Source organism: Crinia signifera, chromosome 11, assembly GCF_055691185.1.
Source record: "Crinia signifera chromosome 11, ASM5569118v1, whole genome shotgun sequence".
In the NCBI taxonomy this organism is placed as follows: domain Eukaryota; kingdom Metazoa; phylum Chordata; class Amphibia; order Anura; family Myobatrachidae; genus Crinia; species Crinia signifera.
The window spans coordinates 7,691,761-7,763,849 of NC_139227.1; the positions used below are offsets into that span (position 1 = coordinate 7,691,761).

The following is a 72,089-nucleotide window of genomic DNA, read 5'->3' on the forward strand; positions in this document are numbered from 1 at the left end:
TCTGTGTGTCCATACACTCCAGTGGCTGAGCTGACCTGACCTATCTGTGTCTCCATACACTCCAGTGGCTGAGCTGACCTGTCCTATCTGTGTGTCCATACTCTCCAGTGGCTGAGCTGACCTGTCCTATCTGTGTGTCCATACACTCCAGTGGCTGAGCTGACCTGACCTATCTGGGTGTCCATACACTCCAGTGACTGAGTTGACCTGACCTATCTGTGTGTCCATACACTCCAGTGGCTGAGCTGACCTGACCTATCTGGGTGTCCATACACTCCAGTGGCTGAGCTGACCTGACCTGTCTGTGTGTCCATACTCTCCAGTGGCTGAGCTGACCTGACCTGTCTGTGTGTCCATACACTCCAGTGGCTGAGCTGACCTGACCTATCTGGGTGTCCATACACTCCAGTGACTGAGTTGACCTGACCTATCTGTGTGTCCATACACTCCAGTGGCTGAGCTGACCTGTCCTATCTGTGTGTCCATACTCTCCAGTGGCTGAGCTGACCTGACCTGTCTGTGTGTCCATACACTCCAGTGGCTGAGCTGACCTGACCTATCTGGGTGTCCATACACTCCAGTGACTGAGTTGACCTGACCTATCTGTGTGTCCATACACTCCAGTGGCTGAGCTGACCTGACCTATCTGTGTGTCCATACACTCCAGTGGCTGAGCTGACCTATCTGTGTGTCCATACACTCCAGTGGCTGAGCTGACCTGACCTATCTGTGTCTCCATACACTCCAGTGGCTGAGCTGACCTGTCCTATCTGTGTGTCCATACTCTCCAGTGGCTGAGCTGACCTATCTGTGTGTCCGGACACTCCAGTGGCAGAGCTGACCTGTCCTGTCTGTGTGTCCATACACTCCAGTGGCTGAGCTGACCTGACCTATCTGTGTGTCCATACTCTCCAGTGGCTGAGCTGACCTATCTGTGTGTCCGGACACTCCAGTGGCAGAGCTGACCTGTCCTGTCTGTGTGTCCATACACTCCAGTGGCTGAGCTGACCTGACCTGTCTGTGTGTCCATACTCTCCAGTGGCTGAGCTAACCTGACCTATCTGTGTCTCCATACACTCCAGTGGCTGAGCTGACCTGACCTATCTGGGTGTCCATACTCTCCAGTGGCTGACCTGACCTATCTGTGTGTCCGGACACTCCAGTGGCTGAGCTGACCTGACCTATCTGGGTGTCCATACTCTCCAGTGGCTGAGCTGACCTGTCCTATCTGTGTGTCCATACTCTCCAGTGGCTGAGCTGACCTGACCTATCTGTGTGTCCATACACTCCAGTGGCTGAGCTGACCTGACCTATCTGTGTGTCCGGACACTCCAGTGGCTGAGCTGACCTGTCCTATCTGTGTGTCCATACACTCCAGTGGCTGAGCTGACCTGACCTATCTGGGTGTCCATACACTCCAGTGACTGAGTTGACCTGACCTATCTGTGTGTCCATACACTCCAGAGGCTGAGCTGACCTGTCCTATCTATGTGTCCATACACTCCAGTGGCTGAGCTGACCTATCTGTGTGTCCATACACTCCAGTGGCTGAGCTGACCTGTCCTATCTGTGTGTCCATACTCTCCAGTGGCTGAGCTGACCTGACCTATCTGTGTGTCCATACACTCCAGTGGCTGAGCTGACCTGACCTATCTGTGTGTCCATACTCTCCAGTGGCTGAGCTGACCTGACCTATCTGTGTGTCCATACTCTCCAGTGGCTGAGCTGACCTGTCCTATCTATGTGTCCATACACTCCAGTGGCTGAGCTGACCTGTCCTATCTGTGTGTCCATACTCTCCAGTGGCTGAGCTGACCTGACCTATCTGTGTGTCCATACACTCCAGTGGCTGAGCTGACCTGTCCTATCTGTGTGTCCATACTCTCCAGTGGCTGAGCTGACCTGACCTATCTGTGTGTCCGGACACTCCAGTGGCTGAGCTGACCTGACCTATCTGGGTGTCCATACTCTCCAGTGGCTGAGCTGACCTATCTGGGTGTCCATACACTCCAGTGGCTGAGCTGACCTGACCTATCTGTGTGTCCATACACTCCAGTGGCTTATGTATATAAGAGGCACTGCTACCACGTGCATTTATTGTGATCTAAAGAAGTAAAATGTTATGTTGTCATCCACTCCAAAACCTGACAGCAGCAGCATGTCACAGCATGTTGACTCACAGAATCATAATAAAACTCCTGGTATAATATGGGCACTGTGGGTAGTAATCTTGTAGGTAATCCTGGCATTTGCTTTAATATTCTGTTACCCACCTGTGGCCAGTCTGTGTAACTGCACTCTAGCAGCCTGACTGTGCAGTCTCAGCTGCTACATAATTAGTTCATTACCTTGGGTCTGGCTGCCCAGCTGTGGTGTATCTGTGCATCAGTAGGCTTGTCCTTTTCTGGCCACCCTGATTTGCTATTTCTCCCTATATTACCCAGTCTGCCCTTGACTGATTGCTGGTTAAACTCTGAACAATTCTGACAAACCCTGAGAACTTCTGAACTTATGTTACCCTGAACCTGTGCATTGCTGGTGTACTCCTGCATTTTTCTGCATACCACTGCTGCTGAGTACTAGCTGTGGCACCTTATACAAACAGTAGCGCACGCAGGGGGGGTTTCTGAGTACCCAGAAACCCCCCCAGTAGTCTAAGGGCTGTAGGTTGAAAGCTGACGTTCCCCTCTTTCCATGGGTACAAGAATTTTAAAAATCGGCCCATGGGAACCAGAGATATCTGACTTCAAAGCAGTGGTCCCCATCCAAGCATGTTAATTGCTCTTTCAAGTCAGATATTTCAGGTTCTGTCTGACTTAGAGTTTTTCTGAGGGACTCTGCTTCTTTGATGGACACTAGTCGCTTGTCTCTACTGTTCCCAAAACCAGAGATATCAGCCTTACAGCAGCTGGTTACTGCTCCAGGTCCACACACCTGGTATGTAGTTTTATATACTCGTTGGCAGATTGCTTTGCCTCCTGAACTCTGATCCCCTAGTCCCCAATACCATTAGGTAGGTGGGATTCTCTAGTTTTTAATTCCATTAACATCTAAGAAATCTATTTCCGGGAACTGGAGATATCTGCAGTCAAGCAAGCTGTCCTCCCACCAGAAAATTATGAATAATAAGCCCACTCCACTATACACCCCTCCTCTGCGTATTAAACATCCTCTGCCAGTGCCACCCTGGAAGTTATGTATCAGGGCCCTTCATTCAGCCCAATGCCCTCTTCTCCCACCCCATCTCCCACCATCTGTGCAGTAAAGGGGCAATTAGTGGAAATTACTGATCCAGGCCCTACATGCTGAGTGGTTGATATAATACCCCCTACCAGTCGCGGGACATCAAAGCTTCCCCCACCCCTACCGCTGGAGGATCAGTAGGAGCCCCAATACATTGCTATGCCCAGGGGTCTACACTGCTGTTGATGCCCCTGTATGTATATATATATATATATATATATATATATATATATATATAAAATTTGTTTTTATTATTATTATAATTTATATACATTTGGTCTATCTATAATACTTTAACTGACCCGGCATATACTGGGTCACCATAGTGTCCATCTCCATGCTTTGCTCCGCCCCTCTGGAAACCCCCTTCTGAAAATCCTGCGTTTGCCCCTGACAAAATATAAGTCTTGCAAGAATATGACAGCGGGATGATGATGTTCGGCCTCAACACGGATTCAAGTCTGGCAAGAGCACCTGAGCTGTGACTCAGGGGGACTCTGGATCCTGAGCATTCAGAGCTGCCTGGAGTCCTAGTAATCTGGGCTGCTCAGCTCTACTTCTGACATAATCTGTGAATGTTGTTATCACTATGTATGAAATCATTTTTTAGGGGAACATTGAATGAGACTAACATGATTGCACTGATAATGTTCTTAATAATCCATGGGTAGTACCTGTATATGTCATCAAAGTAGGGGGCTAAATAGCACTACCCTGACTAGGGCCCAATTTGGTCTTATTCCAGCCACAGCGAAGGAGGACATTTAGTAAGGAGTCTTGCTGTAGGGGTGATAAAAGTTGGGAATGGCGTCCTATAGGCATGGGGAGCAGCTGCATCGCCCCCTTGGGAAGACTGGGTGGAGTCATCATTGGGAATCCGGACAGCTTTCAGAGCCTCCTATTAGTACTTAGTCCATTGCTCCTTGCCAGGAGCCAAGCATGATATGGTCTGGCCATTCTGGGACAGTGCAAAAGTATTACATGTGGTATGGATGCACTTTCTACACACCGGTACAATTACGAAGAACCTGATATACTGTACAATACAACTCTACACAACAAAAGGAAGTTCCTCCCTATTCTAGAGACCATGTGATAGGTCTAAAAATATCAGGTGACTCAGTGCATCATATACAGTACAACTGGACAACTGGACGTTTTGGATATACCAGATGACGCTTTAGTCTAAGGGGGACATAGGAACTCCATTTTTGCATGATATTGAGATTGGTGGGTGAGTTTAGTCAGATCACAACAATGCTGATTGAACACCAAGTAGTGCCACTGCATATTTTTCTTATAGAGATCAATTAACTCTATGAACTGTTTGTGACCTGCTAGGGTAGGGGGCACTGTTACCCTTCAGCCAGGGGCAGATCCATCCAAAGAAGGGGTGGGGAGGGGGGTGATCAGCTTGATCGCTTCCCTCCTGCAAGCAGAGGACACTGCTGGGCACAATGAGAGCAGTCTCCCTGGTTTCACCACAGGCCAGCCTGAAAGAGAGGCTACTGCCAGCCCACAGTTATAAAAGGGCTGTCAGTGGCAAGGGGAAGGTGAGGCATGGACCTGGCACCCTTGAACATGCCGGGACCAGATAATTAGCACCACCACCCTTTAGTGCCAATCTCAAAATATATTGATATATATATATATCAATGTATTTTTACTTAATATTGTCTATTTTTGCCTGTAAAATGTACATCTACATGCTCCAATTACAGTAAATCACAGGAGAGATACATTGACAACTGCTAGGCTTGTTTCAAGCAGGCTGATCATGAAGGAGAGATTAGAGTGCAATTTGGAGGACGGGATGTACTAAATAAAAAATGCATGAAAACCCCCGTTCTTGAACCTTTTACAGTGTTTTGAAATACACTAAAGCCCATTCCGGCGGACCTCTGGTGTGGGGGTTATGCCAACGCTAGCTGGCGTAACCCCATAGAAGCCTATGGGCTTCTCTGTGCAGCACTGCATGCCCCATGGCTGCCAGCGTCTCTGTGCATGCCATCTGGACTTTCCCATTAGAAACGAGGAAGTCCAGGCTCCCGCGGGGATTGCAAAGGGAAGCTGTTATAGGTAGAGCTGCCCTTTGCCTTACACACCACATATGTTAGTAGGGATGTACCGCCAAAAGTTGAATATGATTTTAATTATCTCTCTTTTGCCTCAGCATCTTTTACAACCACATTGATGGCTTCAACTTGGTTGCAACCGGACTTGAGACTCTTTACCCTTTACTCTGCCGGCTGCACCCAGCAATAATGCCAGGTAGGCAGGACCAGATTATTTAAGGGTCTGGCCTCACCACATTATTGTCCCCCAACCCGAGAGTGAGAGTGTGAGATGCCTTCTCCATTCTTCCCCCTTGGGTGGCAGCATTTAAGCTCTTTCCCCCATTGCATCAGGTAATATTAGCCAGCGCAAGTCCAGAGAGGCAGTCTCACAAAGGCCGCTAGAATAAAAAGGATGTCTGGAAGTCCCAGATGGGCGGTGGCCATGCAGAAGAGCTTAAAGGCTGCTGCTGACCGGGTGAAGAACAAAGAAGGTGCCATGAGGGCAGCAGCCAGAGTAGTAGCTGCTGTGCTGCCCCCAGTAGGTGCCATCCATAGGAAATCCGGCACTGCGGTTGGGTGATGTCATTGGTTCAGTGTCCTGGGCTGGCGCTGAAAGATGAGATTGATTTTTTATTGTTGTGAACATGTCCCGGGTCGCATCGAACCCAGGTTACCCATTTACACTGCACTGTGAGCTGTGCTAAATCCATGGTTGATATGCCAGGTCACTTGAAACGTGTAATTTCAACTGGGTGTATTTCAGGCTTGCCTACCCTCCCGGAATGGCCAGGAGCCTCCCAGAAGTCGGGTCCTGTTTGAGCGGCTTTCAGCTCAAAGCCGCCCAGTGTGTATGCCCCAGCGATGAGCGCTGCTGCGCGCTCCCGCATCATCGCCGGGAAAGCCGCTCATCTGCTGGTTATACCTGGTTATACCAGCAGACGAGCGGCTTTCAGGACAGCTTTGCATAGCTCTGCGCTCAGTGCCGGCCGTCCTCCCCTCTCCACCGGCACCGGGCAGGGAGAAAGCCGCTCAGTGTGTATGCACTGAGCGGCTTTCCCCGCAGCGATGATTGACATCATTGCTGTCCATACACGCTGGGCATAGTCGCCCAGTGTGTATGAACCTTTAGTTTAGTTGATGGGATGAGTGCAAACACCTTGTGCTTGGCTACTGGATAGAACAAGTTTGCTTTGACAAAAAAATTAAAAGTATTCTCCTGGTCTGTAATAAACAAAGTTCACATTCTTATGCCACCCATACAAAATTAATTTGGGGTCTCATACACTCCAAAAAATATGTGCTGCATTACATTTTGAACTAGATTGCATCATTACTAGTTCAAAACACACACTGCTTTAGCACATCCGATGCGATTTCAACTAGATATGAACTAGATATGATGATATATTCGGCATTACTCACAATGGAAGGAAAAAAACAAAACTAAAGCTCTCTGCTGTATCATTTGTAGCCAGCAGATGGCACCAAAGTACACTCTGTTCTCAGTTGCTAGTCTACAGTAAACTGCAATTTGATTCAAATTATTTGAATCATATTTTTAACTGAGACATACATAAACAATGTGACCTAATGTGTTCTGCAACTACTGTATGTATCGTTTATGTCTTTACTAGGTGGAGGATTCCATGTTCCTGTAGTGCACTCTCAGCAATCCCATACACAGCATTTTATTAGTATACCCAGTGGCGTTACTTGAAATTTTGGTACTCTTTACCTAGAAGGGCGCCCGTCGCGGGCATCGCGGGTACATTTATGTGTGGCCGCGACGCGACCGACACGATGCCCGCGATTTCCCATTGAAACCCATGTTAAACATGGAAATCGTGTCGGTCGCGTCGCGGCCGGCCATAAATGTACCCGCGATGCCCGCGACGCGATGCTCACGATTTCCCATAGGAATCAATGTTAAAAGGCGCGATGGACCCGATTTTACTGTTAAATAGCTCAATTGACCCGATTTGGCCATAGAAATCAATGTTAAATGGGCCACAGAGCCCATTAACCCTTAAATGTCCCCCCCAATTTTTAACGCCACCCCACGATCCACGCGAACCCGAAGCGTGGCGAGCGTAGCGAGCCCGCGAGGGGCGGCGGTACACGTCCTCCGACCTTTTCATGCCCTACTATCCACTAGGGCGTGGAGTGAGAATATAATAGTGTGGCGAGCGCAGCGAGCCACCGAGCCCGAAGCGTGGCGAGCGCAGCGAGCCCCGCGAGGGGACGCGGATACCTTCACAGTTATACGCGTCCCCTCGCGGGCTTCACAGGTGTCCGTGGCGACGCCGACACCTGTGAAGCCCGCGAGGGGACGCGTCTACCTGTGAAGGTATCCGCGTCCCCTCGCGGGGCTCGCTGCGCTCGCCACGCTTCGGGCTCGGTGGCTCGCTGCGCTCGCCACACTATTATATTCTCACTCCACGCCCTAGTGGATAGTAGGGCATGAAAAGGTCGGAGGACGCGTACCGCCGCCCCTCGCGGGCTCGCTGCGCTCGCCACGCTTCGGGTTTGCGTGGATCGTGGGGTGGCGTTAAAAATTGGGGGGGACATTTAAGGGTTAATTGTGGTTATTTGGGCTCTGTGGCCCATTTAACATTGATTCCTAGGGCCAAATCGGGTCCATTGAGGCATTTAACAGTGAAATCGCGGTCAATCAGCCTTTTTAACATTGTTCCCTATGGGAAAATCGCGGTCATCGCGGGCATCGCGGGCATCGCGGCCATCCCGATTTACCCGCGATGCCCGCGATGACCGCGATTTTTACCCCCGACGACCGCGATTTCAATCGCTGGCGCCCTTCTAGGTAAAGAGTACCGAAATTTTTCTCCCCAAGCCAAAAAAGTCTCTTGCGGGGCGGGCCTCCCTTTGCCCCAAACATTAATTATATTTTGTTTCCTACATGCTCATTGCCAGGGGTTTCTTGCTCATTGCCAAGGGTTACATGCTTGTTGCAATACCGCATGGTAGCGCTCCCATTGATTAAGGCTATACACAATGCCTATTGGCTGCTGTGTAAAGCTTTAACCAAAAGGAGCACTACCTTGCGGCATGACGCGCACTGCTGGACCAGTGGCCAGTCTCCCAGAGGCGTACTTGTCCCTTTCTATGTTCCCCTGTACCTCCTGCACCACTGTATCATACTCCAATAAATAGATGAATAAATAATCAGTGGGGGATTTGTCTTTGTCTGTCATGGTCGCCCCCGTGCTGCTGCTGACTCACTTCCGGTGCTCTGCCAGCGGGCAGCGGCAGGCGGCAGCATGTCAGTGCGCTGGGTGGGTGTCGGCATCTGGCGCCCACACAGACCCCGTTGCTGCTCGCTCCCTCAAGCTCTGCCAGTAGTTAAGACACTGAGTATATCTACTTTTGTGGTCCCGCTCCCCGCTATTCAATGCCAGATTACGGCACTGTAGGTGCTGTTTCACATGCTCCGGCTGATGCCAGGTGGCAAAACCCCAGGTGTACAAAGTAGACAATTTAGATGGTAATGTCCCGGCAATGGGACATGAAGGGATGTGAATGTTTAAGCATTAAGTGATATATTGGGGGAAATTTACTAAGAATACGAATACAAAAAATTGTATTCGTATTCTTGCTACGAATGAATACGACTGCATACGGCTGTTTCAGCCGTATGCAACGTTGTGTTCCGAAGGGGAATTTACAAAGCAGTCAAATACAACTGCTTTGTAACCCTCCGATGGTGTAATGATTCGTATTAGCTGGCAGTATATACGGCCGCTAATACGAATTCTTACAGGCAGCCTGCACGGATCAGTCAGATCCATCATATCAGTCAGATCCATCATATCAGTCAGATCCGTGCAGGCTGCAGAGTGTAAAAAAAATAGAGAAATAAATAAATAAAAAAAACGGCGTGGGGTCCCTCCCACAGCCGTAACCAGCACAAGGCTGAAACAGCCGGACCGGTAATAAAAAATCAGGAAACCCGGCAAATAGGGGTTCCCCAATTTTTTTAAACCAGCCCCAGGCTCCAGGTCCAGGGCTGGTTCACAAAATACGGGGGACAAAATGACTAGGGGTCCCCTGTATTTTAAGAACCAGCCCCAGGCCAAACCAGCCAGCAGGGTAATGCCACAGCCGGGGGACACTTATTATATAAGGTCCCGCGGCCAAAGCATTAACCCTACCGACCAGTCAGCCTGGCCAGGCCCCCCCCCCCCAATAAAGGGGTCCCCCCCTCTAGGACTTACCTGACCAGGCTGAAGCCTGGTGCTGTCTTCGATGCCCCTAAACGGTGGGCGCCGGGCTGATTTCAGTGTAAAAAAAAAAGAATAAACTATTGTTTAATACTGTGGAACTATGAGTCCAAGCAAGCCTCCCCCGCAAGCTGGGACTTGGAGAACCACAAGTCCCAGCAAGCGGGGCATTACCCAAATGCTGTAATTGAGAATGAAATAAGTAACTCATATACAGTAGGTAGTTTTATGATGGTATTAGTGCATGACACTACTTACATTGTATTGTTTGCTGTATCACTATTGGACAGTAAGCAGTAACTAAGAGCTCACGGTCTCAGCATCTGCTACAGGGACACGGTGTTAATGTTTTCTGAAGACATGAGGGCGTTAATGCCAATGTCAGATTCTTTCATATGTGGGTGAATGTCAACGAGCATTCCAGAATCTTCACACTTCTGTAACAATGTAGATATGTTGCTTTCTGTCAATCGTAGATATCTAGGAGTAAAAAAAAATGGTGGTTTTATTACAGCCACATAAAACATTACATAAGGTAGCGGCACAGAAATAGCTGCAGCAGACTCTGCTGTGGCTTCGTGGCACGGGTGGCTTCGCGGCACGGGGTGGCTTGTTAGCAGCACTGGGATCTACAGAGGCTATTGCTATGTCACTGCCTGGGCCTGTAGGTGCTGTCATGCTTGCCCCTATTGAAAATGTCCCTCCCAAAATGGACACCACCTCAGAGGAGACAGTTATTCAGGATGATAGAGGAGGCGGCTGTGTGGCCTGCGTACTGTGACCTCTGATCTGCACAGCGCGCACTGCCGGGGACAGGAAAAGCCAGGCCGCGTCTGAGCATTCGCAAGCGTAGTTTAATCCCGAAATCCCAGAATTTGAAGCGCGTTTTGAGGGCCAAATCCCGGGATCCTGCTGCTCCCGATACCGGGATTGGCTTCCCTATTGGTAAATTAAAGTTACATGACAAATTAATTTGATATAATGTATGCTGAAACAATATACAACTTATCTTTTTAAAACTGTTCATTAATTCCTATATACCACACAACGAATGGAATGAGGATGCAATGGGATAATTTTCAGAAATAATAAAATTTCATCTGGCATACAAGAAAATGGTTATTAGTATAATGGGATCGCCAGGAAGTGTACTTAGCTCTCTAAAAAACGTTTGTAAGTCCTTTCCCAAATGGAAGAATAGGGCAACAGGTTATCTGTCCAGCAGCTTAGTAGCAGAGAGGTTGGAGGAGGGTACCAACGCGTTTCGTCCAGATATGGACTTCTTCAAGGGGAGCAGAGTACTCTTGAGTATGTTTTTTAGAGAGCTAAGTACACTTCCTGGCGATCCCATTATACTATAACCATTTTCTTGTATGCCAGATGAAATTTTATTATTTCTGTAAATTATCCCCTTGCATCCTCGTCCCATTTGTTTTTACGTAATTGTCTTTTAATATATTACTATGTCTTAGATAATAAACTACTGTTATGTTTTACATATCATTAATATCTAGTGTATTATATTCTGTTGAGCGCCTGTTTTCTCTTCCCACCCTCCACATGAAAAACCTAAACTGATTGACCAAGTCGGTTCTTAGAGAATAAGGCTGCCATCCCATAGAAACCCTTGACACATACCATAAGGTGCCATCAAAGTCCGATGGGCCACAAAAACTAAAGGCTATCTGAAATTGTTTAGTATCACTCTGCATATGTATAGGTGGACGCATGCACCCAAGCCCTAGAGTTGTGTTCTGAACTCTCTCTCTCTCTCTCTCTCACTCTCTCTATCTCTCTCTTTCTATATATATATATATATATATATGGTGACGCTGCTGCTCCTGGCTGTTCCCTCCGGCGTCTGTCCCTGCTTGTCTTTCCTGTTTCCAGCGGGTGATCGTGGACGTACATCAGCGCTCCGGACGGCGGTTGGTGCCTATGCCTTGGTATTTCTATTATTGAATCATGTGGTAACCAGCCCACTGCTGCTATTTGTCTGGTACGAGTCTCATCTGGTACTATTGCCCTGTGCTTTTTATGTACCCAAAATAAACTGTTTTACACTATGGAGCGCTCCTCTATTCTATTTTAAACAGATTTCCACTTCATCCCCTTGAGTTCTGGGATTTCTGGAGGTAGCTGCAGTCCGGATTTCTGGGACTGGTGTTTTTGTACCACTTCAAAGAACTGTATCTTTGGACTTTCAGCTGGTGTATTACAAGTACCTATTAGCGCTTATTCACTACCAAATTGCTTCCAATATATATATATATATATATATATATATATATATATATATATATATATATATAAACAATATCTCTAATATTGCGCTATAACAAGGGTCGCTTCCAACACTAAGTTCCCTACTAGTATGAACTTGCAAAGAATAACAAAAATCCAAGTGTTTTCTTAGTGCCGAATGTTTCTAAATAAAAATCTATATACTTATTTATGTACAATATTTATAAAAAAAACAATAAAATACAACACTTTCTTCATTCGACTCCTTGTGTGTGGAGTTATTCACTTGTTTAACAGTTGTTTGCAATCCCAGTTTTTCGATGTTACCCAACGCGTTTCGTTTCGTCAAGAAACGTCATCAGGGGAAATACATGATCTACAACTTTCAACCAATTTATAATAGGATGACAATTATGATTCTATTTAAACCCAAGTTTACTTAGGCTTTGTATTGGTGTACTCCTCCCAGTGGAGATGTCTATCTTAAGACTTTACACGATGGGATGTTTAGAGTTCTTTGTATGGTAATTTTCAAATTTCAACAAGCCTTTTTAAAGGAGGAGTAGGGGGACTTTTAAGGCCTCAAAGAAATAATAAAAATGGAAAATTAGGAGAATAACTTCCTCTCAAGAAGAATCGTTCTGTCAGAATGACTTCTCTTACTTGAGGAATGGATTAATTTCCAACTCCTTAATCTGCAGTAGAGTGTGTGTCCAGCTCACAGATGTGATAGCTCATTATCTCTGTATTATAGCTATTTAGGTATCTTAAATATAGATGTAGCCACGCTCATTATTGCTGTGCTAATCGCTTCATGCAACATATGTAGCGATCGATTGGCACAATCCTGCCACCATGCGCATGCATCTAATTCGCACTCGCTGATCACAGAAAAGCACAGAGGGCCTTATTCTAGTTCACTCTTTCTGACAAAATCCTTCTTAGATGGACAAAACCATGTGCACTGCAGGGGGGGGGGGGGGGGCAGATGTAAAATGTGCAGAGAGAATTAGATACCGACCTTTCATACCCCCACCATCCACGTCAGCATTTGTGTTGATATTATATAGTGTGGCAAGCGCAGCGAGCCACCAAGCCCAAAGCGTGGTGAGCGCACGCGGAATACATGTAAAGTTATCTGCGGCCCCTAGCGGGGCTCGCTGCGCTCGCCACTCTTCGGGCTCGCCACACTATATAAAATCAACTCCACGCTGACGTGGATGGTGTGGGTATGAAAAGGTCGGTAAGACGCATAACGGCGCTCCTCGCGGGGCTCGCTGCGCTCGCCATGCTTCGGGATGGCGTGGATGGTGGGGGTGTTACAGAAACACATTCAAACTTGCCACATCATACATCTGAGCAATAGTTACTCAGAGGTCAGAGGCAGGAGGGTATAATTGCATTGCTGCTGGAGCGTCTCAGACGCTCCTATGTATCACATAGATGGAGAGTATCATTGCATTGCTGCTGGAGTGTCTGAGGCGCTCCTACGTAACACAAAGATGGAGCGCCTCTCCGCCGGCGCCCTCATGATCCCCTCTCCACAAAGAGAGGATATCATGCGGGCACAAGCGCTGTGTGAGAGGCGCTCACTTCACAGGAGCTTAGGGGTAGCAGCGCTGGGCTGCCTTGGAGAAGTCAGCGCAGCACTCTGATAACGTACATGACAGAAGTAAGGCGGCAGTGCTGCCGCCCTGAAACTAAACAACGAAGCAGCTGTCAAGCTGCCAGAATTCAATCAGTCGCTATGCTGATGGCGTGGCTTAAGGCAGTTTGGCAAGCTGCCAATATTCATAGCTTCAGCGTCCTCGCACTGCCCCCGTGAAACTAAACAACGAAGCAGCTGTCAAGCTGCCAGAATTCAATCAGTCGCTACGCTGATAGCGTGGCTTAAGGCAGTTTGGCAAGCTGCCAATATTCATAGCTTCAGCATCCTCGCACTGCCCCCGTGAAACTAAACAAGTACCAATTAGATTAGGTGGGGTTTTACTTCAAAGTGAGATCTATATTGCAGTGTAAAAATAAAGCAGCCAGTATTTTCTCTGCACAGGAATAAAATAACATAATGGATGGTTTAATGGTTAAACAAAAATAGGGGGAATGGGGAAATGGGAATGTCAGTTGCACTGGTGAGTGTGGGGAAAAGAAAAGATCCCTTTCCTTATTTCAGACATAGAACCTCATTGTCATTTCCAATAGTTACACAATTTTAGACTGAGGCGTGCTACCACTGGACAAGAAAAATGTACAGAATTGGTTTTTAAAGAGAGCAGGTCTCGGTGTGGTGCACTTTCAAGAAGATAATGTTTAAAAATTAACCTTTAATTCATTAGTTTAAGATGCGAAAATATTTAAAACCATACATACAACATGTAACAATTAGAGACAATTTAAAAAGGATATAATTATCCTGACGTGGCAGAGAGGAATGTTTTATATTCTGTTTCCAGTCACTGAATATAATAGCTCAGATAGGGACCGTGCCACTCAGCTTTAATTAAAGTGTAAATTCAGTGGTTTGTAGTTTTTATTCACAATTGAAATGGCTGGAGTGTTTTCAAGGAGCAGACACAGGTCGGCGTCCCGGCCGTTCTGGTCCTGCACTGATCGTTTAAATGGATAGATGTGTTTAAAGTTTTTTGTATATTTATCGAGGTGCGGATACTTTCACTTATAACATAATCATACTATCACATATGAAAAATAAAGACAGCGCCGGCCGTAGCCTGTATGAGCGCTTCTCATCAGAGGGTGCACAAGCAATCTGACAGCGCTGCAGACACGGACAGAGATAAATGATCTCTTCCGTGCAGTCAGCGCTTAGTCTGGCAGAAGTCTGCCCTGTGGTGCCGGCTTATTACCGTCCACTCTATGCGAACTCACTGATGTGAGTCCCTGGCAGCGTCTGCTACAAGCAGATAGACGCGCCTCAGGTCAGACCGTGTAGCACCCTAAGATACAGCCTATCTAAGCATTCAAAAATAGATACATTTTCAATTAGTAAGAAGTAACATTCGCCTCTGCCCACGTGAAACGCCGACGTACGTTTCGCATAGAGCTTTTTCAAGGCCTTGAAAAAGCTCTATGCGAAACGTACGTCGGCGTTTCACGTGGGCAGAGGCGAATGTTACTTCTTACTAATTGAAAATGTATCTATTTTTGAATGCTTAGATAGGCTGTATCTTAGGGTGCTACACGGTCTGACCTGAGGCGCGTCTATCTGCTTGTAGCAGACGCTGCCAGGGACTCACATCAGTGAGTTCGCATAGAGTGGACGGTAATAAGCCGGCACCACAGGGCAGACTTCTGCCAGACTAAGCGCTGACTGCACGGAAGAGATCATTTATCTCTGTCCGTGTCTGCAGCGCTGTCAGATTGCTTGTGCACCCTCTGATGAGAAGCGCTCATACAGGCTACGGCCGGCGCTGTCTTTATTTTTCATATGTGATAGTATGATTATGTTATAAGTGAAAGTATCCGCACCTCGATAAATATACAAAAAACTTTAAACACATCTATCCATTTAAACGATCAGTGCAGGACCAGAACGGCCGGGACGCCGACCTGTGTCTGCTCCTTGAAAACACTCCAGCCATTTCAATTGTGAATAAAAACTACAAACCACTGAATTTACACTTTAATTAAAGCTGAGTGGCACGGTCCCTATCTGAGCTATTATATTCAGTGACTGGAAACAGAATATAAAACATTCCTCTCTGCCACGTCAGGATAATTATATCCTTTTTAAATTGTCTCTAATTGTTACATGTTGTATGTATGGTTTTAAATATTTTCGCATCTTAAACTAATGAATTAAAGGTTAATTTTTAAACATTATCTTCTTGAAAGTGCACCACACCGAGACCTGCTCTCTTTAAAAACCAATTCTGGTTTAATGGTTAGCATTACTACCTCACAGCGCTGAGGTCATGGGTTCTATCCCCACCATGTGTTATATATACGGGGCAGTACGGATGGTGTAATGGTTACATTACTGCCTCACAGAGCAGAGGTCATGGGTTCTACCTCCACCATGTGTTATATATACGGGGCAGTACGGACGGTGTAATGGTTACATTACTGCCTCACAGCACTGAGGTCATGGGTTCTATCCCCACAATGTGTTATATATATACGGGGCAGTACGGATGGTGTAATGGTTAGCATCAATGCCTCACAGCACTGAGGTCATGGGTTCTATTCCCACCATGTGTTATATATACAGGGCAGTATGGATGGTGTAATGGTTACATTACTGCCTCACAGCACTGAGGTCATGGGTTCTATCCCCACCATGTGTTATATATACGGGGCAGTACGGATGGTGTAATGGTTAGCATTACTGCCTCACAGAGCTGAGGTCATGGGTTCTATTCCCACCATGTGTTATATATACGGGGCAGTACGGATGGTGTAATGGTTAGCATTATTTCCTCACAGCGCTGAGGTCATGGGTTCAATTCCCACCATGGCTCTAACTGAGCGGAGTTTGGATTTTCTCCCTGTACTTGCGTGGGTTTCCTCCGGGTGCTCCGGTTTCCTCCCACAATCCAAAAATATACTGGTAGGCTAATTGGCTCCCAACAAAATTAACCCTAGAATATCTGTGTGTGCGTGTACATGTGGTAGGGAATATAGATTGCAAGCTCCACTGGGGGGCAGGGACTGATGTGAATGTTCAGCGCTGCGGAATATGTGTGCGCTATATAAGAAGCTGTTAATAAATAAATAAATAATAACTCACCCAAATCTAATTCTCTCTGCACATGTTACATCTGCCCTCCCATCCCGCACTGCACATGGTTTTGTCCATTTGAGAAGGAATTTGCCTTTGTGAGTGAACCAGAAAAGGGGCCACAGTGTAGAATACAGTATTAATATATAACAATACAGATGGTCTATAGTATAGGCTGTTTCAAACATTTAAATAAGATAAGTGCTAAGAAAAAGGTTAAACATATCATAATAAATAAATAAATACACAAACATAATAGAACTAATACTGCACTTTCTAAGCTCACATTCTCCCAACTCATGTTAAGGCTCCTGTCTCTTCCTCCTGGCAGCTACTCTCTGGTCTATTGCGATGTTTAAGGGCTCAGATATACACACACACACACATTGATCATATTACCAGTGCTTATGTTGTCATAATTTAAGGCACTTGCTACGAGGAGAGGGGTTTATGTGCAATCAGGTTTTCCAGAAAAAAGCCGGTTACCAATCCCAAGCGCCTGCTTCCTGTCAATCAACTCTTGAACGACTTGCGATTAAAAAAAGACACTTGATTTTCTTGCAGACTAGCCTCGCACATGCGCGGTACAATCAATATGCTTGCGCAATCAATCAATAATCAGACGGCCTGCAAATTCACAGCCCAGCATTCAGGTGATGAATAACCCCCTGCAGTATATTAGCGAAATATAGCGAAATATATTTGGAAGTTATAAATGCAAATTCTTCATGTACCTGCATCTTAATGCTTCATCTGGCTGCATTTGTGGGAGATCTGAGGTTCTCTTACATTTTCCTTCTTGGCAGTCTTTTAACGCCTGTTCCTGCAGTCTCCTCTCAGAGGCTGGATTACCAGATCCACCGGCACGTGGATACTTTCCTCCAGATGGCATTGGTTGGGAAGAATAAATTGCAGTTGACTTTGACTCGTAGTTGGATCTTGATTGTTGACATGAGCGTTGGGAGGTATTAGCTCTGTGTAAGGTTGTACTCTTCAGCAAGCTTGCATGTCTTAAGTCATTCTGAGATCTTGTACTGTTTCTGCCCATAGAAGAAGGACCACCGCTGAAAGGTACATAACCTTTACTCTTTTTTACTGGAAAATAGCAAATTGGTTTGAGGTTGCATAAGTTATAAGATGTAAAGGGATAAAGGACAAGGGTAGGATACTGATGCATTATGGGGCTGATTCGGGGTTGGGCACCAAATGAAACAAATACTTTAGCAATGTTCGTGGACAACGTTCCTGGACAAACCATGATTCAATGCAAGGGCTACAAATACATGTTTGTTTCTTTTGCCTGTAGGGTAATTACTGCCATATAAATCAACAATAACTACTTGCCACCAACACCATCATAACAGTTCTTATAATGTGTGCATTGTACACAGGCCACTGATCCCAGGGGGCCGAACACCACACCCATTTTTTAATACTTTCCTCTCCGGAGTCCCACACCGGGCACTCCATTTGTGGCAAAAATCGCTGCCAAAATGGCTGCTGCTCATTTGCTATACTGATTTTAGTCTCCGGAACATGGTGGTCATCATGTTTCCGGAGACTTGGACAAACCATGATTCAATGCAAGGGCTACAAATACATTTTTGTTTCTTTTGCCTGTAGGGTAATTACTGCCATATAAATCAACAATAACTACTTGCCACCAACACCATCATAACAGTTCTTATAATGTGTGCATTGTACACAGGCCACTGATCCCAGGGGGCCGAACACCACACCCATTTTTTAATACTTTCCTCTCCGGAGTCCCACACCGGGCACTCCATTTGTGGCAAAAATCGCTGCCAAAATGGCTGCTGCTCATTTGCTATACTGATTTTAGTCTCCGGAACATGGTGGTCACCATGTTTCCGGAGACTTGCGCTTGCACTCTGGCAGAATGCAAGAGTCTACGGTTCTGCCTCTCGTAAAGCGCCGCTATGTCTATCAATAGATGGAGAAGATAAAATACTCCAGATAACTGTCTACTGCAATTGCAAAATATATTCATCAAACAAGGTATGAAATGCTAAATCCACCCTAGATCTAATTTGAAGATAGGCCCAGATTTTATGTTCGGTACTCTGTGATGTTTGAGAGATACTCCCAGAACTTTTGAACCTCTGAATTTTATTTCTACTAAAAATTCAGGGCTTGTTGTGTATTGAGCACAAATGACTAAAGCTGATCCAAGTCAGACGTCTCCTGCTGATCAGAATTATCCACTACAGTGATCTGGCTGTTGGGTGAATACCTGACATCTAATTGGAGGATGCAGACCAAATTTGCAATTAATCTGGGTGTCTGTCATCTTTAATGATATAGACTTGAAGGGAGGGAGGGCAGTGCAAATGCATTACTTCCTACCTTAACAGAACAGAAAAGTTATATAATACCCATTAAAACATTGAGAACACGTAACAAAACTATTTATTAAAGTAAGTTGTATCAGTAGGCGGTAGCCTTGGTGGTTAATAACCTTTTGTATAACGAATCCTGGCAGGTTTTACCTTTATAAATTGTTTATTATATAATACAAACTACGTAGCTGCATAGATTTAATCTATGTCATGTTCTATAGTGCAGACAGTAGCTACGATTTATGCAATTGTTTGTGATTTTGTTGGGTTATATTGTTTATCATGCCAATGTCAACAGATGATTTCACCCATTCTACATGAACTGTGACACAAACCAGCACTTAGGGAGAAATCTAAGAATACAAATACGATTGTTCGTATTTGTATACTTAATACAAATGAATATGTCTTCATACGGCTGTGTTAGCCGTATGCAAATTCGTATTCCGGAGGGGAATTTACAAAGCAAAGTCAAATACGATTGCTTTGTACTCCCCGATGTCGTATTCATTCGTATTGATTTGTATTTCGAATTCCTATAGGCAGTCTGCACGGATCAGTCAGATCTGTGCAGGCTGCAGTGTGTAAAAAAATTAATAAAAATAAACAGCGTGGGGTCCCCCCCTCACGGCCCTAACCAGTACCAGGCTGAAAGAGCCGGGGCTGGTATTAAAAAAATCATGAACCAGATAGGGCTTTGCTGATTTTTTAAAACCAGACCCAGGCTCCAGGGCAGAGGCTGGTTCCCAAAATACGGGCGACAAAATTACTATGGGTCCCCCATATTTTAAGAACCAGCCCCAGGCCCAACCAGCCAGCAGGGCAATGCCACAGCCGGGGGGGGGGGGGGGAGAGACTTTTATACAAGTCCCCCAGGCCAAAGCATTCATCTCTACCGACCAGTCAGCCTGGCCAGGGGTCCTGGGGAAGTGGGGACCCCGCCAGTAAAGAGGTCCCCCCCCTCCAGGACTTACCTGGCCAGTCTGAAGCCTGGTGCTGTTCTCAATGCCCCTGGGCGGTGGGCATCGAGCTGATTGAAGTGTAAAAAATAGAATAAAAAACTATTGTCTTATACTGTGGAACTATGAGTCCCAGCAAGCCTCCCCCGCATGATGGGACTTGAAGAACCACAAGTCCCAGCATGCGGGGCATTAAAGGGCCCGCTGGCACTTGTAGTTCCAAAGTAAACACAGTAACACAGTTACACACACATACTGATACTTACCTTTCTTGAGCCCATAGGTAAGTCCCTGGATTCGGGGTTTGTGGTCCTGGGTCCGGGGCTCCAGGGCTTCAGGATCTGAAGAAATCCATAGAGGTACCTGTGGAAGAAAATCCTACTCACCAAGGTCATCCGGCGAAGATCACTTCCTCTTCTTTCCGACGTAGTCCAGGTCTTCTTAAAAACAAAAAAACACTTTTGTGAGGAGCGTAGAGGTCGGGTTGGAAGATAGTTTGAGATAAGAGAAGAGATGTATGTTGGTGTAGTTTGGTTTATGGCTTTATGTGTAAGTAAAAGGATTTTGTATCGAATACGGTAGAATACAGGTAACCAATGAAGTGACTGACAGAGTAGCTTTGCAGACGATGAACGTCTGGCTAGGAAGATTAGCCTTGCAGCTGCATTCATGATGGACTGTAGTGGGGAGAGTCTGTATTGGGGAAGGCCTATAAGGAGACTATTGCAATAATCAATGCCTGAGATGATGAGAGCATGGGTTAGAGTTTTTGCAGTGTCTTCTGTAAGGTGAAGATGGTGTTATTGTTCTACCTCAATTACCCCTATAATAATGGAAGCTGTGTCAGTGATCACACTCAAAGCATCGGCTTTGTTGCATTTGCTACAGCACAAAACAATTTTTTTTTGGTTAATTAACTAAATAAACACCCTAGGGAAAAATTTTTGGGGGGGAAAAAAGGAAAAAAATTAAGGCAGGTCTAGAACGCATACACAGTGAGATTGCTTTGCCTGTGAGTCAATGGGGCAGATGTATTAAGCTTTGCGAAGAGATAAACTTGAGATAAAGTGGAGATAAAGTGGAGATAAAGTGGAAGGAGATAACGCACCAGCTAATCAGCTGTGTTTGAAATATGACAGTTGGAAGTTGATTACCTGGTGCCTTATCTCCTTCCACTTTATCTCCACTTTATCTCAAGTTTATCTCTTCGCAAAGCTTAATACATCTGCCCCAGTTTCTCCACCTGGTGAGCCAGACAGCCCCAGATAGAGCGATATATGTTAGGTGTCTGGTAATATAAGATGAAGTGAAATCATACACTAGCTCTGTGAAGAATCTCATTTACGATCCTATGTTTCTCTATAAATTATCTGAGACTCCAAATGTTGCCATGATTAAACACATATTTGTATATTTTATTAGAATTTTTTGGTATAAAGTGCCATCTGTATCACCGTGTTTAATATGACTAAAAGAGCCACACCTGATATTTAAGACACCTTGAGTAGTCAAATCAGTTGATTGGACGGAAGTCCTTTAAATATTGTCACTGTTGAATATGATACTAACCTTCTGATGAAACCGCAAACATACAGGTGCGGAGAAACGCGTTAATGTCATACCTGGCCCGGACCACGCTATCCGACTGACCTTCCACCCACCTCTGATACCCACTGGAGGCTCAGGTACACGGCCGATATACTACCTATTGCGGACCTGCGCAGCTTCGGTGTAGTTCCGGCGAAGCTTTGGCGCCTAACAGCTACCAACAGATAGGAGCACCGGACCCCAGGTGACTTTTCCAACACGGCTGCAGCATCTGGCTGCGAGCGGCACAGCCGAGGTCACCCGGGCAACCCTCCCCTAAAGGGATACGAGCGTGAGTAACACTGTGATCGAAAAACTTGTGTTTGCTGACTGTTGTGCTCTACATTGGTGGGCACGGGTCCGGATTTGATTGCCTGTCTATAATTAGCAGCTCTGACTAAGCCGCATTGAAGTACTTTAACTTCCGTTACGATACCTGGACAAGGTTGTGCTAAAAACCTCCCTAAGCACACATTGGCAGATTCAGGGGGGGAGGCCACCTGGGCACGTGCCATTATTTTTGTAGCTAAGGACCAGGGCTTTCCAACGAGCCCAGCCTCGTGTCTCTAGCCCCCTGGGAACCGGAGATATCGCCTGGCAAAACTGTAACGTTTTTCCCCATAGGATAATATGGGACCTGTTAATTCCGACCCCCACCGGTTCCGACGGCTGCCAGTTCCTCCCCCTGGCATCCCAGAAGCTTGTAGTTGATTTCATTCAATTCCAAATCGCTGGGCCTTCAATATGATACCAGGCTGGTCCATATCGGTCAATTGGTTCCAGAGATATTGCGGATTAACCAATTTTTTTTTATTTTCGAAATGTAATTTTATGGCTGTTCATGTTCTTTGGGGGCAGATTACTCTGGAACCAAACGTTCCAGTTTCACTGGACCAAAATCATTCAAAGCTAACTCAAAAGTTCTTCAATATGATACTTGTCTCATGTAAATGGGTCAGTTGGTTCCGAAGATATAACCGGTTAAATGAGACAACAATAAAAATTTTATAACTTTTCCTGTGGAGTAAGTGGGTTGGAGAAATACGTACCACCAATATGCTCAGGGCCGGCGCTACCCGCTCAGCGGGTCCTGCAAAGCAGGGAGGCGCCGTGCTGAAAAGGCGCACTCCCTTACTCTGCGAAAGTTGCCTGTGCCGCAGCACAGGTCCGTGCTGCAAAAAAAAAAAGCGGCGCCTGTTTCCCCCAGATCGCGATCAATGACAGGCACTTAGGAGCCGGGAGCCCTCAGTGTCAGCGTGGACTCTCGGCAGCAGCATCGCGGAGATCAAAGCAGTGGCGTGAGGAGGAGGACGGGAGTGACAGGGAGCTACAGTACTGCTAGCAGGAAGCAGCTTGAGGAGAGGCTGGGGGAGGAGCACGAGTGCTCCGTTCCCAGGTTAGTGCTTGATTGCTTGTATTTCTGGCTGCCTCAGAACTGCTGCTCCTATCTGGTACTGTGTGTAGGCAGCAATGTGATGTAGTGTTTTTTTGTGTGCATACAGTATGTAACGTGGCACTATCTCTAATGTATGTTTTTAGGTGACCCATGGGTGTATTTATTAGACCTGCCTCTGCCCCCTGTTTTTTTTTGTGTGTGTGTGTGTGTGTGTGTAAGCTGGTAGTCACCCCTGTGTGTGTGTGTGTGTGTGTGTGTGTGTAGGCTGGTAGTCACCCCTGTGTGTGTGTGTGTGTGTGTGTGTGTGTGTGTGTGTGTAGGCTGGTAGTGACCCCTGTGTGTAGGCTGGTAGTGACCCCTGTGTGTGTGTGTGTGTGTGTGTGTGTGTAGGCTGGTAGTGACCCCTGTGTGTAGGCTGGTAGTGACCCCTGTGTGTATGTATGTGTGTGTAAGCTGGTAGCGACCCCTGTGTGTGTATGTAGGCTGCTAGTGACCCCTGTGTGTATGTATGTAGGCTGGTTGTGACCCCTGGGTGTGTGTGTAGGCTGGTAGTGACCTCTGTGTATGTGTGTAAGCTGGTAGTGACCCCTGTGTGTGTGTGTGTGTGTGTGTGTGTGTGTGTGTATGCAGGCTGGTAGGGACACCTGTGTGTGTGTGTGTGTGTGTGTGTGTGTGTGTAGGCTGGTAGTGACCCCTGTGTGTGTGTGTGTGTGTGTGTGTGTGTGTGTGTGTGTGTGTGTAGGCTGGTAGTGACTCCTGTGTGTGTGTGTGTGTGTAGGCTGGTAGTGACCCCTGTGTGTGTGTGTGTAAGCTGGTAGTGACCCCTGTGTGTGTGTATGCAGGCTGGTAGGGACACCTGTGTGTGTGTGTGTGTGTGTGTGTGTGTGTGTGTGTGTAGGCTGGTAGTGACCCCTGTGTGTGTGTAGGCTGGTAGTGACCCCTGTGTGTGTGTGTGTGTATATATATGTGTGTGTAGGCTGGTTGTGACCCCTGGGTGTGTTTGTAGGCTGGTAGTGATCTGTGTGTATGTGTAGGCTTGTAGTGACCCCTGTGTGTGTGTGTAGGCTTGTAGTGACCCCTGTGTGTGTGTGTGTAGGCTGGTAGTGACCCGTGTGTGTGGTTTAGTAGAAGGCTTGCAGACACTTCCACATTTTGCAGGAGGCTCCCACTTTAGCCACCAGTCCCCCCCAATGCCCCACATTGCCCTCCTAATACCCCCAGAATACTAGTAAGCCTGCCAAGCACCGCTTCTGTGGTCAGCGCAAGAGCCAATCAGGCCAGAAGAGCCTGCTAGTGACCAGCCACCATGGAAAAATTAATTTGGTGAAGCAAAATGTGAATTTTGGCTCATTCTGTGTAATATATTGTTGGCATTACGTATATAAGCAGTGCTGCTGTCAGCCACTGGTATGGGCATTACTTATAAGCAGCGCTACTTCTGTCGGCAACTGGTGTGGTCATTGCGTATAAACAGATACTACTGTCAGTTACTTATTATGTATAAGCAGCAAGCACTACTACTACTGTCGGTAACTGTGGGCATATGAAGGAGTACTCAGGGCATTACATTTAGCATAATGTGTGTCAAGGGGCATGATGATGTATGGTATAATGTGTTATGGGCATTAGTGTGTAGCATAATGTGTAATGGGCATTACAGTGTGCTGCATATTGTGTTAGGGGCGTCAAGATGTCTTACATAATGTATAATGGGCATTACTGTGTGTGGTATAATGTGCTATGAGCAGTATGATGTTATTGGTACTTTTATGTGGCCACACCCCTTCCCCATGAAGCCACACTCCTACATTTTTGCTGCGCGCCTTCGGCGCGCACTCTCGCTGTATTGCCTGGTGGGCCAGTCAACAATTCCCTTTCTGGCACAGGGCACCAAAATGGCCAGATATGGCACTGGTGCTGTATAATATGAATAAGATTGTGCTACTGTGTGGTGTAATTTGGAATGGGAGTACTACTGTATGGCAATGCTCCTTCCTTGTGAGTCCACACGTCTTTCTTTCAGTGTGCGCTGTCCCTATGTAAAGTATAGAAGGGCGCAAATTTATAGTTTGCAGGAGGGCGCCAAACACCCTAGCACCGGCCCTGAATATGCTAATTACCATTCAGTATTAACCCCTTCACGACATTTGACGTATATATACGTCATGGCCGGGAAGTACTTCCCGACCGTTGACGTATATATACGTCATGGCTTAAAACTGTCACTGCGTCTAGAGATGCAGTGACAGAGGGACGATGTCTGCTGTCCCTGACAGCAGACATGTCCGTGCATGCCCAGGGGGGGCGGCGATGCCGCCCCCCCGTCGGCGATCGCTGTGATTGGCTGTTCATTGTGAACAGCCATTCACAGCGTTTTCTGTGTCACCGGCAAATAACGTTCGCCGGTGACACGGGATCGGAGGTGATTGGTGCTGTAAAGTACAGCACCAATCACCGCGGGGTGTAAGGGTGACACTGGTGTCACCCCACCTCACCCCTCCCGCCCCCAAAGGCCGTGATTGGTTCGTCGGACCGACGGACCAATCACAGCCATGGAGGGGGGTTTAAACTAACGGTGACTGCACTGCAGACGCCATTCCGGTCTGGAATAGCGTGCAGTGCGATCACCGTGCCCAGCTGCCGCCTATACTGACCAGAACCCATCCAAAATACTTACCTGATCATTGATATTGCTTATGCTTGTGACATCTTGTGACATCCTGTGACATCTTGTGCTGCTGCGATTTATTAGATAGAGAGAGAGTTAGAGAGAGAGAGATAGAGAGAGATAGAGAGAGATAGAGAGGCCTAGTGCTATATTTTGTGCTGCTGCAGTGTGATAGAGCTATAGATAGAGAGATAGAGAGAGATAGAGAGAGAGAGATAGAGAGAGAGATAGTGACAGATTGTGCTATATATTTTTTATATAACTGAAAGAGATAGAGAGAGATAGAGAGAGATAGAGAGGCCTAGTGCTATATTTTGTGCTGCTGCAGTGTGATAGAGCTATAGATAGATAGAGAGAGATAGAGAGAGATAGAGAGAGAGAGATAGAGAGATAGTGACAGATTGTGCTATATATTTTTTTTATAACTGACTGCTGCCCCCCCTTTTGTGCTGATCAGTATAAATTAACTGATCAGCAACTTTTTGGGGGCGCAGGTTTTTTTTAATATTTATTATTTTATTTATTAGCAGTTTCTTATATAGCGCACACAGATTCCGCAGCGCTTTACAGAGAATATTTCACCATTCACATCAGTCCCTGTCCCAGTGGAGCTTACAATCTATATTCCCTACCACATGTACATGCACACACAGACATTCTAGGGTTAATTTTGTTGGGAGCCAATTAACCTACCAGTATATTTTTGGATTGTGGGAGGAAACCGGAGTACCCGGAGGAAACCCACGCAAGTACGGGGAGAATATACAAACTCCGCACAGTTAGGGCCATGGTGGGTAATATATAGATATACCTGTCAGTGCTGCTGCTGCAGTGTCATAGAGTGATAGATAGTGAGAGATAGAGAGATAGAGAGAGATAGTGACAGAGAGTGATAGAGAGTGCTAAATTTTGTGTCTGCTGCCCCCGCCTTTTGTGCTGATCACTATATCTGAGGTGATCAGCAACTTTTTAGGGGTGCAGAGGTTTTTTTTTTTATATATACCTGTCAGTACCACCAAAGGTTGTGCACCTGCTGCCCCTCACTGGTAATCAGTGTCGCATCACTGATCACCTTTTTTTATTTTTTGTGAGTGCTGTGGGGTCTTTTTTACATTTTTTTTTTTACACACACTGTGATTTTGTGTGTGTCCTGTGGCCACTGTGCGCTGATCAGTGACGTACATCACTGATCAGCTTTTTCGGCACAGGGTTGATCTATTTTTTTTTTTTTTTGATCAAATTCCTGTTGCCTTTGAGCGCTGTTCAGTGACGGACGTTACTGACCAACATCTGTGCTCAATTTTTGGCGCAGGACCTTTTTTTTTTTTAACCCCTTCCATTTTTTTTTTTTTAACCCCTTCCATTTTTTTTTAACCCCTTCCATTTTTTTTTTAACCCCTTCCATTTTTTTTTTTTGAACCCTTCAATTTTTTTATTTTTGTATTTTTTTTTTCTGCACTACATACATACACACTACATACCCCCCGGGTTGAAATAAAGTTTGTACCCCCCCTACACTATACACGTGTTGAAACATTTCACTACCAGTAACACAAAAAAATAAATGGCATCCCAAATGTCATCCCAAATGTCGTCCCAGTCATCCAGGAGAATGTATTCGGTGGAGGAGGCATATGCCATGCTTGCCTCTGACTCTGACACAGCCAGTGAGGCAAGCGGGGAATTTGAAGGATTTGTCTTAAGCTCCTCTTCCTCCTCTGATGATGAGGGACCCCCTCAAAGACGCCCCCGTAGAGCAGCTGAGACCCCCCCCCCAATAATTGATCTCGTATGGACCCCACCACCAGACAATTTTGAGCCCCAGGTTCCTGAGTTTTTGGCCATCCCAGGAATCCAATTTGATTCAACAGGTCTCAGAGAAATTGACATTTTTAAATTATTTTTCTCTGATGATTTTATAAATTTAATGGTGGACCAAACTAATTTATATGCCCAGCAGTTTATTGCTCAAAACCCCACGTCATCATTTGCTAGGTGGACCCCTGTAGATGCAGTAGAGATGATGACGTTTTGGGGTCTGGTGTTACATATGGGCATAGTAAAAAAGCCACAAATTAGGCAATATTGGAGTACAGATGTTCTGTACAGCACCCCATTTCACCGTATGGCCATGCCCCGGGCTCGTTTTGAGGCAATCCATAAATTTATACATTACACCGATAATGCACAGTGCCCACCCAGAGATGATCCCACCTTTGACAGGCTATTCAAAGTCAGGCCGGTCATTGATCATTTCAGTGCCAAATTTGCAGAGCTATACATCCCTGATAAATGTATTAGTATCGACGAGTCCCTTATACATTTTAAAGGAAGGGTTAAATTCCGCCAGTACCTTCCCAGTAAGAGGGCAAGGTATGGGATAAAAATGTATAAGCTGTGTGAAAGCACCACAGGGTACACCCACAAGTTTAGGGTATATGAAGGGAAGGATTCAAAAATTGAACCACCAGAATGCCCCCCCTCCCTCGTAGGTGTTAGTGGAAAAATTGTCTGGGATTTAATGCACCCCTTCCTGGATAAGGGTTATCACCTCTATGTGGATAACTTTTACACCAGCATCCCCCTGTTTAAGGCCCTTGGTTCAAGAGGTACAGCAGCTTGCGGTACTGTGCGCAAGAACCAAAGAGGCCTCCCCAAAACGCACATTGCCCAAGTAATGAGAAGGGGTGAAAGCAGGGGAATATGCACCGAAAATATGTTGTTGGTCAAATATAAGGACAAGAGGGATGTCCTTATACTGACAACAATTCATGGAGACAGTACCACCTCCATCCCTGTACGAGGTACCAGTACCCACACCTCAAAACCAAATTGTATCCTAGATTACAATAAGTACATGGGTGGAGTGGATCTTTCAGATCAGGTACTGAAGCCGTACAGTGCCCTGCGGAAAACAAATATCTGGTACAAGAAGCTGGCCGTGTATATCATCCAGATGGCACTGTATAACGCTTACGTGCTATTCCGTTCTACCGGCCAGAGGGGGACATTTATGCACTTTCAAGAGGAAGTCATAAAGAGCCTAACATTTGGGAATCAGCAGGCAGAGGGCCCCAGTACTTCTAGTACTGGCCCCCGTATTGTACCAGGGCAGCATTTTCCCAACGAAATCCCCTCCACTGCAAGAAAGGGCAGGACACAAAAAAGGTGCAAAGTTTGCTATAAAAAGGGAATAAGAAAGGAAACTATTTTCCACTGTGAAACTTGCCCCGACAAACCCGGCCTATGTATAAAGGAGTGTTTCAAAATATACCACACATCTATGGATTATTAGGTTCATCATTTCACCGTGCTTCGGGGGTCTTGCTAATGCCACATAGCACCCACCATTCATTCCACCAGAATCTGAGCTGCAAAAACCAAAAATCACTCCTTCCCTTCTGAGTCCTGCCATGCACCCAACTGGTATTTTTTGGTCACATGTGAGGCATTGCCGTACTCTGGAGAAATGGGGGCACAGATTTTTGGGTGCTTTGTCTCCTTCATTCCTTGTGAAAATGAAAAATTTTGAGCCAGAAGTACATTTTTGTGTAAAAAAATGTATTTTTTTCATTTTCACTGCCCAGTTGTACCAAAATTGATGAAACCCCTGGGGGTTTGAAATGTACACTATACCCCTAGATGAATTCCCTGAGGGGTGTAGTTTGCAAAATGGGGTCACTTGTGGGGGGGTTCCACTGTATTGGTAATGCAACATAGCACCCACCATTCATTCCACCAAAATCTGTGCTGCAAAATCCAAAAATCACTCCTTCCCTTCTGAGTCCTGCCATGCACCCAACTGGTATTTTTTGGTCACATGTGAGGCATTGCCGTACTCTGGAGAAATGGGGGCACAGATTTTGGGGTGCTTTGTCTCCTTCATTCCTTGTGAAAATGAAAAATTTTGAGCCAGAAGTACATTTTTGTGTAAAAAAATGTATTTTTTTCATTTTCACTGCCCAGTTGTACCAAAATTGATGAAACCCCTGGGGGTTTGAAATGTACACTATACCCCTAGATGAATTCCCTGAGGGGTGTAGTTTGCAAAATGGGGTCACTTGTGGGGGGGTTCCACTGTATTGGTAATGCAACATAGCACCCACCATTCATTCCACCAAAATCTGTGCTGCAAAATCCAAAAATCACTCCTTCCCTTCTGAGTCCTGCCATGCACCCAACTGGTATTTGTTGGTCACATGTGAGGCATTGCCGTACTCTGGAGAAATGGGGGCACAGATTTTGTGGTGCTTTGTCTCCTTCATTCCTTGTGAAAATGAAAAATTTTGAGCCAGAAGTACATTTTTGTGTAAAAAAATGTATTTTTTTCATTTTCACTGCCCAGTTGTACCAAAATTGATGAAACCCCTGGGGGTTTGAAATGTACACTATACCCCTAGATGAATTCCCTGAGGGGTGTAGTTTGCAAAATGGGGTCACTTGTGGGGGGGTTCCACTGTATTGGTAATGCAACATAGCACCCACCATTCATTCCACCAAAATCTGTGCTGCAAAATCCAAAAATCACTCCTTCTCTTCTGAGTCCTGCCATGCACCCAACTGGTATTTTTTGGTCACACGTGAGGCATTGCCGTACTCGGGAGAAATTGGGGCACAGATTTTGGGGTGCTTTGTCTCCTTCATTCCTTGTGAAAATGAAAAATTTTGAGCCAGAACTGCATGTTTGTGTAAAAAAATGTAATTTTCCATTTTCACATCCCAGTTGTACCAAAATTGGTGAAACCCCTGGGGGTTTGAAATGTACACTATACCCCTAGATGAATTCCCTGAGGGGTGTACTTTGCAAAATGGGGTGACTTGTGGGGGGTTCCACTGTATTGGTGCTTTGGGAGTCTTGCTAATGCAACATAGCACCCACCATTCATTCCACCAAAATCTTTGCTGCAAAATCCAAAAATCACTCCTTCCCTTCTGAGTCCTGCCATGCACCCAACTGGTATTTTTTGGTCACATGTGAGGCATTGCCGTACTCGGGAGAAATTGGGGCACAGATTTTGGGGTGCTTTGTCTCCTTCATTCCTTGTGAAAATGAAAAATTTTGAGCCAGAACTGCATGTTTGTGTAAAAAAATGTAATTTTCCATTTTCACATCCCAGTTGTACCAAAATTGGTGAAACCCCTGGGGGTTTGAAATGTACACTATACCCCTAGATGAATTCCCTGAGGGGTGTACTTTGCAAAATGGGGTGACTTGTGGGGGGGTTCCACTGTATTGGTGCTTTGGGAGTCTTGCTAATGCAACATAGCACCCACCATTCATTCCACCAAAATCTTTGCTGCAAAATCCAAAAATCACTCCTTCCCTTCTGAGTCCTGCCATGCACCCAACTGGTATTTTTTGGTCACATGTGAGGCATTGCCGTACTCGGGAGAAATTGGGGCACAGATTTTGGGGTGCTTTGTCTCCTTCATTCCTTGTGAAAATGAAAAATTTTGAGCCAGAACTGCATGTTTGTGTAAAAAAATGTAATTTTCCATTTTCACATCCCAGTTGTACCAAAATTGGTGAAACCCCTGGGGGTTTGAAATGTACACTATACCCCTAGATGAATTCCCTGAGGGGTGTACTTTGCAAAATGGGGTGACTTGTGGGGGGGTTCCACTGTATTGGTGCTTTGGGAGTCTTGCTAATGCAACATAGCACCCACCATTCATTCCACCAAAATCTTTGCTGCAAAATCCAAAAATCACTCCTTCCCTTCTGAGTCCTGCCATGCACCCAACTGGTATTTTTTGGTCACATGTGAGGCATTGCCGTACTCGGGAGAAATTGGGGCACAGATTTTGGGGTGCTTTGTCTCCTTCATTCCTTGTGAAAATGAAAAATTTTGAGCCAGAACTGCATGTTTGTGTAAAAAAATGTAATTTTCCATTTTCACATCCCAGTTGTACCAAAATTGGTGAAACCCCTGGGGGTTTGAAATGTACACTATACCCCTAGATGAATTCCCTGAGGGGTGTACTTTGCAAAATGGGGTGACTTGTGGGGGGGTTCCACTGTATTGGTGCTTTGGGAGTCTTGCTAATGCAACATAGCACCCACCATTCATTCCACCAAAATCTTTGCTGCAAAATCCAAAAATCACTCCTTCCCTTCTGAGTCCTGCCATGCACCCAACTGGTATTTTTTGGTCACATGTGAGGCATTGCCGTACTCGGGAGAAATTGGGGCACAGATTTTGGGGTGCTTTGTCTCCTTCATTCCTTGTGAAAATGAAAAATTTTGAGCCAGAACTGCATGTTTGTGTAAAAAAATGTAATTTTCCATTTTCACATCCCAGTTGTACCAAAATTGGTGAAACCCCTGGGGGTTTGAAATGTACACTATACCCCTAGATGAATTCCCTGAGGGGTGTACTTTGCAAAATGGGGTGACTTGTGGGGGGGTTCCACTGTATTGGTGCTTTGGGAGTCTTGCTAATGCAACATAGCACCCACCATTCATTCCACCAAAATCTTTGCTGCAAAATCCAAAAATCACTCCTTCCCTTCTGAGTCCTGCCATGCACCCAACTGGTATTTTTTGGTCACATGTGAGGCATTGCCGTACTCTGGAGAAATTGGGGCACAGATTTTGGGGTGCTTTGTCTCCTTCATTCCTTGTGAAAATGAAAAATTTTGAGCCAGAACTGCATGTTTGTGTAAAAAAATGTAATTTTCCATTTTCACATCCCAGTTGTACCAAAATTGGTGAAACCCCTGGGGGTTTGAAATGTACACTATACCCCTAGATGAATTCCCTGAGGGGTGTACTTTGCAAAATGGGGTGACTTGTGGGGGGGTTCCACTGTATTGGTGCTTTGGGAGTCTTGCTAATGCAACATAGCACCCACCATTCATTCCACCAAAATCTTTGCTTCAAAATCCAAAAATCACTCCTTCCCTTCTGAGTCCTGCCATGCACCCAACTGGTATTTTTTGGTCACATGTGAGGCATTGCCGTACTCGGGAGAAATTGGGGCACAGATTTTGGGGTGCTTTGTCTCCTTCATTCCTTGTGAAAATGAAAAATTTTGAGCCAGAACTGCATGTTTGTGTAAAAAAATGTAATTTTCCATTTTCACATCCCAGTTGTACCAAAATTGGTGAAACCCCTGGGGGTTTGAAATGTACACTATACCCCTAGATGAATTCCCTGAGGGGTGTACTTTGCAAAATGGGGTGACTTGTGGGGGGGTTCCACTGTATTGGTGCTTTGGGAGTCTTGCTAATGCAACATAGCACCCACCATTCATTCCACCAAAATCTTTGCTGCAAAATCCAAAAATCACTCCTTCCCTTCTGAGTCCTGCCATGCACCCAACTGGTATTTTTTGGTCACATGTGAGGCATTGCCGTACTCGGGAGAAATTGGGGCACAGATTTTGGGGTGCTTTGTCTCCTTCATTCCTTGTGAAAATGAAAAATTTTGAGCCAGAACTGCATGTTTGTGTAAAAAAATGTAATTTTCCATTTTCACATCCCAGTTGTACCAAAATTGGTGAAACCCCTGGGGGTTTGAAATGTACACTATACCCCTAGATGAATTCCCTGAGGGGTGTACTTTGCAAAATGGGGTGACTTGTGGGGGGGTTCCACTGTATTGGTGCTTTGGGAGTCTTGCTAATGCAACATAGCACCCACCATTCATTCCACCAAAATCTTTGCTGCAAAATCCAAAAATCACTCCTTCCCTTCTGAGTCCTGCCATGCACCCAACTGGTATTTTTTGGTCACATGTGAGGCATTGCCGTACTCGGGAGAAATTGGGGCACAGATTTTGGGGTGCTTTGTCTCCTTCATTCCTTGTGAAAATGAAAAATTTTGAGCCAGAACTGCATGTTTGTGTAAAAAAATGTAATTTTCCATTTTCACATCCCAGTTGTACCAAAATTGGTGAAACCCCTGGGGGTTTGAAATGTACACTATACCCCTAGATGAATTCCCTGAGGGGTGTAGATTGCAAAATGGGGTGACTTGTGGGGGAGGTTCCTAACTTTTAGCACTTATGGTGCCTAGAAACCTACATGGTGCCTAAAAAAAAATCTCATAAAAAGGAGGCTCCAAAATCAAGTAGGTGCTCCTTCTATTATGAAGCCTGTGGTTTGGTCAACGTGCACACTAGGGCCACATATAGGATATTTTTGAAAACAAAAGAATTGGGGGAATCAATTTTTAGTCACATTTCTCTAGTAAAATCTACTGTATTCGTTAGAAAAATGTATTAAAATTGAAACTCTGCAAAAAAAAAGAAATTTTGAAATTTCACCTACACTTTGTTTTAATTCCTGTGAAACACCTAAAGGGTTAACAAACTTCCAAAATGCTGTTTTGAATACTGTGAGGGGTGCAGTTTTTGAAATGGCATCATTTATGGGGGTGTCTCACATACAAGTCCCTCAAAGTCACATCAGAACTGAACTGGTCCCTAAAAAAATCAGTGTTTGAAATTTTCATGAAAATTTGAGAATTTGCTATTCATATTGTAAGCCTCCTAGTGTCCAAAAAAATTAAAAGGAAGTTGAAATAATGATGGAAACATAAAGTAGACATATGGTCTATGTTAATTATTAACTATTTTGAGTGGTATGATTATTTGTCTCACAAGCAGAAAATTTAACATTTTGCAAATTGCTAAATTTTCCATTTTTTCACGATATTTTGGTATTTTTCACAAAAAAACACAGACTGTATCGACGAAAATTTACCACTAACTTGAAGTACAATGTGTCACGAGAAAACAATCTCAAAATCACTGGGATAAGTAAAAGCAAAAAAAAGTTATCCCCACTTAAGTGAGACATGTCAGATTTGAAAAAAAGGGCTCTGTCATGAAGGCACAAACTGGCTCTGTCATGAAGGGGTTAAAGTATCCAGAACTTCACGAACTTTTATTACATCTGGCTTGATTGCTCCCAATTGGGAGAAAGGACATTTGCAACTAATTATCTAACTAAGATTCAAGGTGGTCACCGCTCACCAATTGGTGAGCGGTGAGCATAATCTGGTCTAGTGGATTTGTGTACTGTTTTTAAGATGTATTTTATCAAGTATTTTTTTTTGTTCTATATCTACGTCATTTATAATAAATTGATATATATTTGATATCTAGAAGCGCTCCCTTTTTGAATGTTTTTTTTTTTTTTGTTTCTATCTAGTAGTCTAACCAACTAACTGGGAGCAGCTGGTGGTATAGTGGCATATTTGTAATGTTTTGCATTAATATTCTTTGCGCCCATTTCTTAGCTTCTTTTTTTACATTATTCTTGCTACAAAGCTAGGCACACTCAAGTAGCATGTTATATGTGTCAATGTACAGACGGCTGCTACATTTGCTGATGGAAGTCTTTGGAACTTCTTAAATATGGCATCAGTTGCAATGAAAATTTGGGAAATTTGATCTTACCTTTGCTGTTTAATTGTCTAAAGGGCTGCTTGAGAAAGTTGGCGAAGCTGAATAGGTGAGCAGAATGTGGAGTAGCGGACTTTTCAGCTGACGCTTCTGCAGAGTCGGTTTCTGTCCTATCACAATTGCTTGGCTTCTTCCCATGTAGAAAAATGTTTGAATAAAGTGTTAGGTTGGTACAGGTTGAGTATCCCTTATCCAAAATGCTCGGGACCAGAATTTTGGATGATGGATTATTCCATATTTTGGAATATTTTTAGATACGAATGAAGGATCTTGAGGAATCTTGCATTTTTGTTGTATAAACACATCAAACACATGATATACACACAATTATATCTTGTTTGTGCATAAAACAAGGTTTTAAACATGAAACAAAGTTTGTGTATAATCTATGACACTGAATTTGAATGCCAAGCAATCATTTTCTTGCAGATATTTAGTGCCAGTTACATATCATATACACAGTAGTGCCAGTTACATATCATATACACAGTAGTGCCAGTTACATATCACGTCCCCAGTACTGCCAGTTACATATCATGTCCTCAGTAGTGCCAGTTACATATCATGTCCCCAGTAGTGTCAGTTACATATCATGTCCCCAGTAGTGTCAGTTACATATCATGTCCCCAGTAGTGCCAGTTACATATCATGTCCTCAGTAGTGCCAGTTACATATCATGTCCCCAGTAGTGCCAGTTACATATCATGTCCCCAGTAGTGCCAGTTACATATCATGTCCCCAGTAGTGCCAGTTACATATCATGTCCCAAGTAGTGGCAGTTACATATCTTGTCCCCATTAGTGCCAGTTACATATCATATCCCCAGTAGTGCCAGTTACATATCATGTCCCCAGTAGTGCCAGTTACATATCATGTTTTCAGTAGTGCCACTTACATATCATGTCCTCAGTAGTGCCAGTTACACACGTATCCAGAGGCGGAACTACCATTGGTGGTGTCAATGGTACCAATGGTAGTAGGCAGCAGGTTCAGCTGGGCTCCTGAGGACTATTGGGAGAGGCAGAAGGTGACAGGGGGAGGTAGAGTATCACAGAGAGAGGAAGGGGGAGGCAGAGTGTGACAGGGAAAACAGTGGGTGACAGGGGCAGCAGTGGGTCACCCACTGTTTTTCCTGTCACATTCTGCCTCCCCCTTCCTCTTCCTGTCACACTCTACCTCCCCCTTTCACCATCTGCCTCTCCCTGTCACCCACTGCAGTGTTGCATATTGTGAATTTGGGCTGGGGGGGCCCAAATTATCTTTTTGGAGAAGGGGGGCCCAAATTATATTTTTGCACCTCATCCACAGGTTCCGCCACTGTCCTATGTAATAAGCAACACAATCAAATGCTGAATAGGATGACGCGATCTCTTTAAGTAACGCACATGAAATTCTTTATGGCCTGTCAGGATTTGGATTTCAGGGGAAAGTGTGTTAAAATTAAAGACATGTCTTTAGTTTTGCCTGTATCTGAAAGTCACCATAAAACTAAGTAACAGTGCGCAGGGGTAATCTGTATCCCATCCCTATACATCATTAGCAAGAACAAAGCACTTAAAGGACACTAGGGCCCAATTACACCGGCTCATTCCCCATGTTAGAAGTATTCAAGTAATGTCTCTTTATAAAGTTCTGTGTTGCCATGGATCAGGCTTCAGTGATTCTGAGAGTTACATTCAAAACACAGAGCAAGAAGAGAATAACAGAATCAGGCCCATTTTTTTTATTTCTAGCATGTTCTTACATCCGCACCCCAGCTCCGCCGCCCATCGCATACATAATTATCGCATATGCTGTAACATATGCGATAATTATGGCAAAGGACAGCTCTTGCGTTAAGAGCTGTCCTTTGCGGTGAGAGTCCCGGCGGCTCCCCCTCCCTCCCTTACTCGGCGCGTGCTGCGCCGGGTTCTCCTTCTCCCTGCACCCGGAAGAGGATCATAGTGCAGGGAGGAGGTCACAGGTCCAGGCAGCACAACTCTGTGCTGCCCGGACACAGGTGAGGGGGGGGAGGGGGGTCCGTGCGGGGTGGGTCGCGTTAGAAGCCCATAGGCTTCTATGGGGCATCGCCAGATTTTTGTGGCGATGCCCCCCCGTCGCGATAACCCGGCGGGGGATGCTTACAAAATGCGGTAAAAACCCAGATAACGGGGGATTTTTACCGCATTTTTAGTTTAGAGAATCTCTCCCTGAATATACAATCCTCATTAAGTGTCCCCCCTACAGGAAGACTACAGCCTACTCGCCAATCCTCCCGAAAGCTGTCCAAGACAACTGATTATTGGGGTAGGGAATAGTAGTTGGCATTCACAGGCAAATTATATCCGTCATAAAGGACCCACAAATCAATGGGTGTTTCTCTGTGTTGGGGGCGGGGCCTAAATGACCTCTCCCTGAGTCTACATTGAAGAAGTTGGCATGTATGGACTACAGATACTTTGTTTTAGCCTGAAAGGACGCATAAGGTACTGTAGAGCATATGTACTAGGTCTTGGAGAGAGATAAAATGGAGTGATAAAGTACCAGCCAATAAGCCCCTAACTGTCATTTCAAAATATAGCTTGTGGTGTGACAGTTAGGGGCTGCTCTGTTGGCACTTTATTGCAGAAACGGGACTATTTAACATGCTTTATATCCCTGATCCCCCAATAAATGTTTGCTGATCATCAGCCAGTCAGCAGATTGGAGGTTGTGCCCCTTAAGGCTTAGAACATATTCCTACAGTATGTATCTCTTATTGATACTTTCATGTTAGGCCTTTCGTGTTAACATTTTTGTTTTGCAGCCACATAATGGAGCCAATCAGAGATGCTAAGCGCTATTTGGTAGCAATTCCGCTGCCCAACTAATGTGAATAATCGCCTCTATCATTGTGCTTAGTTTCATAACTACTGTATGTATTTGTGTGTTTGTAAACGGATGGGTCTTCACCTGGCGTGCAGTTCCACCTGCACACCCCCATCAAACTACACTATATATCTGGTCAAATCCAGGTCAAATTCTGTCACACACAGATATAGGGGTCATATATCACATTAATCAGAACAGTCTCCTGGTGCCATGCATTGTCGGGCTAGGAAATAAAAAGATAACTGGTGCACGCAGAGTCGGATAGGACCTGTCCGTTAACTCTCTGGGAGGCAATGACGTCATCTGTCACTGGGCTCCTGCTCCCAAGGGGGCACCCTGCAAGTTTGAATCAGTTCATCAAAAGCCATATCAATGACCAGCCGACACAATGGCAGCGGTCATAATACCGGCATCCCGATGGATAGAATCCCGACTGGGGATGGGTAAGTATACACCAATACAAACAGGATAGCGCTGTCTCACCCCAAACTATCCTCAAGTATACTTACATCTACTTGGCCCATCTCTGGCCCTCCCTTACTACAGTCTAACCCTGACTCTTCCCATTATTGCCTAACCCTAACCGTACACCACACCCTAAACCCTCCTGCCCCGTAGCCTAAAGGTGGCCATACACACGCAGATTTATCTTCAGATCTGGCTGGTTGGAACAAAAACATGGTTCTGGATGAGAGCAAATAACAGTTGACCATTTGCTTGGAAATGCTGGAAAACTGACAAACTGTCACTCATCCATAACCATGTTTTTGTTCCAACCAGCCAGATCTGAAGATAAATCTTACTAGTGTATGGGCACCTTAAATCCTAACCCCCCTTCTAAGTAGAGATGTGCAGGCTCTGATTTACTCTGATTTCAAAGCAGGATCTTATTGGCTATCCCAAATCACATGACAGTTGTTGACAGTTGATAGCCAATAAGATCCTGCTTTGAAATCAGAGTAAATCAGAGCCTGCACATCTCTACTTCTAAGTGTGCCTAACTCTAACCATCCCACACTGCAGCCTAACCTTAACCTTTCCCCCCCACCCACAGCCTAAACAAGTTCCCCCTATTGCCTAAACCTTACCCGCCCCACTTACTTATGATTAGGAGTGGACGCTGGAAGCTGCATACCTCCCAACTTTGGCACTTCAGCACGCGGGACGCTGCTGCTGCGCGCCGGAGGCGCGTTGAAATTTTTGGGGTGTGTGGCCTAATTTGGGGGCATGGCCTACACTCGCGGCTCTTCCGCGAGGCCACGTCCCCATTTTGCCGCTATGGGGGCATGACCCAGAGGCTCTGTGAGCCTCTAGCCATGCCCCCAGCCCCCTGGCTGCGGGAATAGACGCTGTGCGCATGCGCACAGCGTTTATTCCCCGCTGCTTAGCAGCTGACAGGGGGGACTCCCAACAGCCCCCCCACACCGCGGGACACTGCCGCCCGCGGGTGGGACAGCGGGACAGGCCCTGACAATCGGGACTGTCCCGATAAAATCGGGACTGTTGGGAGGTATGAAGCTGGGATAGGCATCTCCATTGATGCCGGGATTCTGGCACCGGTGTACTGGCCGAGAGTTGGGTTTCCAGCATCGGTATTCTGACTGCCAGCATCCCAGTGGCCGGGATGTTAAACACATCCCCTAGTGAATTTAAAATTTACCTGGTAAATGCTGCTGTTTGCACCAGAAGTGGAGGCATCTGTCAGTTTTGCAATGTCTTGTTGTACCTTTCTCTGTTCATGCTTCCTCAGATTATCATTCGTAGATTTCATGGTTTCTATAGCGCGATTACGTTTCTTCAACTGGAACGCAAGGTGGCTGTTTAGCATTGCGTATTCCCTTACATTAGACAGAATGACTTGTACAGAAATGTTGATATACTGCATAGCCAATTAGGAGGATCATATGTGGTACTCCAACCAATCACCTCCTGTCATTTTACAAACTGTGGGTCTGGTTCAGCTTTATTTGCAAGGCAAAAAAAAGCACACAAACTCCTCCAATATCATATCTCTACATGGATTTATCCCCACACTACACCGCTCTGCCAGTCCCTCCATTGGTTGCCTGTATCTTACCACGCATATAAAGCTATTACCCATACTGCACCAGCTTATATCTCTTTACTTATCACAAAATATTTCCCATCTCGACCACTCCGCTCTGCACAAGATCTGCGTCTCTCTTCTGCACGGATCACTAGCTCCCCTTCACTATTACAGGACTTTCATCGGGCTGCTCCTACCCTATGGAATGCCCTTCCACGCACAATAAGACTCTCCACTAGCCTCCAAACTTTCAAGCGTTCCCTGAAAACTCCCCTCTTCAGGCAAGCCTTTCGTATTTATATTCTACACGCATAACCCTATGAGGTACTTATGTATTATATAGCTTCCCTTCTGGACTTGTAACTTGGTGGGACTGCTATGCTATTACTGGTGCCTGTCCTTGTGTTTCCCTCCTATGTCCCTAAAGATTGTAAGCTTGCAGCAGGGCCCTCCTACCTCCAAGTCTGTATGTTGTTATCCAGTTTGTTTTATCACGGTCTACCATTGTAAAGCGCAACGGACACTGTAACGGAATCAGCTGCGCTATATAAGACACTGTAACGGAATCTGCTGCACTATATAAGACACTGTAATGGTATCTGCTGCGCTATATAAGACACTGTAACGGAATCAGCTGCGCTATATAAGACACTGTAATGGAATCTGCTGCGCTATATAAGACACTGTAACGGAATCAGCTGCGCTATATAAGACACTGTAATGGAATCTGCTGCGCTATATAAGAAACTGTAACGGAATTAGCTGTGCTATATAAGACACTGTAACGGAATCTGCTGCGCTATATAAGACACTGTATCGGAATCTGCTGCTCTATATAAGACACTGTAACGGAATCTGCTGCGCTTTATAACACATTGTAACGGAATCTGCTGCGATATATAAGACACTGTAATGGAATCTCCTGCGCTATATAAGACACTGTAACGGAATCTGCTGCGCTATATAAGACACTGTAATGGAATCTGCTGCTAAATAAGACGCTGTAACAGAATCTGCTGCGCTATATAAGACACTGTAACAGAATCTGCTGCGCTATATAAGACGCTGTAATGGAATCTGCTGCGCTATATAAGAAACTGTAATGGAATTAGCTGTGCTATATAAGACACTTTAATGGAATCTGCTGCTGTATAAGACACTGTAATGGAATCTGCTGCGCTATATAAGACGCTGTAACAGAATCTGCTGCGCTATATAAGACACTGTAATGGAATCTGCGCTATATAAGAAACTGTAACGGAATTAGCTGTGCTATATAAGACACTGTAATGGAATCTGCTGCTATATAAGACACTGTAATGGAATCTGCTGCGCTATATAAGATACTGTAACGGAATCTGCTGCGCTATATAAGACACTTTAACAGAATCTGCTGCGCTATATAAGACACTGTAATGGAATCTGCTGCGCTATATAAGAAACTGTAACGGAATTAGCTGTGCTATATAAGATACTGTAACGGAATCTGCTGCGCTATATAATATATAAGACACTGTAACAGAATCTGCTGCGCTATATAAGACACTGTAATGGAATCTACTGCTGTATAAGACACTGTAATGGAATCTGCTGCGCCATATAAGACACTGTAACAGAATCTGCTGTGCTATATAAGACAATGTAATGGAATCTGCGCTATATAAGAAACTGTAACGGAATTAGCTGTGCTATATAAGACACTGTAATGGAATCTGCTGCTATATAAGACACTGTAATGGAATCTGCTGCGCTATATAAGACACTGTAATGGAATCTGCTTCTATATAAGACTCTGCAATGGAATATGCTTCGCTTTATAAGACGCTGTAACAGAATCTGCTGCGCTATATAAGATACTGTAACGGAATCTGCCGCGCTATATAAGACACTGTAACGGAATTTACTGCTCTATATAAGACGCTGCAACGGAATCTGCTGCGCTATATAAGACACTAACGGAATCTGCTGCCCTATATAAGACACTAACGGAATCTGCTGCGCTATCTAAGACACTAACGGAATCTGCTGCGCTATATAAGACAATGTAACGGAATCTGCTGCGCTATATAAGACACTAACGGAATCTGCTGCGCTATATAAGACAATGTAACTGAATCTACTGCGCTATATAAGAGCCTGTAATGGAATCTGCTGCGCTATATAAGACACTGTAACGGAATCTGCTGCGCTATATAAGAACCTGTAACGGAATCTGCTGCGCTATATAAGACACTGTAACGGAATCTGCTGCGCTATATAAGACACTGTAACTGAATCTGCTGCGCTATATAAGATGCTGTAACAGAATCTGCTGCACTATATAAGACACTGTAATGGAATCTGCTGCGCTATATAAGACACTAACAGAATCTGCTGCCCTATATAAGACACTAACGGAATCTGCTGCGCTATATAAGACACTAACGGAATCTGCTGCGCTATATAAGACAATGTAACGGAATCTGCTGCGCTATATAAGACACTAACGGAATCTGCTGCGCTATATAAGACAATGTAATGGAATCTGCTGCGCTATATAAGAACCTGTAATGGAATCTGCTGCGCTATATAAGACACTGTAACGGAATCTGCTGCGCTATATAAGAACCTGTAACGGAATCTGTTGCGCTATATAAGACACTGTAACGGAATATGTGCTGCGCTATATAAGACACTGTAACGGAATCTGCTGCGCTATATAAGTCACTGTAACGGAATCTGCTGCTCTATATAAGACGCTGTAACTGAATCTGCTGCGCTATATAAGACGCTGTAACGGAATCTGCTGCGCTATATAAGACACTGTAACGGAATCTACTGCACTACCCCGTCCCCATTATGATTACTTACCATCACCCGCGGCAACGTCCTCCGGCTCCTTCAGCCTCCACAGTCCGGAGAGCACACTGCACAGTGCAGCCTGCAGAGTGCCGAGCCCCTCTGTGTTCTAGGCTCGGCTCTCTGCAGGCTGCACTGTGTATTTTGTGTGCCTGGCTCTTGCGCAGGGGGAGGCTGTGTGCGGGTGCGGGGGGGGGAGGCTGTGTGTGTGTGTATGGGGGGGCTGTGGGCAGATGTCCAGGCCCCTCCACAGGCTGGGGCCCGGGACAGCTGTACCCAGGGCACCCCCCTGTCGGCGGCCCTGAGTATATCACATATTATGTAAATATCGTTACCTGAAACAGAATTCTGTCATTGGAGACCCTCAGAGCTCTGGCTTTTTTATTGTCTACCCAGTCTATAATGGCGCTGCCTATCTTTGTGTTCAGTTCATTAGACATCTTCTGAGTCAGCACTCAGCGGCTGTATCTGAAGATGCCATTTATACAGGGAATATGTCGCGTAATCCCATCTTCATGGCTGCTGCTGGTGTAACAGTTGGGTGAAGGGTAACAGTTTATGGCATGCGCTGTTTGGTGATGCTGTGATACCATGGCAACTGATATGTACCCATACTGCAGATACAATGAATTGTGGCATAATGCATCAGAAAGGAAATATTGAGCAGATAGCATTCGTTGTTTGTTTTATAACTCATATCCCACAGTACATGAACATTAGAATTTAGATGTAAGGATATTGTAACCAGCAGGTTTTCTTTCTTTTCCCCAACAACATACAGTAAGTGCCTGATATGCTAGTTAGGCTGCAGCCTCGGGGTACCAAGACTTGGGGGAAGGGGGGGAGGGTGACAGTGCCAATGTAATTTACTGCTGAAACCATCCCTTTATGTACATTGTGCTACAGCGACAGCTGGGCAGCCTGACACCAAAGTCTCCTTCACACCCCACAAGTATTAGAACCTACATGCCAGGTGTGTAACCTTCCTTACATGCACATGGGCAGGGTGACTGGCGAGTCCCTGAGCGCCCATACACGTGTGTATAGCAGTGTTACATGCACATGGGCAGTATGACTGGGGAGTCCCTGAGCGCCCAAACACGTGTGTATAGCAGTGTTACATGCACATGGGCAGTATGACTGGGGAGTCCCTGAGCGCCCATACACGTGTGTATAGCAGTGTTACATGCACATGGGCAGTATGACTGGGGAGTCCCTGAGCGCCCATACACGTGTGTATAGCAGTGTTACATGCACATGGGCAGTATGACTGGGGAGTCCCTGAGCGCCCATACACGTGTGTATAGCAGTGTTACATGCACATGGGCAGTATGACTGGGGAGTCCCTGAGCGCCCATACACGTGTGTATAGCAGTGTTACATGCACATGGGCAGTATGACTGGGGAGTCCCTGAGCGCCCATACACGTGTGTATAGCAGTGTTACATGCACATGGGCAGTATGACTGGGGAGTCCCTGAGCGCCCAAACACGTGTGTATAGCAGTTACATGCACATGGGCAGCATGACTGGGGAGTCCCTGAGCGCACATACACGTGTGTATAACAGCATTACATGCACATGGGCAGTATGACTGGCGAGTCCCTGAGCGCCCATACACATGTGTATAGCAGCATTACATGCACATGGGCAGTATGGCTGGTGAGTCCCTGAGCGCCCATACACGTGTGTTTAGCAGCATTACATGCACATGGGCAGTATAACTGGTGAGTCCCTGAGCGCCCATACACATGTGTATAGCAGCATTACATGCACATGGGCAGTATGGCTGGCGAGTCCCTGAGCGCCCATACACGTGTGTATAGCAGCATTACATGCACATGGGCAGTATGACTGGTGAGTCCCTGAGCACCCATACACATGGGTATAGCAGCATTACATGCACATGGGCAGTATGACTGGCGAGTCCCTGAGCGCCCATACACGTGTGTATAGCAGCATTACATGCTCATGGACAGTATGACTGGTGAGTCCCATACACATGTGTATAGCAGCATTACATGCACATGGGCAGTATGGCTGGCGAGTCCCTGAGCGCCCATACACGTGTGTATAGCAGCATTACATGCACATGGGCAGTATGGCTGGCGAGTCCCTGAGCGCCCATACACGTGTGTATAGCAGCATTACATGCACATGGGCAGTATGACTGGTGAGTCCCTGAGCGCCCATACACGTGTATATAACAGCATTACATGCACATGGGTAGTATGACTGGCGAGTCCCTGAGCGCCCATACACGTGTGTATAGCAGCATTACATGCACATGGGCAGTATGACCGGTGAGTCCCTGAGCGCCCATACACGTGTGTATAGCAGCATTACATGCACATGGGCAGCATGACTGGTGAGTCCCTGAGCGCCCATACACGTGTGTATAACAGCATTACATGCACATGGGCAGTATGACCGGCGAGTCCCTGAGCGCCCATACACGTGTGTATAGCAGCATCACATGCACATGGGCAGTATGACTGATGAGTCCCTGAGCGCCCATACACATGTGTATTGCAGCATTACATGCACATGGGCAGTATGACTGGTGAGTCCCTGAACACCCATACACATGTGTATAACAGCATTACATGCACATGGGCAGTATGACTGGTAAGTCCCTGAGCGCCCATACACGTGTGTATAGCAGCATTACATGCACATGGGCAGTATGACTGGCGAGTCCCTGAGCGCCCATACACATGTGTATAGCAGCATTACATGCACATGGGCAGTATGACTGGTGAGTCCCTGAGCACCCATACACGTGTGTAAAACAGCATTACATGCACATGGGCAGTATGGCTGGCGGGTCCCTGAGCGCCCAAAAACGTGTGTAGCATCATTATATGCACATGGGCAGTATGACTGGAGAGTCCCTGAGCACCCATACACATGTGTATAGCAGCATTACATGCACATGGGCAGTATGACTGGAGAGTCCCTGAGCACCCATACACGTGTGTATAACAGCATTACATGCACATGGGCAGTATGACTGGTGAGTCCCTGAGCGCCCATACACCTGTGTATAACAGCATTACATGCACATGGGCAGTATGAGTGGCGAGTCCCTGAGCGCCCATACACGTGTGTATAGCAGCATTACATGCTCATGGGCAGTATGACTGGTGAGTCCCTGAACACCCATACACATGTGTATAACAGCATTACATGCACATAGCAGTATGACTGGTAAGTCCCTGAGCGCCCATACACGTGTGTATAGCAGCATTACATGCACATGGGCAGTATGACTGGCGAGTCCCTGAGCGCCCATACACGTGTGTATAACAGCATTACATGCACATGGGCAGTATGACTGGCGAGTCCCTGAGCGCCCATACACGTGTGTATAGCAGCATTACATGCACATGGGCAGTATGACTGGTAAGTCCCTGAGCGCCCATACACGTGTGTATAGCAGCATTATATGCACATGGGCAGTATGACTGGAGAGTCCCTGAGCGCCCATACACATGTGTATAGCAGCATTACATGCACATGGGCAGTATGACTGGAGAGTCCCTGAGCGCCCATACACATGTGTATAGCAGCATTACATGCACATGGGCAGTATGACTGGTGAGTCCCTGAGCACCCATACACGTGTGTATAACAGCATTACATGCACATGGGCAGTATGGCTGGCGGGTCCCTGAGCGCCCAAACACGTGTGTAGCAGCATTACATGCACATGGGCAGTATGACTGGAGAGTCCCTGAGCGCCCATACACATGTGTATAGCAGCATTACATGCACATGGGCAGTATGACTGGAGAGTCCCTGAGCACCCATACACGTGTGTATAACAGCATTACATGCACATGGGCAGTATGACTGGTGAGTCCCTGAGCGCCCATACACGTATGTATAACAGCATTACATGCACATGGGCAGTATGACTGGAGAGTCCCTGAGCGCCCATACACGTGTGTATAGCAGCATTACATGCACATGGGCAGTATGGCTGGCGAGTCCCTGAGCGCCCATACACGTGTGTATAGCAGCATTACATGCTCATGGGCAGTATGACTGGTGAGTCCCTGAACACCCATACACATGTGTATAACAGCATTACATGCACATGGGCAGTATGACTGGTAAGTCCCTGAGCGCCCATACACGTGTGTATAGCAGCATTACATGCACATGGGCAGTATGACTGGCGAGTCCCTGAGCGCCCATACACATGTGTATAGCAGCATTACATGCACATGGGCAGTATGACTGGTGAGTCCCTGAGCACCCATACACGTGTGTATAACAGCGTTACATGCACATGGGCAGTATGGCTGGCGGGTCCCTGAGCGCCCAAACACGTGTGTAGCAGCATTATATGCACATGGGCAGTATGACTGGAGAGTCCCTGAGCACCCATACACATGTGTATAGCAGCATTACATGCACATGGGCAGTATGACTGGAGAGTCCCTGAGCACCCATACACGTGTGTATAACAGCATTACATGCACATGGGCAGTATGACTGGTGAGTCCCTGAGCGCCCATACACCTGTGTATAACAGCATTACATGCACATGGGCAGTATGACTGGCGAGTCCCTGAGCGCCCATACACGTGTGTATAGCAGCATTACATGCACATGGGCAGTATGACTGGTGAGTCCCTGAGCGCCCATACACCTGTGTATAACAGCATTACATGCACATGGGCAGTATGACTGGCGAGTCCCTGAGCGCCCATACACGTGTGTATAGCAGCATTACATGCTCATGGGCAGTATGACTGGTGAGTCCCTGAGCACCCATACACGTGTGTATAACAGCATTACATGCACATGGGCAGTATGACTGGTGAGTCCCTGAGCGCCCATACACCTGTGTATAACAGCATTACATGCACATGGGCAGTATGACTGGCGAGTCCCTGAGCACCCATACACGTGTGTATAGCAGCATTACATGTACATGGGCAGTATGACTGGAGAGTCCCTGAGCACCCATACACATGTGTATAGCAGCATTACATGTACATGGGCAGTATGACTGGGGAGTCCCTGAGCACCCATACACATGTGTATAACAGCATTACATGCACATGGGCAGTATGACTGGTGAGTCCCTGAGCGCCCATACACCTGTGTATAACAGCATTACATGCACATGGGCAGTATGACTGGCGAGTCCCTGAGCGCCCATACACGTGTGTATAGCAGCATTACATGCTCATGGGCAGTATGACTGGTGAGTCCCTGAACACCCATACACATGTGTATAACAGCATTACATGCACATGGGCAGTATGACTGGTAAGTCCCTGAGCGCCCATACACGTGTGTATAGCAGCATTACATGCACATGGGCAGTATGACTGGCGAGTCCCTGAGCGCCCATACACGTGTGTATAACAGCATTACATGCACATGGGCAGTATGACTGGCGAGTCCCTGAGCGCCCATACACGTGTGTATAGCAGCATTACATGCACATGGGCAGTATGACTGGTAAGTCCCTGAGCGCCCATACACGTGTGTATAGCAGCATTATATGCACATGGGCAGTATGACTGGAGAGTCCCTGAGCGCCCATACACATGTGTATAGCAGCATTACATGCACATGGGCAGTATGACTGGTGAGTCCCTGAGCACCCATACACGTGTGTATAACAGCATTACATGCACATGGGCAGTATGGCTGGCGGGTCCCTGAGCGCCCAAACACGTGTGTAGCAGCATTACATGCACATGGGCAGTATGACTGGAGAGTCCCTGAGCGCCCATACACATGTGTATAGCAGCATTACATGCACATGGGCAGTATGACTGGAGAGTCCCTGAGCACCCATACACGTGTGTATAACAGCATTACATGCACATGGGCAGTATGACTGGTGAGTCCCTGAGCGCCCATACACGTGTGTATAACAGCATTACATGCACATGGGCAGTATGACTGGAGAGTCCCTGAGTGCCCATACACATGTGTATAGCAGCATTACATGCACATGGGCAGTATGACTGGAGAGTCCCTGAGCACCCATACACGTGTGTATAACAGCATTACATGCACATGGGCAGTATGACTGGTGAGTCCCTGAGCGCCCATACACGTGTGTATAACAGCATTACATGCACATGGGCAGTATGACTGGCGAGTCCCTGAGCGCCCATACACGTGTGTATAGCAGCATTACATGCACATGGGCAGTATGGCTGGCGAGTCCCTGAGCGCCCATACACGTGTGTATAGCAGCATTACATGCACATGGGCAGTATGACTGGTGAGTCCCTGAGCGTCCATAGACGTGTGTATAGCAGCATTACATGCACATGGGCAGTATGACTGGCGAGTCCCTGAGCACCCATACACGTGTGTATAGCAGCATTACATGCACATGGGCAGTATGACTGGTGAGTCCCTGAGCGCCCATACACGTGTGTATAGCAGCATTACATGCACATGGGCAGTATGACTGGCGAGTCCCTGAGCGCCCATACACGTGTGTATAGCAGCATTACATGCACATGGGCAGTATGACTGGCGAGTCCCTGAGCGCCCATACACGTGTGTATAACAGCATTACATGCACATGGGCAGTATGGCTGGCGAGTCCCTGAGCGCCCATACACGTGTGTATAGCAGCATTACATGCACATGGGCAGTATGACTGGTGAGTCCCTGAGCGCCCATACATGTGTGTATAGCAGCATTACATGTACATGGGCAGTATGGCTGGTGAGTCCCTGAGCGCCCATACACTTGTGTATAACAGCATTACATGTACATGGGCAGTATGACTGGTGAGTCCCTGAGCGCCCATACACGTGTGTATAGCAGCATTACATGCACATGGGCAGTATGACTGGTGAGTCCCTGAGCGTCCATACATGTGTGTATAGCAGCATTACATGCACATGGGCAGTATGACTGGTGAGTCCCTGAGCGCCCATACACCTGTGTATAACAGCATTACATGCACATGGGCAGTATGACTGGCGAGTCCCTGAGCGCCCATACACGTGTGTATAGCAGCATTACATGCTCATGGGCAGTATGACTGGTGAGTCCCTGAACACCCATACACATGTGTATAACAGCATTACATGCACATGGGCAGTATGACTGGTAAGTCCCTGAGCGCCCATACACGTGTGTATAGCAGCATTACATGCACATGGGCAGTATGACTGGCGAGTCCCTGAGCGCCCATACACGTGTGTATAACAGCATTACATGCACATGGGCAGTATGACTGGCGAGTCCCTGAGCGCCCATACACGTGTGTATAGCAGCATTACATGCACATGGGCAGTATGACTGGTAAGTCCCTGAGCGCCCATACACGTGTGTATAGCAGCATTATATGCACATGGGCAGTATGACTGGAGAGTCCCTGAGCGCCCATACACATGTGTATAGCAGCATTACATGCACATGGGCAGTATGACTGGTGAGTCCCTGAGCACCCATACACGTGTGTATAACAGCATTACATGCACATGGGCAGTATGGCTGGCGGGTCCCTGAGCGCCCAAACACGTGTGTAGCAGCATTACATGCACATGGGCAGTATGACTGGAGAGTCCCTGAGCGCCCATACACATGTGTATAGCAGCATTACATGCACATGGGCAGTATGACTGGAGAGTCCCTGAGCACCCATACACGTGTGTATAACAGCATTACATGCACATGGGCAGTATGACTGGTGAGTCCCTGAGCGCCCATACACGTGTGTATAACAGCATTACATGCACATGGGCAGTATGACTGGAGAGTCCCTGAGCACCCATACACGTGTGTATAACAGCATTACATGCACATGGGCAGTATGACTGGTGAGTCCCTGAGCGCCCATACACGTGTGTATAACAGCATTACATGCACATGGGCAGTATGACTGGCGAGTCCCTGAGCGCCCATACACGTGTGTATAGCAGCATTACATGCACATGGGCAGTATGGCTGGCGAGTCCCTGAGCGCCCATACACGTGTGTATAGCAGCATTACATGCACATGTGCAGTATGACTGGTGAGTCCCTGAGCGTCCATAGACGTGTGTATAGCAGCATTACATGCACATGGGCAGTATGACTGGCGAGTCCCTGAGCACCCATACACGTGTGTATAGCAGCATTACATGCACATGGGCAGTATGACTGGTGAGTCCCTGAGCGCCCATACACGTGTGTATAGCAGCATTACATGCACATGGGCAGTATGACTGGCGAGTCCCTGAGCGCCCATACACGTGTGTATAGCAGCATTACATGCACATGGGCAGTATGACTGGCGAGTCCCTGAGCGCCCATACACGTGTGTATAACAGCATTACATGCACATGGGCAGTATGGCTGGCGAGTCCCTGAGCGCCCATACACGTGTGTATAGCAGCATTACATGCACATGGGCAGTATGGCTGGTGAGTCCCTGAGCGCCCATACACTTGTGTATAACAGCATTACATGTACATGGGCAGTATGACTGGTGAGTCCCTGAGCGCCCATACACGTGTGTATAGCAGCATTACATGCACATGGGCAGTATGACTGGTGAGTCCCTGAGCGTCCATACATGTGTGTATAACAGCATTACATGCACATGGGCAGTATGACTGGTGAGTCCCTGAGCGCCCATACACGTGTGTATAACAGCATTACATGCACATGGGCAGTATGACTGGCGAGTCCCTGAGCGCCCATACACGTGTGTATAGCAGCATTACATGCACATGGGCAGTATGACTGGTGAGTCCCTGAGCGCCCATACACGTGTGTATAACAGCATTACATGCACATGGGCAGTATGACTGGTGAGTCCCTGAGCGCCCATACACGTGTGTATAACAGCATTACATGCACATGGGCAGTATGACTGGCGAGTCCCTGAGCGCCCATACACGTGTGTATAGCAGCATTACATGCACATGGGCAGTATGGCTGGCGAGTCCCTGAGCGCCCATACACGTGTGTATAGCAGCATTACATGCACATGGGCAGTATGACTGGTGAGTCCCTGAGCGTCCATAGACGTGTGTATAGCAGCATTACATGCACATGGGCAGTATGACTGGCGAGTCCCTGAGCACCCATACACGTGTGTATAGCAGCATTACATGCACATGGGCAGTATGACTGGTGAGTCCCTGAGCGCCCATACACGTGTGTATAGCAGCATTACATGCACATGGGCAGTATGACTGGCGAGTCCCTGAGCGCCCATACACGTGTGTATAGCAGCATTACATGCACATGGGCAGTATGACTGGCGAGTCCCTGAGCGCCCATACACGTGTGTATAACAGCATTACATGCACATGGGCAGTATGGCTGGCGAGTCCCTGAGCGCCCATACACGTGTGTATAGCAGCATTACATGCACATGGGCAGTATGGCTGGTGAGTCCCTGAGCGCCCATACACTTGTGTATAACAGCATTACATGTACATGGGCAGTATGACTGGTGAGTCCCTGAGCGCCCATACACGTGTGTATAGCAGCATTACATGCACATGGGCAGTATGACTGGTGAGTCCCTGAGCGTCCATACATGTGTGTATAGCAGCATTACATGCACATGGGCAGTATGACTGGTGAGTCCCTGAGCGCCCATACACGTGTGTATAACAGCATTACATGCACATGGGCAGTATAACTGGCGAGTCCCTGAGCGCCCATACACGTGTGTATAGCAGCATTACATACACATGGGCAGTATGACTGGTGAGTGCCTGAGCGCCCATACATGTGTGTATAGCAGCATTACATGCACATGGGCAGTATGACTGGTGAGTCCCTGAGCACCCATACACGTGTGTATAGCAGCATTACATGCACATGGGCGGTATGACTGGCGAGTCCCTGAGCGCCCATACACGTGTGTATAACAGCATTACATGCACATGGGCAGTATCCCAATACCAAAATATCCTATTTTTTTTAACCCCTGCTCCTAGATTTTTTGTTTTTCATACTCGCCTGGTCCCCCAACACCCGTGCCGTCCATCTTCAAATGCTTTCCTGGTCCCACCGATGCACTGTGTGGGTGCATCGGTGATGTCATGACATCACTGGTGCATCTGTGCAATGTATCATTGGGACCAGAGATGCCTCACAAGATGGTGGGTGGGATGGTGGATGCTGGGTGACTCTGGTGGACACCCGAGGACCAGGTTAGTATGAAAAAAACAAAAGGGGCTAAATGTAATAGGGTGTGAGAATCAGAAAATGAGAGATTTTGGGAGAGTTTTAACATTTATTTAAGGCGGCAATCATTTTCATGGCAAAATTAACTTGGTCTTTCAGTGTAACTGATTGCTGCTTGGGAAATGGGAAAACTCTCCCACACCCTATTATATTTGGCCCAAGATATTCCGAAATCTGGAATAATCCTCCTGGTCCCGAGCATTTTGGATAAGGGATACTCAACCTGTACCAGCTTTTGATTGGTTGCTATGGCAACATCCCCACTTTTCAATTTTAGAAGCTTAAGTACATTTACCCCTTACTGTCTATTTATTAAAGATTGAAGGGTACTTGTGTAGTACCAGGGCGCCCAATTAACTTACGTACGCAAGCGTAAGGAAATCGCATCTCATAGCCCGTTTTAGTGGCGTGCAATGCGATCTCAGTAGTTAATATGGTATGGACGTTTGGAGGGTAGCGTAGCTGTGCTTTCTGAATAAGCGTAGGCTGCGCAAATAGCGTAGTCAGTCAGAAGTTGCGTAAGTGTTCCCGGTCAGATTCAGTCTGAGGTGAATAACTGACAGTAATGGCTGCATCAGGGAGAGCTGATAACGCGACTGAGGTTACAGTGATGGCAAGTGAACCAGTCACCATGTTCACCTTGCCATATACAGAGCAGGAGGCTGTAATCTTTTTCCAGCACCACCAGTGGCTGTCGGTCACGCAGAATTGTGTCAACAGGCACTCGATGCGGCTATCCATGAAGGAAAGCATGTGGTGCTGCCACATAAAGGCGTGCTGCAAAAAGGTGAGCCTCAGAGCGGCGCACTGGTTCCCAAGGTGCCGGTTACCCTTCCTCGCCCTTGTCCGCTTTATCTACTCATGGGCGGAGGAGATGACAAGTGTGGCATTTTGTGACCGGGAGCTGCACATGTCTAACAAAACCGCAGTGCAATACAGCGGCTTGATGCGGGAGGCATGCACTATGGACTTGATTTCCCAGCCCCATAGGCAAATTGGCGGTCCCGGCATGGTGGTTGAAGTTGATGAAAGTCTCTTCGTGAGGCGCAAAAATGATGTTGGAAGAAAGCTGCTTCAGCAGTGGATTTTTGGAGGGATCTGCAGGGTGAATGGTGCCTGCTTTGTCACTGCAGTTGAGAAGAGAGATGCCAGTATGTTGATGGCCGGCGTCAACGATTTCGTTGCTCCTGGATCCATGATCTATTCTGATTGTTGGAGGGCCTACAACCCCGAGCAGCTTCAGCCAGCAGGCTATGAGCTCGCGCTTGTGAACCATCAGTTCACATGCAGAATATAGAGCAGCTGTGGGGGCTTGTAAATGGCGAAACAAGCACCAAAGAGGCACCTCCCGAAAAAACTTGGATTTGTACTTGGAAGAGTTCATGTGAAGGAAAACTCTGGACGCTTCTAATCCCTGTAGCCGCATTGTACATGCTCAGACGCTGCTTTCCAAGGACAATTAACTGCCTTCATAGTGACTCTATTCGTCTTCTTTTTTCTTCATTCTTCATTAATTATCTTTATTATTCTTGTTTCACTTGATTACTGTGCATAAATGTAATTAATTAATGTGTTATCATTATTCTTCATTATTAAGTAAATTGAAAGTTAATCTTTAACACATGTCCTCATTACTGTGTCAGATGTATGGTATGGCTGGTGTGAATGTGTTCCTAAACCCCCCCCCCCCCCACTATCCACACCACCCCGAAGCATAACGAGCAGCGGCGGAACGTGTCCTCCCGACCTTTTCATACCCCCACTATCCACGTCGGCGTGGAGTTGATTTTATATAGTGTGATACATGTGTAATACATGTAAAGTGATCCGCGTCCGCTCGCCACGCTTCGGGCTCGTTGGCTCACTGCGCTCGCCACACTGGATAGTGGGGGGATGAAAAGGTCGAGATGACACGTTCCGCCATCCCATGTCATTGCAGTGTAGTTAACTTAATGGCATTGCACCCTAGAAAATCACATGCAATTTTGTGCTGAGGTGCGATTGCATGCGATGCGATAAGCCCAGGGCCAGAGAGCAGTGAATAAATTACTTAGGAAGATCGCATCGCATTGCACGAATCACATGGCACTAAAATGGGACATGCGGTGCGATGCGATTTCCCTACGCAAAACCGATTGAAGATGTGTTTCTGATATTACCTGACTTGTACTCTGTGGTCTGCAGCACTGACAGAGCTAATTCCGGCTTTTGTGTTTTTGGCTACAGGCCATATCAAAGTCACTCACTCAGATATACCTTTGACCTACTTATATTGGATCGATGTATATGATGTTTCATCCAGTTTTTCATTGTAATGCTTTCCCTTGTCAGGCCACACATTATCTATTACCTTCTGTAGGGAAACGGCTAACATTGACAAATTGCAGGAAGAGATGCAACTGAGACAAAGGGATAAACATTCACCGTAGAAGGAAAATCTAGCAACAAAATGACTTGTTTATGTTGACCGAAAATAACAAACCCAAATGATTTTCCTTCTACGGCTGGGCCACCGACCATGCTACCAGGGCAGGTGCTATGAGCTATCCTGCCCTTCTTTATGACCACGCTGCGGCCGCTGGTCGCTGGTTGGTGACGTCAGACAGCTACTTCAGCTTGGCGGTGCGGCGGGTGACTGGTGCCTGGTAAGTAACATCCCCCCCGGGCAGTAGCGAGCACAACCCCCCCCCCCCCGGGCAGTAGCGTCCCGCCCCCCCCCCCCCAGGTGCTTCTGGGCCAATAGTCATCCACTGAATTAGTAATAGAGTAGACTGTCATCCTCATTATAGTCCTGGACAGATTTTTTTTCTGCTTCACTGAAGCATAGACAGATTTTCACATTCTTCATTTTCAATTAAAATAGCTGATAACCACAGAAACTGCTCAGAGGCGCAGCTGTGCTCAATCATACAAATACCAATTGAGGTATATGAATATATGAAAATGTATTAAAACATAATAATGAACAAGAAATTCATATTCTCAAAGTGCACTTTGTAATAACACACAGACAAACAAGACTCACAACATGTAACAATTAAAAGTCACTGGCTTCAATGGCTGAGGCTATGAGGCTAAAAATGGCTCTTATTCCTTTGGGCATAGATGTGCAAATTTATTGAGGTGTAAAACACCTTATAATTACCAGTCCTGCTCTTGGTGGATACAACTTGGCACTATTTTATAATCCTGTAGATGGAATAGTATTCGCCAGGTTTGCAGTTTCCCTGTCTTAACCAGAGTTGCGCTCCGGACAGTTGTAATGTGGGAGGTACTCCTGCACCAATCAGAGTCCAGCAAGCCACACTTGGGTATTGTAACAGCGGTAATTGTAACAGCGGTATTCTGGGCACAAACACAGTTCAAAACGCGTTTCTCCACCTATGTAAGACACATTAGCGGCGTCCTCAGTTGAGGAAGGCAATAGTTTCAGGATATCCTGATGAAGAACTGAATAAAGTTCGAAACATTGATTGATTACTTACCTGTTTGACTTTCCGTTATTCTTGCTGAGTGCCGCCGTCTGGACTGGTGTATGTACCCTGAGGGGTTTCTTGGAGGGCACCGCAACAACATACCACGGATCAAGGTAGTGCTGCATCCATATCTGTACTTTATATATATATATATATTTTATATATACTCTCACTTGCTGTGAGAGGAGCTCCTGTGACACACCTTTCCCTTGGCATTGAATCAGTTTGAAACTATTGCCTCGCAATATCGCTGAAGTTCATGAGATTGTTATTTAGATTTTTTTTATTGGACACTGAACACCTAAATATACATCCTAAAAGGATCTATTTGCAGTAGGTTTTCTTTGACATACCGCCTGTATGTGCCACCCCTGATGAAGTCTGCATAAGACGAAACGCGCAGGGTTTGGACTGATCTTATGTAAATTTTAATAAAAACTATTTTACTGTAATTCTGGACATTATATATTTGAGTAGCAAGTGGAGTGTTGGGAGGTCGATCGCACAGGATCACTGTGTGGTTAATAGTTTATAGAGGTGAGGCCCCCCTATCTATTCGGATACGATGCTGGTAATCCTAATTCAATCTCTGGGGGTGTGCTACCACAGGACAAGTAAATGCATAGAAATTGGGAAGAGAAAAAGATTTGTCTCTATAGTGGTGCACCAAAAAACAATAATTGGAGACTTAAAATATACCTTTTATTAGGTTAATTAAAAAGGCGCTGCGAGATAAGACAAACTACATATAACATGTAACATAGACAGTGAAAATAAGTGAGATTAAAATGAGGGCTCATGCGGCGTCCCTTAGCTCACTTCCTAATGGGTTCAATAAGTATTGGTTTGTGCGTCTCCTTCCCAAAGTGTCGGCTGTTCGGCCTGTGTCTACACTTGGGGGACGCTAATAACACAATTTTATAATCAATCTGTCTGATCGTTATTAGTTTGTCAGTTGCTGTAGCATGTATTACCAATATTTTGTCGGATATATCCCAGTGCCCCAATGATGTTTCAAGGTCAGTTGTCACACGTCAGTATGTAAATCAGAGTTTAAATAAACATAATATCCCACGTGAAACTGTGTCATATCATTTGTAATGATATCTGCAGAGAAGCTGGCTAGTATCATACACTGTTGCGAATGAGGTTGCAATTCTAGTGTCTTCACTGTGTAGCGTAATGGTCTTAATATCTGACCAACACAGTGTTAGGTGGGTGTGTTTATCCCCAAGGCAGCAGGCAGATATTGCCTGGTGTGTGCTGCTTGGGTTATTCAATTTGTGAGAAACACCTATTCTCTGCTGTCAGGCTGGTAATGTCCTCTATACTAGAGTGACACTATACTGCTGCCGTGGATATTAGAGTAGTGGTAGACACAGTTCCTATCAGGGGCAGAGTAGGTACATCAGTACTGACGAGTGCGTGGGTAGATGATGAATCTGGTGAGCAGCATGGGTTACTGCGCCCATGTGCCCGTGCACTGGGAAGCGCACAGTGACCCCAATGGAGTCAGGTCACTGTGTTTACTGCCGTGGTAAGTAGCGTCGGACAGATGGCAACATGCATACACAATTACAAAAACATTAGAGTCCTTAAAAGGACTAAAATCAGACAATCAGACAGGTATAGGAGAGCTAAGCGAACGGCCGCACGGCTATGGAGGCTGGCGTACGCTTCGCAGTTCTTCTTCAGGGCAACCCTGATAAAGATGACTTTGTTGTGACTGTAACCATATCAATGCTCTCTATTCTATTCTACATATATATATGGGACGGGGATTAATGGGTGTCTGGGGTGGAGCTTTGCTCCATGTCCTGGGTCCTGGCCCCTTGGGTAAGATAACAACCTATTCGGTTATGCTTTGACACCTATGCTTTGAAACCATCTTATTCTCCCCCATTGATGGCAAATGTATTCCACATCGCTCTTAAACCATCGATGATTTTGCATTATGGTTGGCCAATGGCCATTCCTCGGATACAGTCAAGTATCTTAAGGTTTCAATATCTTAAGTGACATTTTCATCAGACTCCTGATGAATATTTCACATAAGAAATTTTAAAGGTTCAGATACTTGAGTGTGTCCTAGTCATTCATTTATTTTTGGATATACTGAGAGTGCCACCATTTCTGCATTTCCTCTGTAAGTATGGCACTCGGGATGTTTCTGAATGGATTGCCGAGAGCAGAGTTTACTGTGCAATCTCCTTTTCTTTCCTATGCGTTCTATACCTCCAGGGGCATAACTAGACATTTGTAGGCCCCATAGCAAAACTTTGTAAGGGCCCCCTATTTAGCAACTGATGGTAATAAATATAAATAACACATATAACTTAGACTGTAAAGATGGGCCCCCTTCAGCTCTGGGCCCCATAGCAGCTGCACCCCTTGCACCTATGGTAGTTACGTCCTTGTATACCTCTGTGTCATCTCCTACGAGCTGTAGCAGCAATGAAAGCTTAGAATGGAGGCGGGCACACTGCCAACAAACCATGCCTTCCCCTACACCCGGGATTCTGTACATGAGCTGAGACCCCTTTCAGACTAGTGGCCTGACCCGGCTTATTGTCTTGTTAGTGACATCATCACCATCAGGTTCAGAGCCAGTGCTTGGAAATAGACATTGTACCATGAGCCGGGTTTAACACTTGTAATACTCTGCCTTGTAGGTACCCGGGTTGACATGCTCAACTCGGCTATTTCAACTGGGTTGCACTTGCTGCATATTCTTGTGCAATAATTGGCAGTGTGAAAGGGTACTACTGAAATTAGAGAAGTAGATATTACAAATGAAAACATCTGTAAAGTGTGCAAAAAAACCCAGTGGGTTAATATTTTGGTTATATTTGTTTTTAAACCAGCATTTATATTACTTTTTCCATGGGCTCTAGCTGGAATGTCAAAACCATGGTCTGATGTGTAATAGGCGGCATCCACTGATGTCAACATGGTCAAAATTTTCACATTTTCAAAATATCAACATTTTTGATGTGGATGTGAAATTTTTGTGATATTTTTTAGGGTAAGTATTTGGGTAAAGGTGCAGTGCGGGATACTGTAGGTTTAAAACTACAGTATGTTTAGGGTTTGGAGATAATAGGATAAAATAAGAAACCACTAAAATGTTGACATTCTGCTGTTGACATGTGTATGTTGACTGTTGGCAGAAAATCTGATGTATAAACTGTATTTTGGTATTTTGTGTAGCTCTAGAACTTGATCTCCTAAAGCTGCTTTCCTTCTAGTAAAAAGGAAACTTTAAGGTGAAATTGACCTTGTGTAAGTAGGCTAACCTTAGCAGTCCCTAGCTAAAAGTGTGATTCATTATCTGATTCGCACTGCACTGTCAGACTGCTCCTGATAGGAGCTGGACAAGCTGACCCAGGAGCCAGTGCCAACAGTCCTGACTAATGGCAGACAGGGTGCTGATTCTTCGTGTCAGAGGGGACTCTTCTTTACACCAGTTGTCAACACATGATCAGCAGACACAATCCCTGCTGTATACAAAAGGATTGTCTGTATTATTAAATTATGCATTGCCGTTATGATGTTACCATGGAGATTTAACTTTTCAAACAATAATTTGGCTCTAGTGTTATATGGGAAAATGTATAAAAACAACATAGCATATGAAGCATCTCCTGAATGGTGGAATACAGCATATATCAGAGCTATCTGTTGTGTTTCCCCATTCTTCATGGCAAAAAACAGCCATCATAGGTTATTATTGCAAAATGTACCAGCTTGTCCCTGGTACAGTTCAGTCTTTCCCACTTGGCAGGGTGGGCTACTGCCTGGGGTAGGGGGGGTGGGGGTGTGTGTCCACACAGGACTCCAGAGAAGACTAAGGCAAGGCAAATCAAAAATAAAATGTTCCATACGGCAATTCCATTAGTGCTGGGCAATGTTGGTCGGCATCCCTCCGGGCCCCTATCCTAATCCTTCAGTGGTCACACTGAATGTCATTTGTGATGTCATCAGCCCAATATTATCAGTGAGGAGCACAGAGAGAGGTGTGGTTGTGTAGGTAATCGCCCCACTGCACTGCTTTTTCTGTAGGACCATAATGCTGTTAAAATGCTGTTAGCGTCCCTGCTGTTAGCGTCCTTGTCCTGTTAGCTAATGCTGGGCAGTGTCCCTGTCCTGTTAGCTAATGCTGGGCAGCGCCCCTGTCCTGTTAGGGCAGCAGGGAATAGACGCTGTGTGCATGCGCACAGCGTCTATTCCCCGCAGGCAGAGGGGCAGCAGCGGCAAAACGGAGGTGTAGCCTGTTGTGAGTGATGCGATTTGAAGGCTATGCCCTATGCCACGCCCCAAAATTTCGGGCATGTATGGAACCTACATGGCAATGCCCATGCAGCTCTAAGTTTGGAAAAAGGTGGCAAGCATTGAAAGGATAAACAAACACACATGTCTCGGACTGCTGTGGTGCCATCTAAGAACCCACAGGTGGCAAAGTGTCAGAGCTGGGTCCGGTTTCAGAGGCCTGATGTGTGGCAGATAATACTCCCTACAGTTGTGCCTGAGTCTGGCGCATATACGCAGGTCTCCAGAATAATTTCAGTAAAAATGGCCACTGCACCGTTTTCTCGATGATTTCTGTATCACCATGCCACAATTACCAGACTCCGGAGAGGTAAGTATTGAAGAAATGCATTCAGGGTGTCCATTATCGATATACCTCTGCACAGGGGCATCAGCCACCCACAAATAGTGCAATAATTATTATTTTTTGCTCATGGGTACTAAGAAAAGTATGAAATGATTTTTCTCTCATCCGCAGATCAAAGTCAGTCTAGACTCTGCAGTCAGAGGGGAACACCTAACGTTTTCATGGGCTCCCATAAAACGCTGTTTTCCCCTGATCCAGCCCCCTGCGTGCCCCCTTCTCTCCCCTCACAAAACGATGGCTCTGGCGAGTGCGGTTCTCGCCAAAGGCATTCTCAAAGGGGGTTTTCACATGCGCATATGCACCATGCGCAGACTGCCACCATCGGCCCGTGGGACCAAATATGGCCGGATCCGATCGAATCTCATTCAGCACCTTAGTGTAGTAATAAAATGTTCTCTATTCTTTGATATTCCACCATAGCAGAGAGGCAGTGTCCACCTTTCTTTGACATAACAAATGAAGAACTTGGGACCACAAAGATAACAATTTTTGTTATACTGTATCTCACAATTTGTAGAGCTTGCAAAAAGTCTTCAATTTACTTTAGTCTAGACTACTTTTTGTTATAGAAAAACATATTTGATTCCCCCTTTCAATTTTAAAATATGAAATTCTTCTCTACCAGTTTTAATCTTGGAATACCTTAAATGTTACTATTAATACCTTTATGACATAATTAATACCTAATACAGTACAATATACAGTATCAGTTATATTATATAACAATTCTTGGAAGAACAAGGTTATTGGGTAATGTCAGAGACATCTTATTGGCTATTTTTCTCAATTTGGCACAATATGCAAAACACGGCTTAGCTGTTTTTCCAAATGTAGCAAGTAGATGGATTCTAATTTTTTTTGCAGCAGTATAATTTGTATAAAGTAATAGATTAGAGAAGCAATAAAACAAAGATGTACTGTATGTGAACACATTGAATTTACCCTTAAAATGTTGCTGTGTGTTGGTGTCCAAACAGAAACCAATCACGCTATCACTTAATAAATAGATGTACAGTATTAAACTAGATAGATAAGTGCAGTGAGTAAAGTACCAACCAATCAGCTCCCAACTGTCCTTTTACAGACTGTGGGGTTTATGTACTAAGCCTTAGTACTAAGCCTAAGTTTATGTACGGACCCACCAGTGGCTCCTTCAGATACGCCAACCTGAGCAGCTCCGGCCGTGACTGGGGTTCACTTTGGACACACGGGTCCCCTCTTTGAGGTACACTGCCACAAGCAAAGCCTGATTTAGTACTTTGAAATTGCGCAAGGTACGCCTTGCTCGCACCTGACCACACAATGCAATATAAAAAAGGTAACGTAATCGCTCTTCTTTGGTTCAAAGTCCTCAGAACACAAAATCAGAACTGGAAATATGTATTATTTATTCCTAGAAATACTACAGAGCTTTTAGTGATAAAAAATGGTTACAGGATATTACAATGATTTTAAAAGTGCACACAAAAGAAGGGGGGGGGGGTCTCCACAAGAAATCTCTGGTCGCTTCCAGCTAGCTTGCTGTTCCCCCAAGAAGTACCAGTGAAATATTGACAAGAGAGCATTTTTTTTCTGCAGGCTCCCTCATCCCTCCCACCCTTTGGATTTTGACCATTTCCCTGCTGGACCTAGTGAATGTCACTAGATAATTGATCTCCTACATGAAGAATTAGTCTGCTGGTTTGAGAGTGATTTGTACACATTCCTTATCCATGTAAAATACAACCCACATTCTTCAAGTTTGATAAGAGATCTTTAGTGGAGGAGGGAGAAAATCTGTGACCTCTCTTCTGGACCATGGTTTATTAGGGGTCTCAGATCTTATCTGACAATTTAACTTCAGAGGATTCTACAGATGGTGACTCTGAGGGAATACAGACCCCAACCTCCCAGCGTCACCAACAGTTTACATGCATAATACAAGACATGCCCTGATCTCACACATCATAATGGCAGACATGATTTTACAAACAATACCAGAAATACATTGATCTCACACCTAATAATAACAGGAGGCATGCTTTAATTGATCTATCACCTGATCGAGTCGTGACACTTAGAAAGATAAAGTGGACAGAGATAAATCACTACCCAATCATGTCCTAACTGCCATGTGGCTGTGTCCATGACATTCTCAATGCCTTAATCCTTGTCAAGCCAGATGGGCGCTATTCTTCTCTCAATTTTGTTTCAAGTTGTCCTTTTGTCCAAGATCACAGTGTCATGTCCCACTTCAGCTGTCAGCACCATTGGGACATGCACCGCATCTCCTACTCATCGAGATGGGCACTCTCTGCTCTCCTCCTCTTCCAGGGTCGACTGATCCCCTCTGGCCAGGTCCCCGACAGCGATCTTCAGACGGCTGCACTCCTGTTGGTCCTTGATCCCTATCACCAGCTCCTGGGATGGACGCCACCATCTTGGTTGGGGCACTTCCAGTTTTGGAATGTAGTATTCATAACCTCTCCAATTATAGCAGGTACCTGGGGAATAAAGATCAGGGATTCCTGTTCCCTGAAGCTGATGCTGCTTCCTGTATTCCCAGTTAGACGCTGCAGTACTGGTTTGCTTATTAGGTCCTGGTTGTCCAGTCTGAGTGTACCCAGTACTCCAGCTGCCAATCACCTAGAAAACATCTACTTCCTGCAGATTCCTCTACTTGTTAGCATACATCCCATGACATTATTTTCTCCTGTTATCTGCTGAGTTGGCCATCCAAAGTTGCCAGTTAGGCTTTCCTCAGTTATCATTTGGTCATTCATTGTACAAGCCAAGAAGGCATCCTGTTTAGTTGCCACTGCTCTCTAGTAGTCACAATAGAGGCTACGGAGCTCTGCAATCTGACCACCCGGTCTTCTGAGAGACTTCCAGTTGCCAGTCCAAACGTTGGTTCAGGCATCAAGCTAGTTCATTGTTATTCACTACCACCTCTGGTTGTCTGGGATCTCAGGGGTACTCCCTTGCGAGGGACCTCAACTTGCTGGGCAGACTCAGCCAAGTCCAAACTCCCTTGCCGGGGTCTCTGGTGAACACTGCTGTCCAGTTAGACTCTGCGCCTCCATTCGGGAGTCCAGCCAACATCCTTGAGGTACCCACATATGCGAAGGCAATACATACTACCCGCTACACTTACTCTGCCCAGTCAATCCATGCCAGAACAGCCATCTGAGGTGGATCCACAACAATCTGTTGTGACAGTTAGCACCAGCCATATGGATTCTGCTTCAGGTGTTGACTTCAGTATGGAGTTGTTACAGAGGATAGTTTCCCATTTGGAGAGTCTGGAGGTGTCACAGGGGCAGCTAGCTCAGGGACTTCATGATTTTGCCTGCCGTCATGAAGTTATTCAAGCCTCCACTTCCAGAGATAATCCATCTCTGCGAGCACTGTGATGTCTCCGGGGCAACTCCATTTGTTGTCATCCACCAAGATTAATAGAACCCCAAAGCAGTGCAGAGGTTTTCTTAATCAATGTCATGTACATTTCTTTCTACTAGCTAATAGTTTTATGTCTGACAAATCCTGTGTGGCATACATTGTGTCTCTCCTGTCTGGTCCTGCTCTGGAGTGGGTATTGTCCCTGTGGGAGAGAAATTACCCTGTGCTATCGAAGTATGATGACTTCATAGTTGAATTCCAGGGAATTTTTGACAAACCAGGTCGATCTTCCTCCGCTGCTCAAGAGATCAAGCGGAAAAGGCAAGGAAATTGTTCCATAGCCCAGTGGTTCCCAAACTTTTTCGGTGCAAGGCACCCTTTGGGTCTCCATGACTTTATCAAGGCACCTTTTAGTCAAGATAATTACTGAACTGTCCCTTTTTAAAGCAGTTCTGTCAACATAATGCTATTAGTATTTAGATCATCTAAAAAATACTTATTAGTTTGTTTGCAAATATACTAAACATACATAAATCTAAGAAAAAAAAATATTTGATATACATTAGTTCCAGACTTCTCCTATGGCACCCCAGCTCCATGTCTGAATCACATCACCATACTTTAGTATGGTGAGTGCGATTCACAGTGGGATGGAAAGATCTGCTTTATGCTTCTCCATGGTGTTCAGATTCGCCATTTCAGGATGTCTGAATCTGAACATTGGTGCGGAAACGGCAAGCAAGCAAAGTGCTTCCCTGCTCGGTGCCCAGCACCCAGCGGAAGCTCTGCCCCCTGACCTCCCTACAGCGTCCTGAGGTGCTGACGCATGTGCAGAGGGACCTGCCAGCTGAATTCAACACCACAGAGTAGGACCACAGCAAAAGACAGCTACACTGGAGCCCGAGATACCACATCACATTACCGGAAAGGTGAGTATACATGAATTGCTACTTACCAAAGTTATATATCGCATCGAACCGATGTGATATATAGTGATAAGTATCAATTCATTTTGCGTAATGTACATGAATACACCACTGTGTCTTATTGCAGCACATTTCTCGTCACCTGTACCTGCATCCATTATAAAAAACAGCCCAGGCTTTGTATAAAAATCAGGGTTTTTTGCAGTAAAATAATTCAATTTATAAAAGAGTTTCCTTTACACACTATGGGGCCCATTTATCATATAATATTTGTTGTTAAACCCCCGGAAGCACTCGTTTTCAGTGGTTATCCGCAAATATTATATTATAAAATATTATAGCATGTACCCCCCCCCCCCCCCAACACACACACATAGGGGAGTAACTAGAACTGTGTGGGCCTCATACCAAAACCTTGAATGAGGTCCCCCCACCACCATTATCACTACAATGCCCCTTAATGGTGCAGAAGAAAAAAGTGAAGGTAGCAAGAGTCAAATGGGCCACTCAATGGTTGGTTTAATCCTCTCTGCGAGGGCATGTGTTCATGTCCACATCCCCTCGCATGCTAGCAAGGGGATGTGGGCAGCGGGGTTTGGTGGGCGTGCAGCCAGCCTGCGAGTGTATGCAGCATACAGGTCCTTAAGTTTTGGTGTTCATAGTGCACTGAATCCTCCACTAACTGGTGCACTAACACCTCCCCCTCTTACTCTGACTGTACCTCCTCCTACTGTACAACATTCTCCACACTGCTAGATATTTCACAAATACTCTGATAATATCCCTATCTACTAGAGTAGCCCCCCTACCCCAGCAAGTGTCACCACTCTCCTGCCACTTATCACTGGCTGCCAGGTCCCCTGTTTGGCGTCTGCAGAATCACTAGTTCGGCGCCAGCAGGGTTTTTAGCATAGCGCACGCATGGGTCTCCAGTTCGGCAGCCACAGGGTTTTTAGTATGCTTCCCGCAGGGTCTCCTGTTCGGCGTCCGCTGGCTTCCGGGTACTCTCACCAGTAACCGCCGGGGGAGCAAAGGACGGCGGCGCTGCTGCTGGCAAGGTGATTGCCAGCCAGTCCAGCACTATTCTGCTACTCTGACAGCCGCCATGACCTCTCCTCCCCTCACCACACGCGTAGGCTGTCTCCGCTCACCCAAGCACATTCACCTCCTGCCTTCACTGACTCCGGTCATTACACATTGCGTCCCCATCGCAGTCTTCCTTCATCCAAGTACATCTCTGCCGCACACCTCCCCCGGATGACTCTGCCCAGCACATACATGTGGCTGCCTTGCATGGACATCGGCCACGGCACCCCTGTGTCAGCGCTGCGGCACCCCAGGGAGCCGTGGCGCACAGTTTGGGAACCACTGCCATAGCCCAATATGTAATCCAGTTCCAGACCCTACCCTACCTAGAGGTATCTTTGAACTAGGAATCAGGGACTACTGACCGACAGGACACAGTGAGCATAGGCACTAGCAGGAGTCTGGATCTTCCCAGAGGTGTATACTGCCCAAGAGACTATTTGCACTGACTCAGGATGGCCAAGGCAGATCCCCTTTATAGCAAGGAGTTTGCTGTCATTGGACATCTGGACAGAGGAGGAGGGAAAGACCCAGTCCTGGCCAATCACTATTTTGCACTTTTCCAAAATGGCGGCGCTGGCCTCCCGGCATGACCAACAAACAGTCAGATTGCCGCGCCTTCAGCAAGCCCCTCAGAGCCAGCCTCCTAAACCGCTATGACCTGCTGCTGCCAGTCCGCCCGGGGACCCCACAGGACACATGCCAGCCATGGACAGGTGAGTACTGTGCCCAGTGTCGCCACAAGGCGGCACGCATGTGACATTTTCTTTTTCACCCCCTCTCTTTATCCCAGACACCTTCTTACTCTCAATATCTCTGAGACCCTATCTCTATTCCCTCTCTCTCAACCCACCCATTTTTCTATACTTGACACCCTCTCTTTCTCACCCCCTTTTCTCTCTTCCCTCTCTAATCCCTCTATCTGTGACACCTTCTCTCACACTCTCTCAACCCTTTTCTATAATCCCTCTCTCTCATCCACTCTCTCCCCATCTATCTCTTATCTTTCACCTGTTCTCACTATCCTGAGCACTCTTTCTCATACCCCCCTCTCTATCCCTGAAACTTTCCTGCTCACCCCTCTGCCTTTCTGTAACTTCTTCACTTTCCTTGACATCCTCTCTCTCTCCAGTGTGTAGCCCTGCTGTGTCATGTAGCTGTGTCAATGTGTAGGCCTGCTATGTGATGTCGGGGGAGGGGGGGAGTGAAGTAGACCTGCTGTGTCATGTAGCTGTGATGTCAGTATGTAGCCCACCTTTGTGATGTCAATGTGTAGGCCTGCTATGTGATGTCGGGGGAGAGGGGGGGGGGGGGGAGTAGCCCTGCTGTGTCATGTAGCTGTGATGTCAGTATGTAGCCCACCTTTGTGATGTCAATGTGTAGGCCTTCTATGTGATGTCGGGGAAGGGGGGAGTGGAGTAGCCCTGCTGTGTCATGTAGCTGTGATGTCAGTATGTAGCCCACCTTTGTGATGTCAATGTGTAGGCCTTCTATGTGATGTTGGGGGAGGGGGGAGTGGAGTTGCCCTGCTGTGTCATGTAGCTGAGATGTCAGTGTGTATCCAGTACTGCATTTTGTACTTTAGTTTTTACCTGCCATGGCAGAACACACACCTGAGTGACAGTAGACACCCCCATGGGTGGCGATAGACACACCTCTTGGGTAGAATGTGATATGCCCCCTCAATGGCGCTTCGCATGGTTCCTTACAGTGTGACCCATAATATTCCTGAAACCACTTTTCAAAACTAGGCAAGTATGAATTTTCTGAGGTGTGTCAGGAAATACATAAAGAAATGTGAGATTGATGCCGTGTACATACGGCCTAGGGTGACCAACTCATCCCTTTAATTTGGGACACATATTAATTACACAGGTTCTGTGGCTGGCTTTCACCTGGTTTTAAACTGCCACACCTCAAGACTCCATATCACCTGGTTTTAAACTGCCACAGAGCCTGTGTAATTAATATGTGTCCCAGATTAAAGGGATGATTTGGTAACCCTAATACGGCCCGACCCTAATACGATATGATATCGAGTGCTGTTGGGACCCGGCGGGTTGCTGGCATTGCCCAGGAGGGAGGGAGGAATGGTGGAAGGACAGCACTAGGATGGTGTGTGGGTGAAGGGAAGGAGGATTCTGCGTTGAGCAGCATTGCACTGCCTTCAATATAGCAGATTGAAACAGAAATAGACTTGCCTGCCAAGTCTATTTCTGGTTTCACACCGGGATCGATTCTGCATCGAAAAAGACACTGAATCGAACCGTGTGTAAACAGCATGAGGTCATTTTAATAATTAAATGTATACAATTGGCAAATATTTTCCATCCGTACATTTTATACAGCTGTAGCCATCATTATCCTTACAATAATTATTCTTACTAATAACATGATAATTCTTGTTTTAAGTAATCTTATTCTGATTACAACCACAATTACAATTGACATCAAAAGCCAGATAACACAAGGTAACTTTCCAAGAAGCCACTGGAATATTATGAGAATGGTATGTACCGTTATGTGATAAGATATGGTGGACTTGATCTCTCACCATTGTTAGGGAACAGCAGTAACCATGGAAACCATACCTTACTTCTCAGTGGATGAGCTTTTATGCTACTGGAAATGATACCAGCAGCAGTAATGCCACATTGCGTATACAGTGTCCATTCAAAAGGCGGAAAAAAAGAAAAAAGAAATAACATTGCTAGCTTGTTTGGGTGCTGAATAACATAAACCACCAGAACACAGCACATGATTTAAAGTTTTTTCCTTTCTCAAAAATATTCATATCCTCTCATTATATGGGTTACAACCAATAACAATCATCATGTCGGAATTCACTTATGGTTTGAAATAGTATTGATGGTGCAGTTGCTTTATCCATTCCAGTGTTCAGCTGACGTTCATTGTCGGTGGAGTTATATGCAGTGAATATGGCACTCCCTATTGGGAATTTACTGGGGACACACTACCTCCATCAATTGTCTAAATCCCACTGCACTGATGGTGGACAACAGACGCACCTCTAACACCAATATAGCTGTCAAGACCTGAGTAATCCGTTTTGCGTTAGGATGACTGCTGTCATACTTCATCTTCCTCGTAAAGGACCTTCAGTAGGTGTAGCACCATAGGATCCTCTGGAGGAATCCCGGATGGGAAAGATGTCAGTCATGCCAGTGACATGGCCTGAAGGACTACTTACGATCCTGATTGAGTGGGAAATTGATGAGGAGGGAGGTGGTGGTGTAGAATGCAGGTGTTGGATACAGTAGGGCACAGGGATGTAGGTTTTCTGGACTGCTTACACTCTTAGCCAACGTTTCTGAAGTTGATAGTGACTTATGATGAATGCACTGCAGGTAGGGTGACCAACTCATTCCTTTAATCCGGGACACATATTAATTACACAGGTTCTATGGCAGTTTAAATCAAGGTGAAATGGAGTCTTGAGGTGTGGCAGTTTAAAACCAGGTGAAAGCCAGCCACAGAACCTGTGTAATTAATATGTGTCCCAGATTAAAGGGATGAGTTGGTCACCCAGGCTGCAGGTGACGTATAAGGGAGGATGTTCCCAGATGGTTAACATCCTAACCCCTACTTATTACAGCTTTACATAGGCTACATATGGCAATACAATTGTTGTCTAGATTAGGTTAGAAATGATTCCAGACCGATGACGTGGATCTTTTAGTCTTCCGCCCAGGCATGATGATGGCCTTTTTCACCCCATGGATAAAAACTGTCTTGCCCGGTTCCTGATTTAAAAAAAACACATCGCCATCAGAATCCTCCGCGTCAACTTCCTTCTACTACAGTACCTCAATATCCTCATCCTGGTGTACTTCAACAGTGACACCTTCAATGTCAATAACAAGACCTGGACTGTGGGTGCTCCTTCCAGCACTCGCAGAGGACGTGCAAATGGTGGAAGGAGCCACCTATTTCTGTCCAGTGTTGGGAGCATCAGGCAACCGCTGACACACTTGGACTCACTCTTTAATTATTATTTAGATAGAACACACAGGGTAGTGCACATGGGTGGAACATTTATTTAAATGGAGCGAACACACAGGGGAGTGCACACCTACAGCACACGGGGGGGGACGGGACCCTTTTAATTAAATGGAGTGAACACACAGAGCAGAGCACCAATACAGCACATGGGGGGAACCCCTTTATTTAAATGGAGCGAACACAGTTCATGGCACCAATACAGCACACAGGTGCACTGGAACCCCTTTAATTATTATTTAATTGAGCGAACATACAGGGGAGCGCACCCCTACAGCACACGGATGGACCCCTTTATTTAAATTGAGTGAACACACAGGGCAGAGCACCCCTACAGCATATCGGTGGAACTCCCTTATTTAAATGGAGCAAACACAGGGCAGAGCACCAATACGGTACACGGGTGCACTGAAACACCTTCATCTGTTATTTAAATGGAGTGAACACACAGGGGAGTGCACCTCTACAGCACACGGGTGGAACCCCTTTATATAAATTTAGCGGACACAGCGCCGAGCACCAATACAATGCACGGGTACACTGTAAAACCTTTAATTATTATTTAGGTACTTATGTATTATCTGGGCTTCCATGTTAAATGCACCCCATTTTTTCATACCCCTACTATCCAACTACGCATGGAGTTGATTTTATATAGTGTGGCGAGCGCAGCGAGCCACCGTGCCCGAAGCGTGGCGAGCGCAGCGAGCCCTGCGAGGGGACGCGGTCTCATAAGAAAAACGGGAGCCCAGATATTACATAAGTACCATTATTTAGATCACTTTGACCTGTCGATTTTTTTCAAACACTTCAATTCGCATCCAGATGTTTTTCCATTATAAAGTATAAAACTCGCAAATGTAATAGGGTGCGATTTTTGGTAAACATTACCAAAAATGACAAAACAAATAGACCAAGTTCAGGCTGGCGAGTTTAACATAAGCCACTCAGCCCTGACAGGCTGAAAACGTCTCCATGGAGATGCATACAGCCAATCAGGGCTGAGGGTTCCCCCAGCACGGAGAACAGTGAGATTCCCCGCTGTCAGTGTGAGGGGACCCGTTCACCCCGCAGTCATTGCTGGGGTGAGCTAGAGCTGAGGATCAACGCTGGAGTGAGGGATTGTAATTTGATGTATAATGATGTATATCAAGGCTGGGCAATTGCGGCCCTCCAGATGTTGATGAACTACACATCCCAGCATGCCTTGCATCAGTTTCAGCATGGCCACATAGCAAAACTAATGCAAAGCATCCTGGGATGTGTAGTTCATCAACATCTGGAGGGCCGCAATTGCCCAGCCCTGATGTATATTGATGTCATACTAATGAATGTAATAAAGCTGTACCATTCTGGGTGTGTGTGTGCCTTTATTTTACCATTCTTTTTAAAGGTGAACTACAAGTCTAAGGGGGCCCATGAATGCCCCCATAGTTCCCTACCCTCCTGCATTCTGCAGGAGACTCCCTGACATAGCAGCAATCTCCCTCTCTCCCTCATTAGTCTAGCAATCTCCCTCATGTCACCTAGCCCACATTACACTGTTACACCATAGTTACCTCCCCTCCTGCATTCTGCAGGAGACTCCTCGACATAGCAGCAATCTCCCTCTCTCCCTCATTAGTCTAGCAATCTCCCTCATGTCACCTAGCCCACATTACACTGTTACACCATAGTTACCTCACCTCCTGCATTCTGCAGGAGACTCCC

The 72,089-nt window shown here is 46.1% G+C and overlaps 1 protein-coding gene across 3 annotated transcripts; it reads right to left on the bottom strand.

Moving 5' to 3' along the window:
• Positions 1-9,750: 9,750 nt before the first annotated feature.
• On the bottom strand, positions 9,751-43,188 carry C11H16orf78 (chromosome 11 C16orf78 homolog). Of its 3 annotated transcripts, none has more exons than XM_083163831.1 (5): positions 42,970-43,188; positions 39,410-39,550; positions 34,894-35,029; positions 17,252-17,612; positions 9,751-10,018 (listed from the first exon to the last, which is right to left on the bottom strand). In XM_083163831.1, exons 1-5 carry the CDS (start codon positions 43,072-43,074, stop codon positions 9,865-9,867), a joined length of 897 nt encoding a protein of 298 aa, XP_083019957.1. In that variant the 5' UTR covers positions 43,075-43,188; the 3' UTR covers positions 9,751-9,864. The 3 variants fall into 3 exon arrangements, with proteins under 3 accessions (XP_083019957.1, XP_083019958.1, XP_083019959.1); XM_083163832.1 differs by lacking the exon at positions 42,970-43,188 and adding an exon at positions 42,647-42,963; XM_083163833.1 differs by lacking the exon at positions 39,410-39,550.
• Between the last annotated feature and the right edge of the window lie 28,901 nt (positions 43,189-72,089).

Bases quoted from the DNA above. Each gene is read 5' to 3' on its own strand.
- C11H16orf78 (XM_083163831.1), bottom strand. From the start codon at position 43,074: ATGTCTAATGAACTGAACACAAAGATAGGCAGCGCCATTATAGACTGG. The intron at 39,551-42,969 runs GTAACGATATTT...CTTGCGTTCCAG, and splicing joins ATGACAGAATTCTGTTTCAG to TTGAAGAAACGTAATCGCGC. The intron at 35,030-39,409 runs GTAAATTTTAAA...CTACATGGGAAG, and splicing joins CAAACAGCAGCATTTACCAG to AAGCCAAGCAATTGTGATAG.